The 63,905-nt window shown below is 37.0% G+C and overlaps 1 protein-coding gene across 7 annotated transcripts; it reads right to left on the reverse strand.

The window, feature by feature from the left end:
* Nucleotides 1–26,137: 26,137 nt before the first annotated feature.
* Nucleotides 26,138–58,411, reverse strand: CBY2 (chibby family member 2). Of its 7 annotated transcripts, none has more exons than XM_074192591.1 (3): nt 58,138–58,225; nt 52,795–52,840; nt 26,138–27,551 (listed from the first exon to the last, which is right to left on the reverse strand). In XM_074192591.1, exon 3 carries the CDS (start codon nt 27,396–27,398, stop codon nt 26,328–26,330), a length of 1,071 nt encoding a protein of 356 aa, XP_074048692.1. In that variant the 5' UTR covers nt 27,399–27,551; nt 52,795–52,840; nt 58,138–58,225; the 3' UTR covers nt 26,138–26,327. The 7 variants fall into 7 exon arrangements, with proteins under 7 accessions (XP_074048692.1, XP_074048693.1, XP_074048691.1 ...); XM_074192592.1 differs by lacking the exon at nt 58,138–58,225 and adding an exon at nt 54,483–54,814; XM_074192590.1 differs by lacking the exon at nt 58,138–58,225 and adding an exon at nt 54,274–54,334.
* Nucleotides 58,412–63,905: the final 5,494 nt, after the last annotated feature.

The following is a 63,905-nucleotide window of genomic DNA, read 5'->3' on the forward strand; positions in this document are numbered from 1 at the left end:
CTAATGTGTATAATGTTACTCTGATTCCGCTCCCTTCATTCAGCACCAGTTCATGCAAATCTTTCCAGGCTTTCTTGAAGTCTGCCCATTGCAAAACAATAGTACTCCATCACATTTATATACCACAGCCTGTTCAGTCATTCCTCAATAGATGGGCATTCCCTCAATTTCCAATTTCTTGCCACTACAAAAAAAAAAAAGCTGCAATAAATATTTTTGTACAGTCAGGTCTTTTCCTCTTTTTAGGATCTCTTTGGGATACAGACTTAGTAATGGTATTGCTGGATCAAAGGGTATGCATAATTTTATTGTTCTTTGGGCATAATTCCAAATTACTCTCCAGAATGGTTGGATCAGTTCACAACTCCACCAACAATGCATTAATTCCAATTTTCCCACATCCCCTCCAATATTGATTACTTTCCTTTTTTGTCATATTGGTCAATCCAACGGTGTAAGATGTAACCTTAAAGTTGTTTTAGTTTGTCTTTCTCTAATCAATAATGATTTAAGACATTTTTTATATGACTATAAAATAGTTTTAGTTTCTTCATCTGAAAACTGCCAGTTCATATCTTTTGTTATATCCTTTGATTCAAAGAGGATCAATGACATCATGGAGTGGGCTTGACTTGCACCATAAAATGGATTTAAGATTGATCATTCACAATTGACAAGGAGACAGAGCTTGTCCCAGATAGACATTGCTTCTATTTTCTCAAGGTAGAAATGGGTTTGTTCATTTTGCTTTGAATACTCAATACCTTCCAAATTCTCTCAGCCTCAGATCTTTGAAGGACTGGATGGTAGAGCACTAAATTCCTCCCAAAATTTTGTTTTGTATTTTGGCAAGGCAATGGGGTTAAGTGACTTGTCCAAGTTCACACAGCTAGGTAATTATTAAAAGTCTGAGGCTGGATTTGAACTCAGGTCCTCCTGACTCCAAGGCCAGTGCTCTATCCACTGCACCACCTAGCTGTCCCCAAAAGCTTTTTTTTTAATAGAGGCCTGGAATCTGAACTTTCCAAGTAACTCTGCATTAACTTTCTAACTTCTTTTTGTACTTTATTTTCCCTCCCTCCTCAGGTTCTAAGTTCCTTGAGGGCAGGAGTTGTCTTTCTTTTTCTTATTTGTATCCTCCGAGCTTATCCCTACAATGCCTGACTCACAGTAAATCCTTAATAATAAAATGTTTATTAAATGTAATTATTTATCTGCAGGTAAATATGGTGACTCTTTGATCTCGGGACATTCACTAATTTTTGTCCTTAAGTAACTAGGAAACCTCAGCAAAGAGTACAGATCTTGAACTTTACCTCCTTGGGTCAATCTAGTCTCATGATAGTTTTTATTCTGGAGTCAAGAAGACTCATCTCCCTTATTTCAAATCTGGTTTCAGACACTTACTGTTTCTGTGACCCTGAGCAAGTCATTTAACCCTGTTTCTCTCAATTACTTCATCTGTAAAATAAGCTGGAGGAGGAAATAGCAAGCCACTTTAGTATTTTTGCCAATAAAAATCCAAATGGGATCACGAAGAATTGGATATGATAAACTACTAAATAACAACAAATTGTGGTAGGTATTGCTCCTACCACAGGGGTCAAAGAAAACAAATTTAATCACTCTACCACAAGACAGCCCTTCAACTACCTAAGGACAATATCATGTTTCACCTCCCAAGTCTTCTCTTTTTCAGATTAAATATCCCTAATTCATTTAATTGATGCCCTATGCCATGACCTTGAGACCCTTCCCATTCTTGCTTTACTTTGGACACTTTTCCAACTTCCTGATATTCTTCCTGGTCTATCTTATAATTTGAGGTTATATTTTTCCACCTTGACTCATTCTCTGTGGTTATGAAAAAAGGAAAGGAGGCCAGTCCTCAGCAAGATTGTGAAGCAAAGAGAAACTTATCTTGGCATTTCCCCCTTCCCCTAATTCTCTTCCTTTCTCTATGGCTCCCAGTAGGATTCTCTTTCTCCCTGGCTTAAGTGTTAAGCCTCCCAGGGATTCCTACATTTTAAATGAAATAAAAATGCTTTGGAATCTAAAAGATTAAATCTTTAATGGTGACATCTTAGGCAATGAGACTGAAGTGGGTGACCTTTTTAGGAGACTGGGTCCTGCTTCATTTTGTTTTGTTCTTATTTCTAGGTATTTAAGAGTTTATATCTTTGTTCGTGGAGACCAATCCAACTCCCACTGATACAAGAGGGATTTTGATAAATTACCTCAGAAGAAAGGGACTTGGTGCTAATTTAGTGTTCACCTTCTCATCAACTGAAATGTTTTTTATTTTTGGAGGGAATTCATGGACTATAATTATTATTGATTCCTATGATAGCAATCAGAGAAAGCATTCCTACATCCACCAAATAGCAGGTCCAGAAATAGACTCAATGTCTTTCTTGGCCAATCATAAACTCATGTCTTCTCTAAATTGATTTTATAGCTGACTTACCATTAAAAAAATAAAAGCCCAATGCCTGTTGTACCCTTCAGTATCCTAATCCCCTCCCTGCCAGTATTCATGGGGCATTCTCTTGTGCTGTAACAATACAGTCTTCAAGAGTGTCTTACCTGACTTTTAACAGATGGATGTTAATGGGATATTTATTTACAGAATAAAATTAAATTGGAGCTGAATCTTAATGTGCCATTTACATAATCAGCTTTGTTCTGAACTGACGAGCTGTTCTCTGTAGCACTTGGGACCTTTCAGTCACAGCTGGCTCAAAGAAACAGCCACTGAGAATGGAGATTAAACAATTTCCTAGAGCTAGAAGTCTTGATGAGAATCTATTATCCCATCTTAGAGGCCCCTAATTTCTCCAGACACTGCCGTAGGATCAAAGAGGCACGTTAACACTGTAGCATAGCCCAGGATCAAAAGAAAGATGTTCAATTTGCATTTGGAAACTATTTCTGTCATTTATTATTTGCCCTAAAACCAAAAAGTTTAGAGTATTTCCATTCTGATACCTCCTCACACCAAAATAAATCCATTGACAACCAGAACACATCATGTGCGTACAGGGTGCCTTGATGTTGGCTTTTAAACCCCTGGAGATAGATGTTTCTTGGTCTTAAGCTGTCGATTCCCATTCTACTTTCCTTAGTCTCCTTTCCACACCACTGCTGCCACTTTCCCATTTACCTATGCTCCATTCAGTTGAAGTCAATAATTATTTATTAAGTTCCTACTTATGTAACAAGGTCTGTTTTAGACACTGAAGGAGGAAAGAAGGAAGGAAGGAATGAACAAACAAATGAATGAAAAAAGAAAGGAATATAGGAAAGAAGGAAGAAACAAAGAAAAACAAGAAAAAAGAATTTGTTAAGTGTGGACCCTAAACTGTAAAAACCTTAAAAACACAGGGTTAAAATAAAATGACACAAAATATAGGATAGACATTTTTAAGTTTTATTCTTTAAGATCTTACCTCCAACCCATAGGTGAAGGCCATTTCAGAAAATGACCACCCTAAACTGGGAAAGAATTGGATTTTTTATGCAAAAATATAAAACAGGGAAAATCATTCATCTCTCTTGTGGCCTGACCATGAAAATTGCACTATATCTCTGCCCAAAACTACTCCTCAATGACCATCATCCTTGTACAACACTGCTCTCTTCCTGGCAGGACAAGTCTCCCAGCATCCTGACCATTGTCCTCCTGAGTTGCTAATTAACCTAGGGTAAGAAAACAGAATCTGGAGGCAGCTAGGTGGCACAGTGGATAGAGCACCAACCCTGGAGTCTGGAGGACCTGAGTTCAAATCCAATATCAGACACTTCATAATTGCCTAGTTTGTGTGCCCTTGCGCAAGTCACTTAACCCCATTGCCTTAAATATACAAAATTGGAAAAAAAGAAACCTAAGAGTCTTAATTTCTTAGTTATTTGATGTGTGAAGATTGAAAACTTTCTAAAGAAATCAATCTTTTTACCAGGATTACAGTTTTAAGAATTTTATACTTCTATACAAGCTTGCCAGACATTGCTAAGAGCTTTACAAATATTATTTTATTTGATCCTTCAACAACTCTGAGAGTTATGTTTTTTTTTAATTATCCCTCATTTATAGTTGAGAAAAATGAATCATTAAGTAACTTTCCCAGGGTCACACAGTTAGTCAGTCATCTGAGGCTAGATTTGAACTCAGGTCTTTTTGTCTTCCAGTCTATCAATCATTCTACTTGACAACCTCTAGACAGTTAGTAATGCTTTTGGTTGACCAATTGATCTTGTGTACCCTCAATAACTTTGGGGATCAAGATAATGGGAATAATGAAATGGGTATTGAAATGACTTGCACTGTCTAACTCACAGAGTAGTTGTAAACAAAGTAGTTCTTCATTTGTAAAATGAGGAAATTGAGGCATTTTAAATTATTTGCTCATGGTAGCATAGTTAAGTGTTGGGGGTCAGATTCAAACTCATCTTCTTGCATCAAATTCAGCACTCTTTTTAATATAAATATTTTGTTTTCCACTTATATATAATAGTAGTTTCTACCTATCATTTTTGTAATGTTTTGAATTTTACAATTTCCCCCCCATTCCCCACAGAAGGCATTCTGATAATCTTTAGTTTGTTTTCATGCTATATATTGATCAAAATTGAATGTGTTGAAAGAAAAATCATATCCTTGGGGGAAAAACTAAAATATTAGAGATAGCAAAATTATGTAGTACATAAGAACATTTTTTTTTAAATGAAGGTAATAGTCTTTGGTCTTTGTTCAAACTTCACGGCTCTTTCTTTGGATACAGATGGTATTCTTCATTGCAGATATCCCAAAATTGTGTCTGATTGTGGTACTGATGGAATGAACAAGTCCTTCAAGGTTGATCATCACCCCCATGTTGCTGTTAGGGTGTACAGTGTTTTTCTGGTTCTGCTCATCTCACTCAGTATCAGTTCATGCAAATCCTTCCAGGCTTCACTGAATTCCCATCCCTCCTGGTTTCTAATGGAACAATAGTGTTCCATGACATACATATACCACATTTTGTTCACCATTCCCCAATTGATGGACATTCACTCAATTTCCAATTCTTTGCCACCACAAACAGGGCTGCTATGAATATTTTTGTATAAGTGATGTTTTTTTCTCTTTTTCAAGGTCTCTTCAGGGTGTATAGACCCAGTAATGGTATTGCTGGATCAAAGGGTATGCACATTTTTGTTGCCTTTTGGGTGTAATTCCAAATTGCTCTCCAGAAAGGTTGGATGAGTTCACAGCTCCATCAACAATGCATTAGTGTCCCACATTTTCCACATCCCTTCCGACATTGATCATTGTCCTTTCTGGTCATATTGGCCAAACTGAGAGGTCTAAGGTGGTACCACAGAGATGCTTTAATTTACATTTCTTTAATCAATAATTATTTAAAGCAATTTTTCATATAACCATGGATAAGTTTGATTTCCTCATCTGTAAATTGCCTTTGCATATTCTTTGACCATTTGTCAATGGGGAATGACTTTTTTTTTATAATTTTGACTCAGTACTCTATATATTTTAGAAATGAGTCCTTTGTCAGAAATACTAGTTATAAAATTGTTTCCCTATATTTACTAATTTCTTTTAATCTTGGTTACAGTTGTACAGTTTTGTTTGTGTAAAAACTTTTTGATTTAATGTAATGAAAGTTATCTAGTCTGTTTCAAATTCAGCACTCTTAAACAACCAGTATGCATTGTGATTGAATTTAGGTTTTTTGACTTTGTCTAGTGTTCATTCCACTATATTTTAATTCCTACTGAGTTTATTGATAGGTTTCCTACCCAATAAGAATCCACCAGTGTTTGGATTCCTTTTGGACAATAGCTCTCACATCCCCACTCTCATTTTACATCACCGTAACAAGAACTAGGAGTGGGGGTTACAGCTTCTTCAAGATTCATTTCAATTCATTTCTGTAGGAAGTCTTCTCTGGTCTGACTTAAAATCCAGAGCATTTTCAACTCTACCAAAATTCACCTCTGCCCTCCCCAACTGCATGTGCCCCCAATAAGTCATTTTGGGGAGACTTTTCTGTCTTTGCCTTCAAAGGTAAACCAATTATCCAATATTTATCAAGAACAAATTGTATGCAGAGTCCTTGGGGAGATAAAAGTCCTAGACAAGACAAGATCTTGTATTCATGGACCTTGGGATTTATTAAGTATTATGGAGATTGAAACAAGAAAACAATAGAAACATCAAGTGATCAAAGTGTCCTTGGACCTAGTAACTCTGCATGTCGTCAATATCCAAACCTTCTGTTTCCTGTCCATGTCCAATTCAGAGACTTTACTGTGATGATAAAAATGTAAAATAGTAAACTTATGAGGATACACATAAACTAATGTAATGTAAAGTGAGCCAATTTTGCTGGTTTTCTCTTCCTATTTTGTCCTTACAATGAGCCAACCTTAACCAACAATTCCCTGCTCAGGAGAGTAGGATCTATTGACTCAGAAGACAAAGAAATAATGCTTTTGGGGAAACTTGCAGATTTCTCACCTAGATGACATTTCTGGGTTCCATTTTGTAACTGTGCAATCAGATCAAAGTAGAAATTGGAAAGAATTCAGACTAGCTTATAGAGGAAATGGATGGGGAGACTGAACTGTGAGGAAAACACACAAAAAAATCTAAATTTATAGAGCCTGAAAAATGATTGAAGGAATGTCACAATCACCTAGAATATTTTAAGGGGATAAGCCCAAAAAGGAAGATTTAACATAATAAAGGGGAGTAGAATAATGGAATAAAAATGAGAAAAGAAACATTTAGACTGAATATTTTACTGAAAGGACTAAAATTATACTAGGAAATTATTTCTTCAGAAAGTGGTAGAAATGCCAGGCCTAGGGCCTTTTAAACAAGTCTGAACAAATCACAGAGAAAAAGTGAAGTGGATTGCTGAGGTAATTATCCAGACATTTCATTTCATTCATTCTACACTTTGGGGAACAAGCAGAGATAGTCTATCTGAAAGATTTAAATTAATATTTATTAAATTAATTAACTATTAAATTAAATTTAAGTTTTATAAACTTCAAAGTGCTGCATTAATATGAGCCTTTATTAAAAGTTGAAATGGAAAGATTACTAGACTTGGAAGTATAGGACCCAGGTTTAGATCCTGTTTCTTCTGCATCTAATCTGTGTGATCTTTCTTAGACCAGTCATTTAACTTTTCTGGGTCTCAGTTTCCTTATCTGTAAAAAAGAGGAAATTGGTTAAGTGGACTCAAATTTCCTTTCAATCTGTCTTTGCTCTGCTTAGGAAACTATTTTGACCAGAGTGGATCACCATCAGAAGGAAAGAACTGATTCTTTCAATTTTTTTCATAAGGAGTTACCCGAGGGGTGAACAACCTAAGGATGACAAAGGAAGGAGGAGCCATTTGGAGGTCCCTTTTCACATTTCCCCAAAACAGGACCAACATATGCCTATGATTAGGTAAATTCTTGGGGGAAAAAAGAGTGAGAGTTGGGAGGAGCACAGGAACAAATAAAAGGCCAGGCCTAATTGGTATCAAGATGTATATTAAAGGGGCAGCTAGGTGGTACAGTGTATAGAGCACCAGCCCTGGAGTCAGAAGTACCTGAGTTCAAATCTGACCTCAGACATTTAATAATTACCTAGCTGTGTGGCCTTGGGCAAGCCATTTAACCCCCATTGCCTTGCAAAAAAAAAAAAACCTTTAAAAAAAAAAAGATGTATGTTAAGTACAAGGAGCTAGAATTAGAAGGAAAACTGATTACCAGAGAAGGTCTGAGGAAGTCTGAACCAAATGTGGAAGCTAAAATGCAAAGGACCAGAAAGTTTATTTCATATTGAGTGTAATAAGGTCTGAGATTTCTTCTGTAAAATATTATAGACTGAATTTGGTTAGCCCCTCCTTGACAAAGCAAACTCCTGGGGTATTGGTAAGGAGTCAACTGACTTCATCTTATCTGTTGATGTCTGGAGAATCATCCAATTCCTGGGACTAAAGAGATCATCTGGTTTCAGTTTGAATTTTATGTTCTTTTCCCTAGATTAGTTTGCTTTGTTTGAATTCTATGCCCCTTTCCCTAGGAAAGTTTTCGTGTTTAGATTGTAAGACCACATTCCTCATTAACAACGGTGGGTCAGTTGGGGGGATTGAGTTAGGATAAATGTGATTCTTGGGCCTTTTGTTTTTGCCTCAATCTCTCTAATTGATTGTGGCCCATTTTTCAAGAAGCGAATAAAGCCTTCTCTTCATACCTTGAGAGATCTTGGAAATTTATTTAAGTGGCATTTGTCCCACACAATAGTATTACAAAATTCCTTAGAATTCCAGCTGAAAGGATCTTCATAGGTAACAGTCCACATAAAAAAGTTGCCCACTATAGTATTCCTGATTAGAGGTCATGCAGACTTTGCTGGAAGATTTCAGGTATGGAAGACCCCACTACCTTGCAATGCAGTAGATTCTATTTTTGAATAGCTCTAATTATTAGAAAGTTTTTCCTTATATCAAATCTAAATATTTACAAAAGTCAATCTAATTTCCCAAACTTCTATTTATTGTATCATTTTCCATTATTTGTACAAATCTAAACCAGCATATCCAGTTGTAGTGATGGATGAACTTCCATCTGATTCAGTCATCTCATAAAACCTTGGATCTACTCACAGCTATCATGTTACTTTTTTTTTAGGGCAAGGCAAACCTAGCTGCCTCCATAAATGTTACTTTAATTTACTTGAAAATCATTAAACATTTGCCACATTTTTCCTTTGTAGATTTCTTATTGGAAAGATAAACTATTTTTAGTAAGTTATTCTCCTGATTAGACTTTTTTTGATAATAAAATAATCTTCTTAAATATTTTTTAAGATGAAACTAAGTTAATACATTATTAATACATGGTGGGATCCCACAGTTTCTTACCATCATATGATCTAGTATTCCTTATTGTACTCTCCTTTGAATCCACATGTGTGTATTCCAGTGGGATGAAAATTAAAGAGCTAGGACAGCTAGGTGGCACAGGGAATAGAGCACCAGCCTTGGAGTCAGGAGTATCTGAGTTCAAATCTGGTCTCAGACACTTAATAATTACCTAGCTGTGTGACCCTGGGCAAGCCACTTAACCCCATTTGCCTTGCAAAAAAAAAGAAAGAAAATTAGAGAGCTATCACAAGTGTATACATGTTCAAATTCTGGCTGATGTTGAGAATTTCAATCTATTTATCACATAAACCATATCAATTAAGTGATGTAAAAGATGTATGTTTTCAAAGGTTCACAAACTTGAATCTGGAAGGGATCTAGTCTAACTTGCTCATTTTGCAAAAAATTAAGATTAAGAAACAAAGATCCAGAGGTTAAATTACTTATCTAGGGTGATCAAAAGCAAGTGAAAGTTCTAGTTAATTAGATTTGAGCTTTGAGTTAGGAGGAAATCTTTCCTATTTCCCTCTCAATGCATCCTAGTAATATGCTGACATTTCAAAACTTTGGTTTTTTGTTCTACACACTGATTTAGAAAAATCATCTTTTCTCTCTACAATGAAGTATTTAGTCCCCTATCACTCATACTGGTTAAATATAGGAGATTAGGTAATTAAGCTCAAAATTGTAGAAAATTCCAGTTTCATAATGAATATGTGGCACAGTTGAAAAATAAAATGACATACACTCATAGAATTTCAGATCTGGAAGTTTAACTATGCTCCTCTCATTCTCTATAGAAAATCCCAAGACCCCTCATGTATCCAATGAATGACACAATCAAGCTATGACTCAGTCCATATTTTTTCTTTCATTCCTTGTGACATAGTATGCTTCCTTTATGCATTTGTCATTTGGAATTTTGTACTATCATTATTTGTATTATCATTATTCTTTGTCTTTAGCTATTAGCTCCATGAGATCAGGAATCATGTTATATTTACCTTTACACTTCCCCACATACCCCTAGCACCCAGCATAGTGCTCTGCAAATAGCAAGAGCTGAATACTTATTGAACATGTTGAACAATTTGTACAAACAAGTTGTTTGATTTCACTATGCTTGCAAATGCTATATATATCAGATAAAAGAGAGAGTGCTCATAAAGTGTGAAGATGACAGGAAGCTGGGAGGATGAATATGCTCTATGACAGAAATGAGATCTAATAAAACCTCTACTTGGTAGAATAATAGGGCAACTAGATGAAGTGTAATAGGAATTGCACCAGAGATCAGAAACCAACCTTATGCAAATATGATGAGAAGACATGGATATTATATGGAAAAAATAAATATACTGAGGCTTTAGTGGACTATAAGCTCAATAATGAGTCTATCATGTGATGGGATGGCCAAAAATGCTTTAAGTATCCCTTTGAACTCTTCCAATAGTCTAGAATGAGGTATCTAATTCTGAATGTGCTTCTTTCAGAAGACTATTGAACAGCTCAATTGCATACTGAAAAGGAGACTCAAAATATGCTACAAGGAAAATGTGCTTTACCTGGAGAAGAGGACAAGACCTCTGGTACAATTCCTATTACACTTCATTTAGGATTTAAAAGATCATTAAGTAGAACATAGATAACAATGTTTATCTCCAATTGATTTTCCCAAAATGTCAGCCCTTTTAAGGCAACTATAATACTTACATCCATTCTACCACACTATGATATAAAGGTAAGAAAAATGCTAAGAACAATGGGTCTCCTCCTGACTCCACTACAGACTCCACCTTTGTTGAGAAGAATGGAGATAGAGGAAAGAATAGAAAATAAAGATTATATAATAGTATAGTTGGGAGGTACCTCAGAGATCATCTAACCCCTCATTTTATAGATAAACAAAAGCTCCAAGGCAATGGTATTCTGGAAAAACTGATTTTTTTTTTCTGGGGAAAATGTATTAATAACAAATAAGCTTTTAAATTAAATCTGCATCATCAACATTTTCTTCATCCATCCCTTTCTTAAATCAAGGAAAAAGCTAATTATGCACTGATTTGTAGATTTTCTGGTTTCTGAGATATAAATACACTGAAAATTTAACAACTGAATCTCTTGAGCCTGTTCATACTGTCTAATCATCAATATCGTTCCATCACACTGCTCCCCCAAAATTATCTAAATAGGAAATGACAGAATCTGGATTTAAACCTAGTTTTCTGACCCTATTTCCAATTTCTGCATTATCTTAGAAGTGGATTATCAGAGATGGATTCTGAGTATATTCTTAAAGTTGTTTGTTGTTTAGTCAATTCAGTCATGTCCACCTTCTCATGACTCCATGAGGCTGCTATCCAGTGGGATGTAACTGGCTTTAACCACACTTGGGAGAAAGACTCTAATAACTCAAGAATTTCAACTCTATTAGACAGAATGTACTTAGCTAGAAGTGACAGATACTCAGAATTTTCTATGACTCAGATAGAATGATCTAAAAAACACTACCTCCTTAAAAAGGGGGACAGGAAGGAGACAGGAGGAGGGAAGGGATTGAATGGGGTAAATGTCATTACACTAAGAGGTACAAAATACCTATAATAATAGAGGGGGAGAAGGGAGGAGATAAGAAACACCTGAATCTTCTTCTCATCAGACTTGGCTTAAGGTCAATTTACACATACTTAGTTAACTTAAAAAAAAATCTAACCTTTCAAGTGTTAAAAGGGGAAAAGGGGAGGGGGGACAGGAAAAGGGAGGAGGAGTGGGAAAAAGGGGAACTAACAAAAGAAAGGGAAGGGAAAAGGGAAAAAGGGAAAGGGGAAAGAAAGAGGAGGGGTGATATAGGAGGGCAAACACACTGAAGGGGGTGATATTCAGAAACAAAATACTGGGGAATGCGGATGGGGGGAAGGGGGAAAAATACAAACAGAGGGAAGAAAGCATGGAGGGCAATAAAGAATTAGTAATCATAACCTTGAATGTGAATGGGATGAACTCTCCCTTAAAATGTAAGTGAATAGCAGAGTGGATTAAAAACCAGAATCCTACAATATGCTGCTTACAAGAAACTCATTTGAAGCAGAGAGATACATATAGAGTAAAGGTAAAAGGTTGGAGCAAAATATGTTTTGCTTCAGCTGAAGTAAAAAAAGTAAGGGTAGCAATCCTTATCTCAGAAAAAGCAGCAGCAAACAGATAGCATTAAAAGAGATAAGGAAGGAAACTTTATCCTCCTGAAAGGTACCATAGACAACAAAGCTATTTCAATACTGAATATATATGCACCCAGTGGGGCAGCATCCAAATTCTTAGAGGAGAAGCTGAAAGAATTACAGGAAAACATAGACAGCAAAACTCTACTGCTGGGAGGCCTCAACATCCCACTCTCAGATCTAGATAAATCGAATCATAAAATAAACAAGAAAGAAGTTAAGGAGGTAAATAAATTGTTAGAAAAACTAGATATGGTAGACTTATGGAGGAAATTGAATGTGGATAGAAAGGAATATACCTTTTTTTCTATGCAGTACATGGAACTTATACAAAAATTGACCATGTACTAGGACATAAAAACCTAATGATCAACTGCAGAAAGGCAGACATAGTGAATACATCTTTCTCAGATCACAATGCAATAAAAGTCATATGCAATATTGGGCCAAGGAGATATAGACCCAGAACCAATTGGAAACTGAATAACCTCATTTTAAAGAATGAGTGGACCAAAAAATAAATTATAGAAAGAATTAACCATTTTATCCTAGATAATGATAATAATGAAACAACATACCAAAACCTATGGGATTCACTCAAAGTGGCTCTAAGGGGATATATTATAGCATTAAATGCTTACATGAATAAATTGGAGAAAGAGGAAATCAATGAGCTAAATATGCAACTAAAAAAATTAGAGAAAGAACAAATTGAAAATCCCCAATTAAATACCAAATTAGAAATTCTAAAAATTAAAGGAGAAATTAATAAAAGCAAAAGCAAAAAACTATTGAATTAATAAATAAAACCAAAAGTTGGTATTATGAAAAAAACAATAAAATTGATAAAGCCCAGGTCAATTTGATTAAAAAAAGAAAGAAGAAAACCAAATTGCTAATATCATAAATGAAAAAAGGTGAACTCACCACCAACGAGGAGGAAATTAAATTAATAATCTGAAATTATTTTGCCCAACTCTATGCCAATAAATTTGATAATCTAAATGAAATGGATGAATATTTAGGAGATTAAATACCTAAATTACCCTATCTCAGAAAAAAAAATTCAACAAGCCATCATCGAACTCCCCAAGAAAAAATCTCCATGGGCCTGATGGATTCACAAATGAATTCTATCAAACATTTAAGGAACGATTGGTTCCAATTCTATATAAACTCTTTGGAAAAATAGGGAAAGATGGAACTCTGCCTAACTCTTTCTATGAAACCAATATGGTGCTGTTACCTAAACCAGAAAGAGTTAAAGCAGAGAAAGAAAATTATAGACCTATCTCCCTGATGAATATAGATGCAAAAATCTTAAATAAAATCTTAGCGAAACGATTACAACAAGTTATCACTAGAATAATACAGTATGATCAAGTAGGATTTATCCCAGGAATGCAGGAATGGTTAAATATTAGGAAAACTGTTAGTATACTCAATCATATCAACAACAAACCTATCAGAAATTTTATTATCATATCAATAGATGCTGAAAAAGCTTTTGACAAAATACAGCATCCATTCCTACTAAAAACACTAGAGAGTGTAAGAATAAATGGACTGTTCTTTAGAATAATTAGCAGTATCTATCTGAAACCATCAACAAGCATTATATTCAATGGGGAGAGTCTAGAGGCATTCCCAATAAGATCAAGGGTGAAACAAGGGTGCCCATTATCACCAGTACTATTCAATATTGTATTAGAAATGTTAGCGTCAGCAATTAGAGAAGAAAAAGAAATTGAAGGAATTAGAATTGGGAAGGAAGAGACAAAACTCTTACTCTTTGCAGATGACATGACGGTCTACCTAGAGAATCCCAAGAAATCATCCAAAAAACTACTGGAAACAATTAGCAATTTTAGCAAAGTTGCAGGTTATAAAATAAACCCTCATAAATCCTCAACTTTTCTATATATGTCTGGCAAGATACAGCAGGAAGAGCTAGAAAGAGAAATCCCATTCAAAGTAACCTCAGACAATATAAAATACGTGGGAGTCTATTTGCCAAGACAGACTCAGAAACTTTTTGAAAACAAATATAAAACCTTTCTCACACAAATTAAATCAGATTTAAATAATTGGGCAAATATCAACTGCTCATGGATAGGTAGAGCTAATATAAAAAAAAATGACAATTCTACCAAAATTAAACTACCTGTTTAGTGCCCTACCAATCAAAATTCCAAAAAATTACTTTAATGAGTTAGAGAAAAAATGTAAGTAAATTCATATGGAGAAATAAAAAGTCAAAAATTTCCAGGAGCTTAATGAAAAAAAGTGCAAAAGAAGGGGGCTTAGCCCTACCTGATCTAAAATTATATTATAAAGTATCAGTCATCAAAACTGTTTGGTACTGACTAAGAAATAGAGTGGTGGACCAGTGGAATAGACTAGGTGCAAAAGCAGGAGACAATTATAGTAATCTGCTGTTTGATAAACACAAAGAGTCCAGCTATTGGGATAAAAACTCCCTCTTTGATAAAAACTGCTGGGATAATTGGAAGTCAGTATGGAAGAAACTTAAATTAGACCAACACCTAACACCCTTTACCAAGAAAAGATCTAAATGGTTACAGGACTTAGACATAAAAAACCAATACCATAAGCAAATTGGAAGATCAAGGACTAGTTTACCTCTGTCAGATCTATGGAAAGGGGAGCAGTTTATGACTAAGGAAGAGTTGGAGAACATCACCAAAAACCAACTATATGATTTCGATTACATTAAATTAAAAAGCTTTTGCGTAGATAAAACCACTGTAACCAAGATCAAAAGAAATGTAATAAATTGGGAAACAATCTTTACAATTAATGATTCTGACAAAGGACTCCTTTCTAAAATATACAGAGAACTGAGTCATATTTTTAAAACAAAAAGCCATTTCCCCAATTGACAAATGGTCAAAGGATATGCAAAGGCAATTTACAGATGAGGAGATCAAAGCAATCCATAGCCATATGAAAAATGCTCTAAATCATTAATTATTAGAGAAATGAAAATTAAAGCTTCTCTGAGGTACCACCTCACACCTCTCAGATTGGCCAATATGACCAGGAAGGATAATGATCATTGTTGGAAGGGTTGTGGGAAATCTGGGACACTATGATACTGTTGGTGGAGCTGTGAACTCATCCAACCCTTCTGGAGAGCTATTTGGAACTACGGCCAAAGGGCAACAAAAAAGTGGATACCCTTTGACCCGGCAATACCACTACTGGGTCTATATCCTGAAGAGATGAAGAAAAAGGGTAAAAACATCACTTGTACAAAAATATTTATAGCAGCCGTGTTTGTGGTAGCAAAGAATTGGAAATCGGGTAAATGTCATTCAATTGGGGAATGGCTTAGCAAACTGTGGTATATGTATGTCATGGAACACTATTGTTCTATTAGAAACCAGGAGGGATGGGATTTCAGGGAAGCCTGGAGGGATTTGCATGAACTGATGCTGAGTGAGATGAGCAGAACCAGAAAAACACTGTATACCCTAACAGCAACATGGGAGTGATGTTCAACCTTGAAGGACTAGCTCATTCCATCAGTGCAACAATCGGGAATAATTTGGGGCTGTCTGCAAAGGAGAGTGCCATCTGTATCCAGATGAAGAGCCGTGCAGTTTGAACAAAGTTCAAGGACTATTCCCTTTAATTTAGGGAAAAAAAACAGATATCTGTCTGATCTTGTTACCTATTAGACTTCTCCTCTCTTTAAGGATATGATTTCTCTCTCATCACACCCAATTTGGATCAAGGTACAACATGGAAACAAAGTAAAGACTGACAGATTGCTTTCTGTGGGGCGGTGCGGGGAGGGAAGTAAGATTGAGGGGAAAACTGTAAAACTCAATATCTTTAATAAAAATAAATTTAAAAAAAAAAGAGCCGTGGAGTTTGAACAAAGTTCAAGGACTATTCCCTTTAATTAAAAAAAAAACAGATATCTTATTGTCTGATCTTGTTACCTCTTAGACTTCTTGTCTCTTCCTTAAGGATATGATTTCTCTCTTACCACACTCAATTTGGATCAATGTACAACATGGAAACAAAATAAAGGATGGCATTGCTTTCAGTGGGGAGGTGGGAGAGGGAAGTAAGATTGGGGGGAAAATTGTAAACCTCAAACAATATCTTTTATAAAAAAAATTAAAAAAACAAAACAAAAAAACAAAGGAAATCTTAAAAAAAAATCATCAGCCTACCCTTAGTAAACCATCCATATGGTCACAAATCTTTCCTTAAGTTACATTTGGAGTTGAAACCTGTTAGATTATGAAACACCTTGGCAAGACATTGACAAGAATAATTTCATGCTTAATTCTAGATAAAACATCCCCAAGCAGTAGAGTCATTCAATAATGGTCTGGGGAGAGAACCTCTCTTTGCTATTGAATAGGATGCCTACTTGCTGAATGTTGTAAATTATTTTTAGTTATGGATTGGACTAAATAGCTGCTTAAGGTCCCTTCCAATTGAAATTTTGTGATTCTGTAATCAAGGGGTTTGTTTGGTTTTATTTTTAGGGAGAAAAACCTATGAAAGAAAGAGTAGCTAGAATGTAGGATAATGTAGGATTAACTAATACTTGCCAAGCTAGGGGATTACACCCAGTTTTTACCTGTTGCAATCTCTAGTTCACACCAAATGACAAAGCAATGTTGTCTATAGGAAGGGGGTTTTGCTTGACTTGTCTAATCGGTATGAGGTTTGTGGTAGCCAAAGAAAAGTTAATGTGATCTTATCAGAATCATAACATCTAGAACAAGGAGAATTTTACTGGGTTGGGTATTGGTCAAACCACACTTAAAGAGTATTATATTCAGTTCATTTCAAGGACACTGATAAACTGATTTTTCCAGGAAAAAAAAAACCAAACAGAATGGTTAAGGATCTTAAAAACCACTTCACAAGAGAAATGACTAAAGAAGTTGGAATACTCATCTTGATGAAAAGGTTTAGGGATCATATTGGGAGCAGTTTTCCTATATTTGAAAAGCTGTCATGAGTAATGATAATAACTAATATTTATTTGTTATAGACACACACGACCAATAGTTTTGAAACCAAAAGCCATTGTTTGTGTAACATGAATCATATTCATTGTTTAGAGCACTTGGTATGTCCTGTCTCCCCATGGAGAGGCTAGGAAGCTTTTTGTCAAGAGAATCATGATGACATAGAAGGGAAATGCCTTGGAGAGACTGTGGAGTATGGCTAACTTTATGGTGAATGGGAGGCTCTTTGTGGGGGGTTTTAAAGGTTTAATATTTTCCACCAACCTTGTACCTTTCTTTAATTTAGTTAATGATTCAGCTCATGTCATCTGACTCATGATCGTGTTGTAATGACCAAATGGCCTCCATTCTATTTGAAGAAAGTAGAGTATCTACAAACTTGTGAGTTCCAGGAATCTGGAGAGCACTTCAGGTCCTTCAGCATCCAGTTATTTCAAGCCAGGTGTTTCAGTCAGCCCAGCATCAAAATCCAAGAAGGACTGATCTATGCCTCTAGACCCATGTCAGTGAAAACTGAGATGAGGACTCACCTGGCAATGGTGCCATCTTTGAATATGAACTTGGTAGGATTGATGCTATCTAGAAACAGAGATAAAAGTTTAGCCTAATACCTCTAGTATCTGATAGTATAGGAGGAATCATGCTACAAAGTGTTGGAGAGAAAATGTACTTTGTCCTTGATAAATCTTTAAATACTCCTTTGTAAAAGTTAGATGATGTTAAATGATTAAATGGAACTGAGGTATTAGTCACTGTCCCTCCAACAATGGGGGATCACATTCCGTTCTGTGGTAGAGGAGAGAGGAACCACTCTACTTTAGGTAACCTGAGGTACCTGACTCCAGGGAGTCAGGATTATTTCATTTTTCTTGATCAAATCAACATAACCATTGTCTCTTAATGGTATATCCACCTTCTTCCCTATGGCTCCCATTCACCATCTTTATAACTTTCTTGACCAGACTAAGGATGTGCTGGACTCATCTCAAATCTACCTCAATCATTAAATTTTCAGTATATGCCTTTACCACTTGGTAATCACAAATTGGGGCTTGATTTTTTTTTTTGTTGACTGTCTAGACTTAAGAAAGTGTGCATATTAAGCATAAAAGTGCATCATACCTGTATTACCTCCTCTCCTCCTTCCCCTCACCTACCAGCATACCCCTCCCTGGCCATCACTCCTCAGTGTATGTTGTTTTCCCTATTAGAATAAAAGCTTCTCGAAGACTAGGATTAGATTTGCCTTTGTATTTATAGCCCCGATATAGAACAATGTTTAATAAATGTCTTTTTATTCATTCATATGCAAAGAATTTCACAATCTCATTTTACTCTCACAACTCTGTGAAATAGATGTCATTACTATCCCCATTTTATAAATGGAAAAACTGAGGCTGATAGTAATTAAATGATTTCCCTAGGGTTACACAATTGCTAAGTGTCTTAAGACAGGATTCAAATTTAGGGTTCTCTGGTTACAACTATCCATTGTTCCAGGCTGGCTTTTTGACATGCTAGGAAGCAGAGTAACTAGGTAACTAGTTAACTAGAGAAGTTAAGTGATTTGACTATGTTCATAACTCGAGTATCAAAGGCAGGATGCAAACTGCTGGCTCCAGATTCTGTGTTCCTCACAGCAAAATAAGGAATTAGAAGCTCTCCTCTGAGGAAGTGTAGTAATAATAAAAACAATAGAAATCCATATTAAAAACTTCTTTCTTTCATTTAGTCTTGCTGAAATGAATGAGAAATCAGGTACTCTTACCAATAGATTTGGTCTTAGACTCTTTCCAAAGATTTTTAATCAGAGCTGAGATGGGCTCTGCTATCTGGAAGGAATTAAATGAGATAAAAAAGGGAGAAAATGCCAGAATTCAAATTAGACAGTCACTTGGTCTTGATTGCAAAAAATAATCTGTCACCAGTGCCTAACTTTGTTCTTGGAGACAAAGGCCATTGTTTGACTGAACAAAGGAGGTCTAAAGGAGTTGGAAGGAGCTGTTTACACAGTAAAACTGATAAGAGCCAGGGAGGGAAGAAGGCATGCATGTGAATGAGGGATTGGACAGTTCCAAGCACAAAAATGGTCTCAGCATCAAGCAACTGAGATTTAAGATTAAGAATGAGGAATAATTCTTATCCTGTGTTACCCAAATATGAATCTTTTGGAAAAGAGTCCTCAAAAATTACACCTTCCATCTGATCTTTACTTGTTTTGGAGGCACAAGAAATGTCTCCTGTCTCTGATATTTACTGCTTCTGTGATCTATTCAATTCAATAAACATTTATTGTCAATTATATGACAGACACTGTGCTAACATTAGGGGTACAAAAAGAGGCAAAATCCCTCAAGGAATTTATAATTTAATGGAGGAGACAAGATGCAAACAAATATATACAAAGCAAGTTACAAAAAGTATAAATAGGAAATAACACAGGGAAGGTACTAGAACTAAGAAATTTTGAGGAAAGTTTTATAGGATTTTAGTTGTGACATAAAAGAAAACAAGGAAATTAGTAGTTGGAATGAAGGAGGGAGAGCATATCAGCCCTGGATTTTAATTTTCTCATTTGAAAAAAAAGAGGTGGGGTGGGGAGATGAAATTGGACTAGATGGACTCTGAGGTCCCTTCAGCACTTGATGTATGATCCTATGATGTCTTTGGATTGGGTCCCTTGTCTCTCATCCCAGCTTTCATGGCTTAACCACCAGTTTTCTGAGAGAAAATGCACCCTTGTCACAGTTTTAAACTTTATCTGCTTTGTTAATTTTTCTTCATCACTTTCTAAAGTCTAGAAAATCAATAAAATAAATCAAACTCTGATTCATAACATTTGTTCATTTCTGAAAATGTAAATGCTCACAGTGAAAATTTAGCCAGTGGAATCTGACTCCAACACACTCCCACTTTCTGAGGAAGATGCAGTTGCATGTTAAATTGTTGTCTCCCCTCAAATAGTCAAGTGGTTATTTGTGACCAGTCCCCATTTTGGTTGCTTGATATACTATCAGTACATAAATTATATTTTTTATGAAGTATGATACAATTTCACCAACATTGAAAAGGGGACAGGAGTCTGAGAAACACTCCTTTCCAGTGTGGGAGAAAAATATTATACAGTAGAAAGAAAATGTGGATTTGGATCAAAGGACCTCCGTTCACACTGCACCTTTCCCACTTGGTACTTGTATGCCATTGAGAAAGTCCCATAATCTCTCTGGGTCTTAGTTGGGTCCTTTGAAAAATGAGATTAAAGAAACTCCTTCCAGCTCCATATCAGTGATGTCTGTAGTGTTGCTCTTGTCAGCTTCCATTTGTGTTGTGTTGAGCAACTATCTGGTCTACTCTTTAAATACGGCATGTATATATTTCTGATATTTAGTCAGACTTGCAATTTTTTTCAGTAGAGGAAATTGTTTCATCAGTGTGGATACTTTCTCTGCTAGTACAGATTGTGGACCCTTTCTACCTTTGTAGATTATCTCTATTTCACAGATACAAACTAGGTAAAGCATTTGGTGTTCCAAATGAGCTTAATGATGAGCTATGCTATTACCATTATCTAGGCTGATCTTCAGATGACAGTCTATTGAAAGACCTGGGCATTTAGCAGGACTTGCTAGAACTTTTCTTTTGCTATCATAGCTTTAGTGAAGGTGGGCTCAGCTCCTTCCCCCAGTGGAGCAGGAGTTTGGTAGAGGTGAATATGAGAAGATTAAAAGATGGTTCTGATTTGGAAATTCACCTTCTGGACTGAACTAGGGGGCAACTCTCATTTTACCAGTCCCCCCAACTTTCTTAATTCAAAGCCACAAAATTTAGGACTCAGTGAAGTTTTGCTCTGAATGCTAGAGCCCTTATGAGAAGAACTAAAAGTTAAATATATTGTTTTCCCACTTCCTCCCCCACCCCAACACACACCAGTGTGCTTGGACATTTGGAATGTGACATGACCATTTTTAAAAGGATAAAAATTCTCTTTCTTGCCTACCCCCCAACATGAAAAAATAAAGTATAATTTCTTTTTTTGAAAGATGGTCAAAAAGAGACTTGAAGGCTAACTCTGTAGGCAAGAGTAATTTACTTCAACACTATCCAGAAACCAGAAGATGCCAGAGCAGGCTAAATGACAGAAATCATGACCCCAGGAGTACAAAGTTCTAGGGTAAAGTAGAGTTGAGAGGTATGTTCAGTTATGTGGTTTAGAAAGGAAGTTGAGAGGCAGGAGATTTAAAACAATTAAGTTGGAATGTGGGTAGTGAAACTGGGATAATGATATTCTGCTTGCACGAGCTGATGACTTTCCGGGTTTCCAGTTGTCTTGAATGGACTATATTAGCCATGCAACTTGCATCCTGTGGTTCAGAAAAAAATCCCTCCCATTTTAGTTTTATTAAAATACACACAAATTGAATTTATACTTGATAGCTATGTGGGGCCTGGGAAGTAGATGACCTCCTGATAGTGAAACCTTGGTAGTTATAGGAGAGGCCAGCAGCATCCACCTGAATTACACAGATATTTACATTCAAGTTTTATTCAAAATGGTAGAAATGAATCAAAGTAGGTTAACAAAAACACATCCATCACGGGCATATCTGTCATGTGGTCAACAGTAGTGGGCCTCAATAGCTGGCAAGCCAGAATCCCAGAAGCACCCCACTGATTTACCATAGATATTTTGGCATGAGCAAAAATCCTGAACAAAGAGTCTTTATTGTCCCCCATTGGGGATGATTGAAACAATTGAATTCCAGTGATTCTGGCTTCCCAAGTTCTGGGGATGAATGCTATTGTTCACAGGCAGGGGAATAACATATACTTTGGTAATGGGGCTGACCTACTTTGATTCATTTCTACCATTCTAAGTAAAACTAATATAGAAAAAGGTATCTTAAAGAAATCACAGCAAAGGAAAAAAAGGAAGGAATTAGATAAATGAGATCTGTGGATAGAACCCACAAAAGAGTAGAATCGGTGGGTGTGGGACAGCCAGCTGGTCTGAGAGCTGGGGAAAGACACAAGGTATTTGTTATGAATTATAGGTGAACATGGAGGATAGATTGACAGCCAGATGCCTGGGACTCCCCTTCTAAATAGGGCCAATTACTGCTCATAGCTCCTCCTCCAGTGTAGTAAGTCTCAGGAAGATAAACTGGCCATAAACTCAGTCAATGTTCCCTGTATCCGAAGAAAGCTCTGAGGAGAGCGCTATATTTGATGGAATAGAGGTGGGGGAAAGAGATGGAGAACTTTAAATATGGAGATGAGCCAGCTAGGTGGTGCAGTAGATAGAGCACCCAACTTGGAGTCAGGAGGACCTTACATTAAATCCAGCATCAGACAGTTGATACTTAGTAGCTGTGTGACCTTAGGCAAGCACTTAAACCCCATTGCTCCACAAAAAACAAAAAATAAATGAATAAACAAACAAACATAAATAAATAAAAATAAATGGAGATAATTCACAGTGGGAAAAACCCATTTTAAAAAAGAAAGAAATTTCCTCAGTCCTACAATAGATTAGCTACTCATCTCCCTGCCTGCCAAAGGTAACTAATGTATATAGGTTGCACCATACAATAAGAGACTGTTTTGCAATAAATCCACCTAGTCCATAAGGATGACATTTATGGCTTATCTTGCTAATTTTTCACCTACTTAGATACTGTCTGACACAGAAAGTTGACATTGTGAAATAGGAGTCCCATCTCCGAGTTCCCGAGGCTTGCTGAGAAAGTGTCTGGCCGCTATTATGTAGATTAATTTGAGTTAGATAAATATTTGTAGCACCAATTTCAGGATATTGAGTCTTCCGTCTGCTCAGCTGTCTGGAAAACACTGAAGTCAATTTGCTTTCATCACAAAACTGCGCAAACCTATATCCCTGGGGTGACTAAATTGCCTTAAATAGAGGTGTTTGTATTGCAGTGACATTTTGAACTAGGTGCATTTACCAAATTCAGGAAAGAAAATCCTACAAAGGGACAGAGACCTGCTAGCAACAAACTGGAATTAATCCTATTTGTTCAGATTGCTAGAGCAATGGGGTAACAAATGACTGGGGCCCTGTATGCCCATCAGTCACCCCCTACACCTGTGGCAAGAGTAAATGGACCTATGGGGGAGATATTTCTTTTAGAGTCATGAACTTGCCTAAAGAAATGATCCCTATTCAGCTTGCTATTCCTCATTCAGAGTCACTAGGCTGGCTCTGGATCACACCTGACAACTCAGAAATGAAGCAAGCAGGATAGTGATCTGTGGGGCAGGGGAGAAGCAGGCAATGTGACTACTTGGAGCAAAATGCTTTCTGAACTCAACAGCAGTTGATCACACCCAAAGATACTTGCATTTTCCACCAGAAACCAAAACCTTTTTTGTCTTTTGGGCAAGTGTCTATTTGACATAACTGTCCACCTTTAATTAAGAGAACAAGGGTGGGTCAGTGGATAGAGCACCAGCCCTGGAGTCATGAAGACCAGAATTCAAATCTGGTTCAGAAACTTAATTACCTAGCTGTGTGACCTTGGGCAATTCACTTAACCCCACTACCCTTGGAAAAAACCGAGAGAGAGAGAGAGAGAGAGAGAGAGAGAGAGAGAGAGAGAGAGAGAGAGAGAGAACATGGGTCCATAAGAAATCAGTTGGGGCAATGGACTCTGTGCCCTAGGGAAGTTGTGTCAACTGTGACAATCCTTGTGGTTTACTGTCCATCAGAGGATTTGAAAAACTTCATTGTAACATATGTGATTACTTCTAGCAAAATTACTATCTATAAAATATAGTGAGTGATTTTCTAACATTTAAAATATATACATTTATAAAAAGTAACATTAAAAAGTGTCCCTCGCTGGAATTTCCCTATATCCTAAAGAGTAACAACTACTCTATCTACCCTTAGTCTTGGCCCCAAATTAAGAGTATTTCAGTCTCACTTTTGGTTACTTGGTTGCCCCATTTGTAAAATGAAAATGAGGTACAGTGGAGTTAGAAGACCTGACATCAATCCTAGCTCTGCCATTTTTTTTTAACCTGTGGTATCTTGAGCCAATCAATTAATATCTTCATACATTAAATGAAGGGATTGGCATCAATGATTCCAGTGGACAAATGTTGAAGTGTGCAATCTATGGTTTTGAAAGAGAGGTAATGGATTGAAGATATAGAAGAAGACATTTTCAGACACTATCAATGTGGGAATTTGTTTTGCTTGACTACAAATTTATTTTCAAGGACTTTATTTTTTATTTCCCATGGGGGAGAGGAAAAGAGGGAGAGCTAGAAAAGAAGGGAGAGGAAAAGAAAGAAAAGGAAAAAAGAAAAAGAAAAAGGAAGGAAGGAAGGAAGGAAGGAAGGAAAAAGAAAGAGAGAAAGAGAGAGAAAGAACAAGAAAGAGGAAGGAAGGAAGGAAGGAAGGAAGGAAGGAAGGAAGGAAGGAAGGAAGGAAGGGAGGGAGGGAGGGAGAGAGGAAGGGAAGGATGGAAGGATGGAAGAAAAGAAAGAAAAGGAGAGAAAGAAAGAGGAAATGAAAGAAAGGAAAAGAAAAAGAAAGGAAAGAAAGGGAGAGAAAAAGAAGAGAAATGAAGAAAAAGAAAGAAGGAAACAGCAATTGAAGATTTTTTTTTACTTGAGAGAAGAGAACAGAAGTTTTCTTATTGGTAAAATGAGGATTATAATAGCAACTACCTCACAGAGTAGTGAGGCTCAAATGAAGTAATATGCAAAGAGTTTTGCAAACTTTCAAGCTACCTAAAGAGAACAGCTTTGAAGGCTGAGTATTTTAAATACTTCAAAAGAAGCAAATTGTCCAAAATAGGGACCTGCAGTTTCTGCACACTCCTCTTTCTCTGTTTTGTTTTGCAAGTGGAAATACCCATTTTATTTGCTGTTTGTTGAATTCAGAATTTTAAAAAAAATAAACAAATGGGGTCTAGATGGTCTCTATATCTAAATCTATGTTCCTACATTTCTAATAATCTCTTCTGGTCTCTATATCTAAATCTATGTTCCTACATTTCTAATAATCTCTCCTACCACTGGCCATCTGCTTATTCTCATTACTTTAGCAGATGGAATATTGAAGTAGGAATTAGTTTTTCATTCTTTGCCTTTTTCCTTCAAGAACCTCAGAGCCTCCCAGTTTATTGAGTCCTATAATTTCTATGCCTGTAAAATGGTAATAATAGCTCACATTTATTTAAGGTCTTAAGATTTGCAAACCCTCACAACAAACCTGAGATAGGTGTTATTATCCACATTTGATACAGGAAGAAACAAGCCTCAGAGGGCAGTAATATGTCCAAGGTCACACAGCTAATACATTGCAAAGGTGAGATTTGAATGCAGGTATTCCTGATTCCAAGTCCAATTCTCATATGGACTATACTACTTAATTTCTATAAATTCTATTGTTTACTGATTTGTTAACTGTGCTTCTAGGCTTCCCTCAAAATCAGCTTGATTGCTTCCTTATTCCAAAGTTTGCAGTCATCTGGGAGATGCACGGAGTGGACAACGAAGATGAATTGGCATTAAGGGCTAGAACTAGGAAGAAGACAAAATAGGACAAGAGAAAGGAGGTGAGCAAATGTTTATGAATTGCAGAGTTCTAACTAAGACAGAGCTTACTGGTGCTTGAGTCAGAGCTGACAATATCTTCTGGCAGCAAGAATAATTATAAAGTAGAAAGCTCCCCAGGTGACTCATTTCTTAACCTTGGCTGCCTTCTTCTAAATGAGGATCCTCTTTCCAGTCTCCACCTCTCTCCATGGAGCATTGGCATCCAGAGATAGAAGGAGGGTGTGTTTCTGTATTCCCACTTTTTCCTCCCCAATCTGAATTCAATTACTTGAAAATCTGTGACATTTATCCTGGGGCCATTTTGGGAAGCTTGCTTCAGAAAAGGAAAATTCTAGTTACAACTCTAATAGTGAAATAACTCTCTCAGACCAGTCTCCCAAACTCTTCCTCGTGCCTTTATTACTTCTCTGATATCAAGGGGGCCAATAATACTGCTCTTTCCATAGGCACAAATTCCATGGAGAATGGCCAGGGAAAAGGGGCTGGGGAAAGGAGAGGAAGTTTTCAAGTGCAGCTCTCTAACTGGCCCCCCTCTACATCCAGCTCTGGGCCTTGGGGCCTTCCAGCCCTCAGACCCTCCCGGGCTTCTTCAGCTCCTTGTTCTTAGAAGGCATGAAGGCATACAGCTCTTCCACCAGCATCTCCATCCTCGCGGTGACTTCCGTCACTGTATCGATGACCAGTTTCTGCTGCAGCTTCAGCTTATTGTTCTCCCACAAGGCTTTGTTCTCCTCTTGGAAGGCCCGATGCTCATCTCTCAGCAGCTGGAGAGCCCGGTTCTCCTCGTGGAGGACCCGGTTCTCCTCTCTCAGGGTGTGCAGGCTCTGGTTCTCTTCCCTCAGGGCTTGCAAGGCTTGGTTCATTTCTCGAAGGAGCTGTAGAGACTGGGCCTCTTCCTGGAGGCCTGGCACAGTCTTGATGTCCTCCAGAGGGATGGATAAGTTGTTGACCAACTCCCGGAGGGCTCGAAGGGCCTTACTGTCCTCGTGGGGGCTCGGGGGTTCTTTGGGTTCTTCACATGGAGGGATGGTACTCTCCCCCGACTGCATTGAAGCATTGTGGACCTCATCTTGAGGAGGTGGGGGGCCCTTAGTTTCCTCCTGGGGATGTGCCTTTTGCTCTGGATGGGGCCAACTGGCCTTTCTCTGATCCAAAAGTAGCTGGAGCGCCCTATTCTCCTCTCTGAGAAACTGCAGGGTAGCGCTTTCCTTCCTGTGCACTTGCAATGCTGTGCTATTGTCATTTTTCAGGACCTGGAGAGCCGTGTTGTTCTTTTGCATCAGAACCGAGGATGCAGCTCCAGCCGCTCTCCCCAGCTCACCTTTGTTCTCTTCCCTATTCTCCTCCCAGAAGGCCTGGAGAATTTTGTTCTCCTTCCTCAAGACTTTGTTCTCCTCCCGAAGGGATTTGTTCTCCTCCCGAAGGGACTTATTCTCCTCTTGCAGGAGGTATTCCTTAGCCAGCCTCTTGTGATGTAGCTTATGATGGAGAGAGGAGGTAGGGGAGAAGTGAGGGGATTGCAAGCGGCAATTCTCGTTCACCCATCTCCCGTCTTGGAAGACGAACATCTCATCACTCAGATGAACACGGGGGACATTGTAGTCCAACTCCAATCCTGCCTGTGATGGGGGATGCTCCATGGCATCACAGGTGGGGGCAGAAGATAATCGGTTCTCTGAAGATGAGTGTTGACTTGAAGTTCTTAGGTTTGGTCTTGGCAGGGAGGCCTGAACTGGGTCCCTTGGAATGGAGTACAAATTTTGGATCTGGACAAAAGGCTCAACTGAGCCCTGCTGTAGAAGAGAATAAGGGGGACATATAAAGTATGGGTGAGGAAATATGACCCACCCAGAACCAACTGACAGGATCCTCAGATAGAGGAGAGGCACTATATGAAGAAGTGAAAAAATGCTAGACTAAGACTTTGGAGATTTGGGACTTTCACCTCAGGCTCTGACACTTTGAATTGTAGAATGTAGCTCTGGAAGGGTCCTTTTGAGGTTATTTAAGCAATCTGCTCCATTTTGTAGATGAGGAAACTGGATGCAAATACTTAGTCCTCCCCAGTGCTTCCTCCTCCTCATCCTTAACAGGCAACAGAAGCACTTCAAACTAAATGCAGGATGTCTTATGGAGCAGGAACAGAGCCTTGGCCAGGTTACCTTTTGCATCGCATTCCTTTTGGTATGTAGTATGGTGCTGGGGATTTGAAGTTACTACATAGTATGACTCTATTTTTACTTCCCAGACATAAATCCATTACTACATTCCCTTCTCTTGTTTTTCATGTTCTAGCAAATGGAACTCTTCACCTTTTCCTCTCTCATCCTTCCCTTTCCCACTATCATGCTGCCTATTGAAATCCTCTTCAAGGCCTGACTCAGATGCTAACATCTTCATAAGAACTTCCTTAATTTCCCCAGCTAAAGGTGTCCCCTCTCTCCTTGAATAGTTAATGACTTTGTTTTACTTCTATGCTCTAAAAAAATCCAATTCTAATTTGTATTATAATTATTAATGATTATGGTTCACCACTATCACTCCTACTCCATTTTTGTGAGCTCCTTGAAGGGAGGGGATTACTTACCATAATGCTTTATTCATAGTAAGGAGTAAATAAATACTTCAATAGAAAGTAAGCTTTTTGAGGGTAAGGACTGCTTACAAGTTTTGTCTTTACATCTCCAGTGCCCTGCATGTTCTTTGCATGCACTAAGTCATTAATACTTTTTGAAAAGAATAGAATTGAATTCAGGCAACCAATAAGCACTGGGTGCACATCTGCTCTATATCAGAGATTGAGATGAATCCTGAGGTTACAGTTCCTGTCCTCAAGGAACTCACATTCTCCTTTAGAAAACAGTATTAACACATACATATACATAATACAATGTATTACATATAAAAATGAAGTCAAACAGGTCTATGGTGTATGTCAAGATCTCTTTAGTTGGAAGCACCCACCTTGGAAACTCCAATGCCTGCTTCTGTATTTCACAACCATAACTCTTAAGTGAGAGTAACCCCTATCCATTTGTTGAATGGCTAGATTTGCCTCTTTGTCTTTCTCTGTGGAACTTTTTGTGTCTCTTTCTCTGTGTTTCTGTCTCCCTTTACCGCTCTCCTCTCTCCCCCTCTCCCCCTCACCCTCTCTCCCCTCCCTCTCCCCTCTCCCCTTCCTCCTCTTCCTCTCTCTCTCCCTCTCCCTTCCCCTCCCTTCCCCTCCCCTCCCCTCCCCTCCCCTTCTCTCTCTCTCTCTCTCTCTCTCTCTCTCTCTCTCTCTCTCTCTCTCTTTTGGTCTTATTCGTTGACAGCATGAACACAGGCTAACCTTCTTTCTTTCTTTTAGACCCTGTGGCTCCAAGAAATGGATTGGAGATTTTGGTTTGTTTTCATTTGTACTTTTCAAATCTAGATGCAGGGAATGGAGGTCCCCAGGATCATGAGGGCAAGTCATGGTAACCTCAAAGAAATATAATATCTACAATCTATGTAAGACTGTTGTGAAAGTACATAGAATTCATCATGCCCAGAGGGGCAGCATTTACAATTGATCAGAAAAGACTTTCTGCGGAGGCTGCTGCTTGATCTTTAGTTTTGAAAGAAGGCAGGGATTTTCAAGGTATAGATGAAGGGAATGTGTGTGTGTGTGTGTGTGTGTGTGTGTGTGTGTGTGTGTGTGTGTGTGTGACAAACAGATATAGACACAGAGACACAGAGAAACAGAGAGAGACAGAGAGAACACAGAGAGACAGAGAGACAGAGAGAGACAGAGACAGAGACAGAGACAGAGACAGAGACAGAGACAGAGACAGAGAGTGAGCACATTCCTAGCATGGGGGATAGAAATCGAAAAGTCACAGAGATGGGAGATGGAATGCCAAAGTAGGCCAAGTATGACTGGATTGCAGGCTGCAGGAAAGGGAGTACAATGTGAGAAGGCAAGAAATATAGAAAGGTTCCAGTTTGTAAAGAGCTTTAAAGCCAAACATGAGTTTATATTTGATCCTAAAGATAATAAGAAGATGTTGGTATTTATTGATTGGGGAAGGGGGTGGTCAATATAGATCAACACTTTGGGGAAAAAATCATTATAGCAGATGGAGGATGGTTTGAGAGGAGAAGAGAGTTTTGGCAGAGAACCCAATTGCAAAGGTATTGATATAATTCCTGTGAGAAGTGATGAGACAGAACTAGCAAATGGCTGTACGAATGGGAGAAAGAAGATGGATGTGAAAACTACTGTGGACCAAAAAATGGTAATATCTCCATCTGATTGGATATAAGGGATATGTGAAAATTAGGAGTCAAAATTAAGACTAAAGTTTGGATCCTTTTCCACTAGAGAAATTCAGAAGCAAACTTTAAAGAAAAGCAAATGAATTCTCTTTTGGAAATGTTGAGTTTAAGATGCCTAAGACTCTCTAATTCAAAACTAGAACTCAGAAGACTAGAGCTTAATGTGTAGATCTGGGTTGCATAGAGATAGTCATTGAATCTATGGAAGTTAATAAGATCATTTCTCTAGATAGTATAGAGTAAAAAGGGAAAGCCCAGGGTAGAGTTTGGAAGACAACCAGAGAGTGGATTTGACATAAATGAAGACTGAGTGATTAAACAGGTAGGAGGCATGAAAACTCCAGAGGAGTGAGAGAATTAAGGGGAAAAGACAGTCATCGGTATCAAAGATTGCAGAGAGGTCAAGAAATATGAGAATTGAGAAGAAAAAATGTGATTTGGCAATTATAACTTTGGAGAGTTGATTCACTTGAATGGTGAGGTCAAAAGACAAAGTTTAGAAGAGAGTGATGATGGAGAGAAAATGGAGGACAGAATGTAGACAGATTTTCCAAATGCTGAGAAGAGAGGAAAGATAAAGAAAGAAAGCTATTTGGGGAAAAGGAGAACCAGTTCCTGGTAAATTCCAGAAAATAAGAGGAGAAATAGAATTAGTGCTTTGCTATTTATGGTGCAGGAGCTCCAGAGAACACTGCAGAAAGAGCAGATGGATCTGGGATAGGACATCATGGATGATTGAGGTACATAGAAATGAGGCAACTGACAGATGGGATTAGGGAGAGGAATTTATTCTTGAACCAAGTCAGGGGTTTGGTATCACTGGATATATAAGAAAATAAAAAGGATAAGAATGCTATAACCACTGGAGCATGAGATCAGGCATAATATCAGTGAGATCTCTGATGAAAACTGATGATTAGAAGGTTCAAACCAGTTCTCTGGTTTCTACACAGTCCTCAATTATTCAAACTATGGATTGCTATGTCCTAAGAGACATCTACAAATCCACTTCACATTAGATGTTGATGTGTTCTGTTAGTTCAATGGCCCTTCCACTGGTAGGTGGGGTAGGGGAGAATTCTCAGGTGAGAAGGCAATATTGATGTGTTTCCTAGTCTTGCCTCAGAGAAGCTCTGAACAGAGTTCTGGCAGCTAAGTTGTGGTTCTTAGGTTTTGGAAGCCTAAGGATGAGGCAAGAAGAGATCAATCACAAGAAATAGTTGATCTCATTGACAGAAGGGTGTATATATGATCCTAAAGGTAATTAGAAAGTCAATGGAGTTTATTAAGAAAGGGAGTAACATGGTTAGCCATATACATTATGAAAAATACTTTGACAATTGCCTTAAAGATAACTTTGGAGCAGAAGTAATCTGAGGCAGGGAGAAGGTTATTGCAATAATCTAGGCCAGAGGTAATAAGGGGAGAATTCCCTTATTGGGAATTGTTGGTCCTGCATCTAATAATCTGGAAGACAAGTCACTTTCTTCCTCTGAAGGTTCTTAAAAATAGGAATTATGTATGAGATAAAACAATTTTGGCTCTCTCCACAGTCAAAGACATCAAGGGGGTGGCTAGGTGGTGCAGTGGATAAAGCACCGGCCCTGGAGTCAGGAGTACTTGGGTTCAAATCCGGTCTCAGACACTTAATAATTACCTAGCTGTGTGGCCTTGGGCAAGCCACTTAACCCTGTTTGCCTTGCAAAAAAAAAAAAAAGACATCAAGAAACCCAAGGAGGTAACATCCTAGTGAACAGTGGAGAATGCTAATTCCTAAACCACAACACACTTCCTTCTTCACCAATGAACCCAGTGGCAGAGTTGTACCAGTTAACTCACTGCTTGCACCAGAACTCAATTCCATCCCACTGCTCATCTCTATACTGCAGAAAGTCAAGTCAGAAGCTCATTTTGATTGGGGTGGCTATATGGCAATATTTGGTGCTGTACCAATCTTCATTGAGAGAACTAAAGAATAGCAAGAATTGGAGTAAAATGCCAGTGGGGGTGGCAGCCCGCTAAACTTGAGGGAAAGAGCTCTGGTATCTAGCCAGGACCAATTATGTACCCACAAAAGTCACTTAGATCAAAGACTGATGAAATATGAATTCTTTAGCAAGGGAGAAAGCTCAGATAGTGCTGAGATTCACACCCCCCCCCGATACTGCCATCAAAGGGGAAGGAGTCAGAAAGTGAGTGATGGGGAGAAATTACTAATGATCTCATGGAGAAGAAAGAAAATTCATTTAAAGACCTTGAACTTAAACTGATAAACTTACAGGGAAGATAGGAATAAGAAAAGAATATGACCCCCAGATAGGCTCAATGAGTTAAAAAATCTATGAAAAAAATATTTTAAGGTGAAAGGGAAAAAAAAGGAGGAAGGGTAGAAGTAAGCAAGGGGGAAAAAGAAAGAAAGGATTCAATCATTTATTAAAAATCCTTTTATGTAATAGTTACTATGCTTAGACTTTTATAAATATCAATTCATTTTATCATTTCACCACAACCCTGTGAGGTAGGTACTGTTATTGTTCTTATTTTATAGTTGATGAAACTGAGACAGTTACAAGTTAAGTGACTTACCCAGGGTCACACAGTTTCTAAATATCTTGAGATGACAGTTGAGTTCAAGGTCTATCCTGACTCTTGACTTAGTGCATTAGCCATAGTACCTACCACATACCATATTCTTTCTTGAAAGAAAATGAATCCACACCTAATGAGGTAAAGGGCACTGGATTCAAAAGAGAGGATGTCACCAAAGAAGAATGTTCCTAAATGTTTTTTTTAATTTTCTTTATTTAACTTTTTTTTTTGCAAGGCAAACGGGGTTAAGTGGCTTGCCCAAGGCCACACAGCTAGGTAACTATTAAGTGTCTGAGACTGGATTTGAACCCAGGTACTCCTGACTCCAGGGCCAGTGCTTTATCCACTGCACCACCTAGCCGCCCCCCTAAATATTTTTTAAAAGAAATAATTGTGAAAGCAGTATTCATGGTCTTTAGAGTTGATTTGGTGAACACAAGACAAAAAAAAATGTGAATTGATGGTGACAAGCCTTAGAAAAGAAAGAGTAGAAAGAATCACTTGATTGTATTGCACCTACACAAAAGTAAAGCATAGCTTGAAGAAGAAAAGCATAGAGTAGTATAATGTTAAAAGAAAACATGATCTCCATACAAGCAAAAACAATGATCAAGAAAGCAGGGTGCATAGATACAAAAAAGACTCTAAGTCTCATGAATATAAACCTGAACGTCACAATGCAAGAAATGAGAAAACTGCCCAGAACTTCTGAACAAAGAAAACAGTGCCAATGAATAAAATCCCCAAATTACCTCAAGGAAATAAAATAATAATGATAATGATATATAATGTTTAATATTTAACAAAAATTTTAAAACCCTTTATGTTGCAGTGATTAAATTGAACAAAAGAAATAATTTTGTAAACAACTAGGAGAAAGAAATGAAGAAAAGGAAATTTGAATGACACAAGAGCAGTCCTTACTGACCAGAAACTGCTGGAAAGAATGGATTAAGGACTTCCTAAGAGCAAAGCCACTCAAGATAAAAATCTGAGGTGGCATTTCTTGAGCCTATTGTTAATGCAAAAAATATGGATATTCTATAAAAAGAGATATTTGAGTATCCTTACAAAGAAAACCAGATCTGAGTAGATAATTTGCTTTGCAAAGACCCGGACAGCAAAAATACAAAAAAAGGAAAAGAAACACAAAAGCCAAGGAAGATGCAAAAAACCAAAATTAATTACCCCAGAAAAAAGAATAAAACAACACAAAAGAAAGACATATGAGGTTAACAAGAATAAAACAGGAACAAAACAACAACAGAGAGATGATTAAGAAATTTCTTTCTAAAGTATATGGAGACCACCAGAGTGAAAAGTAGAAGTCAAATAGAAGTAATGGAAGAGGAACAAGCCTAAAGCCTCAGACTAACTTCACACAACACACTATCTTACAAGTGAATCAGTGTTTATAGAAGAACTAAATTACAGAATGGGAGGGTACATAAAAGGAAAGAGAAGAACAAAGAAAAGAATGTGATGTAACCTAATCAAGTCAAAATAAAGAAGGGAAAATAACTCCTGTATTCTCTCATAAAGAAGAAAATTGATAGGAGACTAGGTAAGGAATCAGAGTTGAATGGAAAAATGGAGGAAAAGAATTGGAGAAATCTTGTTTCAGGGATGGGAAGGAGTCCCACTTAAAAATACTACCACAGGAGAGTAAAAATATTCTATCAGAGGACCATGGATCTGATATAATTTTCAGTGATTTGGTACTTGGTGAGACCTCAAAAACCTGTTTCAGGAGAAGGGGAATCAGAGCTTCTGGGAACAATTGACAGCCAAAAGAGTTGGAGAGAATTGATTTAAAAAGGATATTTCATGATATATGTATGGGGGAAATGCTTATGGAAAAGGCTAGTAATGAAGTGCACAATCAGGGACATGGAAAAATTCCTAATATGGAGTAATATTTCTATCCTTTATATCTGATTGAGTCATTCATTTGAGTTCAACTCATTCTGACCTCATTTAGCAAAGATGCTGGAGTGGTTTGCTATTCCCTTTTGCAGCTTATTTTATAGATGAGGAAACTGAGGAAAACAAGGTTTAGTGACTTGCTCAGGGTCACACAGCTAGTAAGTGTCTGAAGTCAGATTTGAACTCATGAAGATGAGTCTTCTTAACTCTAGGTGTGGCACTCTATCCACTGCACCACTTCCCTGCCTCATCCTTCTATATCAGAAATGTCTCTGGACCCAACCCACTGACCTGAACCAATTAAAATATAATTGGCAAATATTTAAGAAGATAAATAAAAATATAATAGAATTGATTTTCTAAATCAATATATGATTCCCATTTCTATTTGGCTTTGATACTTCTAGTCTATATCACTTACAAGAATTGATTTTTCTAAGACTGAAGGCACAAGAAGAAAAGGCAACCATAGACCAAAAGTATTCTGAAAGGAGAACTCAAAGCAGGTATCTTAGAAGCTTTAATTCTACATAGAGTGCAGGAATAAAGAAGGTAGCTCATAGGTCATTCAGAACACTGGACCGTGAGTGAACCCCTCTGGAAGAACAGGAGCAGTGCTAGCTAAGTATGTTGGATCAGCTGAACATTGTTCAAAATAACTAATTGAGTAGAATAAGCATTGGATTGGTGGTCAGAAGACTTGGCTTTTAATAGCTACTAATAATTGTAGTTGTTCAGTGACCCCATTTGGGTTTTTTTTGTTTTTGGCAAATATATTGGAGTTGTTTATCATTTCCTTCAGCAGCTCATTTTACAGATGAGGAAACTGAGGCAAGCAGGGCTAAGTAATTTGCCCAGGCACATAGCTATTAATTGTCTGAGGTCACATTTGAACTCAGAATATGTCTTCCTGAGTACAAACCCAGCCTTCAATCTACTTTACCATCTAACTGCAAATAATAATAATAATAATAATAATAGTCAACATTTATATAGTTCTTTTAAGGTCTGCAAATTGGTTTTATATATGGAGAACTATCTCCTCCAATCCTTACAACAACCCTCTGAACCCAGTGTCATAGTGGATAAAGTGTTGAAGTTGTAATCAGGAAGCCGAATTCAAATCCTGCCTCAGACACTTAATGACTTGTGTGTCTTGGGGAAAGTCACTTGACCTCTTTCTGACTTAGTTTCATTAAAGTCCTTCGTAAATTTTATAGAGTTATATGAATACCAGTTATTATTACTATTTTATAGCTAATAAAAACTGCATCTAAAAGACATTAAATGACTTGCCCAAAATCAGAATGTCCTAGGACTGTCAGTCAATGTCCCAGGACTCTAAATCTGGTATGCTTCATTCACCATTTAGGTAAATCATTTAATATCTCTGAATAGCCAATTTTTCATCTTTCTTTAAAACAGAGATATCTGTCCTTTAGTCACTGCCAAGATTGTGACGAGGAAAGACCTTTATAAACTGTATAGTCCTACAGAAATGGGAATTATTCTTAGGAGAAGAAGAAACCCAAGTTAAGAGAAGTGGATTTAAAAGACAATAGGATTTGTGAATGTATTTAAAAGAGTGGAGCAGGTGGAATAGAATGGGGAGAGGAGAAGAGAATTTTATAATACATTTAAATAAGGAGATGATAATTATTGTTAATTTATACCTAGGATATTTCATCTAGATATATTGAAATGCTTTCTATCAATTCCTTGCTTCTAATGCTGCTTTCACAATTTTAAAGAGAGAAAAGATGTGAAATGAGTCATTATCTATAATTATATATAATACAAATTTATTTACACATATTTATATATATTTATATGTGTATATATTATCCCAAAAATCTTAGTGTTGTTTTACTGTGTTTTGTGTGTGTGTGTGTGTGTGTGTGTGTGTGTGTGCTTCATGGTATATAAAGTTTTCTAGGATAGTTTAGAAATAAAGGTGCTAGATAAATAGAAAGCATTGTAGTATGCCATTAACTTTGCAATAAAAGTACGTCATTAACTTTGCAATGACAGGCTTAATCTTCCAAAGAGCAAGGGTAAAAAAAGGGTATTCTGCAATCAGCATCTTATTTACTCCAAATAAACTTGGCGTTCATGCTTTTCGAGTTTCACAGTCTCGGAGATGCACACTAGGTTTTATAGTCATAAGAATATGTCATCACATTGAAACTCAGGGTCAACTTCCCGAAAAGAATTTTCTTTAAAGGTGCAAAGGGTTAGACTGACCAAAGCAAATGGGTAGCAAATCCAGATGAGCTTCATTTATCCTTGCCCCAGCAATAGTTACCCCCAAATCAGATACACTGGAGTCAATCCTTTCCATGTATAGTATTTTGCCTATCACAATGGCAAAATGTTTTGGAAGCCTGAACCAGACCTGTCCCAGGGAAATCTAGGTGGAGGGATTAGCATGAGCTCCAGGAAGATGTATAAAGATCATGTGTTTTGGAGTATGACCATGACAAGTCATGGGGGAGTTCCACAAAAATAGTTAATTGCTAGATATATATGAGGATGGTAAAGGCATTAAATAATTGTGACTTCCAGTCTCTTTTCTAGTCCCTAAGAGTAAGAGATTAATTCTACAGGCTAAGAAGTCATATGAAGAAGTAGAGAAAAAGAGCCTCCTTGGAGTCAGGAAGACCTCTGACACATACTTAGTGATCCAAGGCAAGTCATTTAATCCATCAGTGTAGCAAACAAATCTCTAAAATCCTAAAATACAGTTTAGTTGTAAAGTTGAAGGAATTTCCTCACTAATGAGCTCAGGGACACAGATGGAAGCCAAGAGTCTAGACTTAAACCAAAAAAGAGATTACTGATGATAGTTTAATTTATTCAATCACTTTGTTGCTTAAAATTCAAAAACAAAAAAAAATGTTGGTGTTCAAATTGATTCCTAACTTTCCTATTCACAGTGGAATACCAAATAAATTTGACTTATATAGAGAAAAAACCAGTAGACCATGATTAGGAAGTCTTGAATTCTAGTTCCACATTATCTGTGTGACCTTAGGCAAGTCACTTAATTCTGGTTAGTGAGTCAACAAGCATTAATTAAGCCCCTTCTGTGTGCCAGTACTGTGTTAAGTTTGAGAATATAAAAGACAATTCCTGCTCATAATGAAATGAGGGACACAACAAGTCAGTAACTCTGGAAAAACAAGAAACATGGGGTAACATGAGTAACAAAGAGACAATCAACAAAAAGAAAGACAATGGAACTAAAGAGATTGGGAAAGACCACCTGTTAATGGAATTTTAGCTAAGACTTGGAGAAAGTCAGAGAAGCTAGAAGGGAGAGATAAGGAGAGAAAGCAATGAGTGACAGCCAGTGAAAATATCCAGTGTTGGGAGATGTGTTGGGAGATGGAGTGTTTTATATGAGCAACAGCATAGGAGCCAAGTACATCAAGGGGGATATAATTTTTTTTTTAAAAAAAAAGGTTGTGGATAGAGATGGAGGGACTAGAAAATAAGTACTTTAAATGTCAGAGGATTTAATATTTGATTCTGGAGGTGATAAGGAGCCAATGGGGTTTTCAGTTCCCCCTATCAAATAAGAGAAATGGATAATAACCAGGTGATCTGTCTATATAAAAGTGTAGTTTTATCCAAGTAAGGGATGTGGACACACTCTAAGAGGAAGAGATAGAAATGACTGAAGGATTTTTGAGAAGTCTTTAAAAAGGGGGAAGAAAGAGTGTGTTTTCCAGCTCTAATTTTCTAGACTTCTAAGATTTTTATAGACAACATTCAAAATAGCAAATGTTTTTGTTATTTCTATACCAACCTGGAACATCCTGCAGCCACAGTCCTGTGGTTCTAAGCTCAGTTAGCCTTATCTCTGCATATAAGTTTCACTCATTTGGGGACCCTCTGATATGGCTAACTCCCCAAGGAGTTAGCTGTTTCATTATACTGTTCCTTTCTCATCTATGAGCTCCATGGATATCAAGCAGTGATACAGGCTGATTTATGGCGATAGCCCCCTTTCTTTCTCAATTAAGATACCAAATTTTTTTAGCTTATCTACTTTTCCATTGTGCTTCATTTTAATCCCTTCTCTTTCTCCTAACCCAAGATAAATCAGAATAGTGAGTGATTAAGTCATCCCTGGTTTACTTTCTAACATCCCCTAGGTACTTTGACTTTAGGTAAGTAATCAATCAATCAACAAATATTTATTAAGCACTTACTATATGTTTAATTTGATAAATTTTGAGACACTGATGACAAGACAAATTAAAATTCCTGTCCTTCAAGGAATTTACATTCTATTGGGAATAATTGTTTTTGGGGGGAGGTAGATACAGAAAATGGGGGGAAGAATAAGGAATGGATTGATACTTTTGAAAAGCCATAGGAATTAGGCAAATCTTTTTTTTCCCTCAGGGCTTCAATTTCCCTCACCTATAAAAGAGATTCAGCTCCAAATCCTATGATGAATCAATAGAATGAGTGAGTGAATGAGTGAGTGAGTGAGTGAGGTGAGGCAATGAAAAAACATTTATTAATACTTTGTTCAAAGCACTGAGCTAAACAAATAGAAAAAAGCAGAATAAGTCCCTTCTTTCAAGGAGCTTATATCCTATTGGAAGACAGCACATGGGAGTTTCCAGCTACAAATCTCATGGTGTTTAGGATTCAATTGCAAAGTAGATAGTAATGCAGCTTTCTTTAAGTCATTTCTACTAATAATCATACATGTTTCTGTAGTTTGAACCTCTTGATAGCCCCAAGGACTTTTGTGGCTGGAATTTATTTTTCTTATCTGAGTAGCTACAGCTGCTGAGGAGACAAGGGACAGACTTAAGCTCTTATAAAGTAGGTGTCGGTTTACATCTCCAAAGGAGTTTCTTCCTGAAATGTTAGATGGTTGGGCAGAGTTGAAAGCAAACTAGAGGTTCCTGCTAATCCTGAATATCTTGGATTTTTATCTGAAGTTACTGTTGGTGGTGGCAATGAAAGTGAACCTCTTCTTCACAATGATTACTCCCCTCAACAAATGACTGTGAAAACCCATTATAAATAAGGTCCAGCCAGAGGAACCTGATGGGGCAAGTATGGACTGGGAAGTTTTTCTGAGTTCCAACAGCTTTGGAATGCTCCAGGCAGCAAATTCCAGAGGGGGGAAAAACTGGACAGTTCCATCAAGCCTCAGGGAAGATAAGCATGCCTATACTTCTCTGATCCCTCTAAATGGGGAATAGAAACCAGGCAAGAAGGCAACAGTAGGTCCATATATCCTATTGACTTTGAAAATTTGAAGCAATCAGATAAAAACTGTTCCTGATAATCTTGAATAGTTCAGTAAACACTGTATCCAGAGGTTATGGGTAAGCCAGGGATCTGAGTTCACTTTATGTATAGCAGACATTGGAAGAAGGGAGAGCCAGCAATACCAATCAGTGACCCATTATCCCATCTCCAAAATTCCCAATTCATGAAGTAAAGGTGGAAGGAAGTTTATACATATAGGGTCACCCAGGACAGTTAACTAGAGGAAGACAGTGAATCCATAGACATTATATCAAAGTCTCAGATAAACATATAACTTGGTTAAAATTTCTATTAGGATTCCTGGAAGACATTTAAAAAAAGATTACAAAATATTTAAATTAAATGAGAGATTTAAAGAAAATAATTAGAAAGAAAAGCTACTATATACAGGATGTACAAAATCTCCTAGAAAAAGACAGTCTGAAAAAATCAGAATGTACCAAAGAAATAAATATTCTATGTGACAGTAAGAAAAATTGAATGAAATCAAAGGACTGAAAAAAAAACAGGTCAAAAAGAAATAATCTAAGAATCATCAGATTACCTGAAAACCATAACCAAAAAATAGGCCTGGAAACTGTATTTAAGAATTCATAAATGAACACTCTTTATATGTTTTAGAATCAGAAGTTAAAGTAAAAAACAAAAATAAATCAAAAAACCTGATGAATACATTGGCTACCTCCTAAAAGAAGCCCTAAAATAAAAAGTCTCAGGAACATCATAGCCAAAATCCAAAATTTTCAAGTTAAAGGAAAAAACACAAACATAAAAAATATAAGTTCCAAGGAACTGTAATCAGGATCTCATATGCTTTACAAGCTACCACTATAAAAGAGAAGAGAGATTGGAACATGAAATTTCAAAAGACAAATGAGAAAGACATGATCGAGTATAACTTACCTGGCAAAATTGAGCATTAATACTTACAGGGAAATGGCATTTAATTTCTAGGCATTAATGATGAAAAGAACAGAACGGAATAGAAACTTTGAAATGCTAACATATAAATCAAGAAAAACACAGGGAAATACTTTGGAACAATTAGAAGAACTATACACTGAGAAAGTGCTTACATTTTAACATAGAGAGAAAGAAACAAACAATCCCTCAAAAACCTAATGTCTTCAAGAGACATCAAAGGAATTAAGTGAGATAAACAGGGAATAATTTTGTTGTTCTTTGATGAAATTAAATGAAGAAAAATAAAGGAGGAAATTATGGCCAAAGAAAGAAAGGAGTTATTATTTTAAGTAATTCTGGAACTTATTATTTTAAGTAATTCTGAATGAAAAATAAAACTAATACAAACTTGGAGGAAGGAATCAGGAAAGTTTAAATTACATGAGTTTTATTTTCATAGAATATTACAAATATACACAAAAGCACACATACACACAAAAAGTAATTTAGTATAGAAGAACACTAAACTCAACAGAAAGTAGGCAAGAACAGGGAAGAAGAGAAAGAAAAGGTAGGATAAGGCTAGACAAATTCCAACTTTGGAAGGTGAATCATGAAGTAAGGATTAAAAAGAAAGAATAAAAATCTGTGATAGAAGTGTGATCAAGGAGAAGAGAAGGAGGTCAGCAGAGTAGACATCACCACCAATTAATGTGATACATATTCTCACAACTTTCTTCTTTGTAAAAAGGGAGTTTCAAGACAAGAATAGAAGAATATGATATTTTATAAAGAAATTAAATATACAAAATTAACTGTCATATCCAAAACATTAGTGGAATGAACTCATCAACAAACTGGAAGAAGATTGCAGGATATATTGGAATGCAAGATTCAGCAATGTAGTTTATAAGAAATATGTTTAAAACATGAACATTCAGACTTAAACTAAAGGGTCAGAGAAGAACTAATTATGTTTCAACTGAAGTTAGAAAAGGAAAAACAACAATACTCATTTCAATTAAAGTAACAAAAATAAATATGATTGAGAGAGAATTAGGAATATGGTGCTTAGAGGTACCATAGACATTAAAATGATATCAGTGTTTAATATGTAAGCACCAAATGACATAGCATCTAAATCAACTTGGGATCTCTGAACCTTTTTTAAAATATATGCTTATTTCAAATAAAATTGGTTTCCTTTTCAATATTACATATTTTATTTCTAGCATTTAAAAACATTTCTGAGAAAAGACCATAAGATGGGGCAGCTAGGTGGCGTAGTGCATAAAGCACCAGCCTTGGAGTCAGGAGTACCTGGGTCCAAATCCGGTCTCAGACACTTAATAATTACCTAGCTGTGTGGCCTTGGGCAAGCCACTTAACCCCATTTGCCTTGCATAAACCTAAAAAAAAAAAAGACCATAAGATTCACAAGGTTCCAATGACTCAAAAAAAGGGTCAAAACTCTAATGAAAAGCTAATCTAACCAAAAATAGAAACTAAAAATATAAATAGAATTTTAGAAAAATTAAACACAGTAGAACCTTGATGATTCCTTAATGGAAATAGATCGAGATGATTTTTCAAGTTGTATATGGCAACTATACCAAAAAAAATTATGAATTATGGAATAAAAACTTCACAGAGCTATTAAACAAATCATTTACTTATCACAATGCAATAAAATTTATATTAACAAAAGACCTTTGAAGAAAAGATTAAACATCAGAGACTATACTTTAGTCCTAAAGAATTGGTGGGTCAAAGAACAAATCACAGAAGTAAGATAACTCAAAAAGAAAATGACAGATAGTCAGAACTGGTGACACATATCTCTGATGAACTTGGGAGTTCAAATCTATAGTTACCAAATTAATCAGGTGTCTGTACTGAGTCTGGCATCAATATGGCAAATCCTCAGGAGCTGGAGTATCACCAGTGGGCCTAAACAAGGATAAACTAGCCCATATTAGGAGGTCAGATTCCTGTGTTTATCAATAGTAGAATCAGATTAATGATTGGTCCCTACTCTTCTGGTCTGAAAAAGATATAGACACTCAATCTCAAAAAAAAAAAATGACAACAATGAGACAACATACAAATATTTTGGGGTTGTAGTCAAAGAAACCATTAGAGAAAATTTTATATGAATAAATGCCTTCATCAAAAAGAGAGAATAAAAACAAAATAATGAATTGAGAATAAAGTAAAATAAACAACACAAAAAATTTCCTAAACACAAAACTAAACATTTTGAAAATCATTAACAAAGGCATGCACACCATTGAATTGATAAATATAGAAAAGTGGATATAATCCTGGGCTTGGAATCAGAACTGTGATTTCAAATTCAGCCTCAGTTACTTACTAGCTGGGTGAACCTGGACAAGTGTTTTAAACACTGTCTGCCTCAGTTTCCTCAAATATACAAAGAGAATAATAATAGCACCAGTTTCACAGGGTTGTTGTGAGGATCAACTGAGATAATGCTAGCACAATGCTTGGCACATATTAGGTTCTTAGAAGGTTTATTCATTTCTCATCCCTCTTTAAAAAATAAGACAATCAACTACTCTGATTTTTACAAAGAAAGGAAAATCAAACTCAGTATCAAAAAGGAAAAAATGAATTCACAATAAAGATGAAATAAAAGAAAATATAAGAAATTATTCCTTATTATAGGCAAGGAATATTTTTTAGAGCTAGGAAAAATTATGACAATTTATGTGAAGGAAGAGAAACTCAAAAATCTTTGTTTTTTTAATGTGAAAGAATTATCTGTTCCATTTTGTATGTGAAAAATGTTCATTTTAGCAACAAAAATGTGCATACCCTTTGACCCAGCAATACCACTACTGGGTCTATACCCTGAAGAGATGAGGTAAAAACATTACTTGTACAAAAATATTTATAGTAGCCCTGTTTGTGGTGGCAAAGAATTGGAAATCCAGTAAATGTCCTTCAATTGGGGAATGGCTTAGCAAACTGTGGTATATGTATGTCATGGAACACTATTGTTCTATTAGAAACCAGGAGGGACGGGATTTCAGGGAAACCTGGAGGGATTTGCATGAACTGATGCTGAGTGAGATGAGCAGAACCAGAAAAACACTGTACACCCTAACAGCAACATGGGAGTGATGTTCAAGCTTGAAGGACTTGCTCATTCCATCAGTGCTACAATCCGGAACAATTTTTGGCTGTCTGCAAAAGAGGATACCATCTGTATCCAGATAAGGAGCTGTGGAGTTTGAACAAAGTGCAAGGACTAGTCCCTTTAATTTAGAAAAAAAACCAGATATCTTATTGTCTGATCTTGTTACCTCTTAGACTTCTCTTCTTTAAGGATATGATTTCTCTCTCATCATACCCAATTTGGAACAAGGTACAACATGGAAACAAAGTAAAGACTGACAGAGTGCTTTCTGGGGGGGGGGAAGGGGGAGGGAAGCAAGATTGGGGGAAAATGTAAAACTCAAATAATATCTTTAATAAAAATAAATTTTAAAAAATGTTTATTTTAAATTTAGGATAAAAAAAAATTTAATTGGTCTGTGACCTAAGCAATTCCATAAATAGGGATTTCATTCATCTGCTTCTATTTGAATTTTTTAATTCTAGACAGTGCTGACTTCATTTAATAAAGTATTATGAAGTGTCACTCATCCACAGTCACAAAGTTCTAGTCTCAAAATATATCTAGGGGAGTGAGATTAATTATACTTTTCTATTTATGCTATTTCACTGACATTCTGTTATATAGAATTCTTAAGTATTTCTTTTTCTCTAATGACATTTAGGTTAATTTCATACAATATCAGCAATCCTTTACCACCAATATTTACCACAAAACCTATATCTAAGATATGTCACAGAGAGTTTAGTTAACTGAATAGTTCAAAGTCTTAGGAAAGTATCAGCATCTAGATTTGAATCCAGATCTTTCTGAATCCAAAGTCAGCCTCTCCCTAAAAAATTTCACCCTGCATCTCCACTTGTGGTGTTAAGAAAAATGAAGTAAGACATTTTGAAAGGAAAAAAAGGGAGATGATCCTATAGGCCAAAAAAATTCAGGAAGACAAGTGTCCTGGGAATTGGTCAGCAGCAGCAGCAAGAGCACTGGTTCTGAAGTCAGTTTGGGTCCAAATCAGGTTTTGCTGCATATTACCTTAGGCAAAGCATTTTCTTTATGGGCCTCAGTTTCCTCCTTTGTGAAACAATCTTTAAATTCTTTTCCAATTCAAAGTCCTTTTCTATATTACTCTTTTCTGCAATGCAGAGTCTTTTTAAAAAAAACTTTTTAATTTTAATCTTATTCTGAACTGAATAGACACCAAATAAAATAAAATAAGCATTTCCATATCTAATTCTTGTTATGTTCTAACAAGTGTGCATGTGTATATATATATATATATATGTGTGTGTGTGTATATATATATATATGAACAGAAAAAAAAAGATTGTACATGACTGTAAATCTCCATTACAAACAACTTGCTTTTATTTTCAAATATATAACAAATTTCACATTTCCTAACTATTCTGCTTATCTATGAGTCTTTCTATTCTTTTCTGAGCATTAAAAAAATCCTTCAATAACTGTTTCTTTCTTGACAACTCCATCCCTAACATCTTTCTCTCTCATTTCCCCTGAAAACTGGAGGGAAAAAAGATGCATAAAGGTCATTTCTTATACTGTCTCATTCATTCATCTTTAATCTTTTACCTCTCTGTCAAAGTGGGAAGCCTTCCTCATAATCAGCCCTCTGAGATCATGACTTGTCCTTGAGGTGTTCAGAATTTAAGTTTTTCAAAATTGTTTGTCTTTACAGAGTTGTAATTGTATAAATGTGTTTCCTGGTTCTGTTCACTTCACTCTGCATGTATTCATCCAAGTCTTCCCAGTGTGTTCTAGAACTGACCTTTTCATCATCCATCATTTCTTATGGCACAAGGCTATTCTATCACATTCACATACCATAGTTCAGTAATTACCCCAGTATATAATCAAATTCTGAATATCCAGTTCCTTGCCATTGCAAAGAGTTTCTAAAAATATTTTAGGATGAGTGTCCTTTTTCTCCTTTTTTGATCTTATTGATATTAGAATGTGTATCATGAGGCTTCCTTAAAGGAATCTGAAGTCCAGGAAGACATATTTATTCTGGGTCTCTATTCTGCTACTTTGAACCTCTTGGGTTCAATTTCCAAGATGGGAAATTAAAAAAGAGAAGGATGCCCTAGAACATCAGAAAGTTTGAAAATCTCTGAAAGTGTGTGTGTGTGTGTGTGTGTGTGTGTGTGTGTGTGTGTGTTTAAATGCATCTTAGTTTTGTTTTTTCCTTCCAGGTCTTTCTGTAAGTCAAAGATCCTGAAAAGCATTCCACAATTGCTCATAGGGACACATGTGTAACCACAGTCAAAGCAAATTAAAAAATGTCTGGAAAAAAACGAAACTAGGATAAACTCTTAGCCCTGGGCTTTGCGTGAACACCTAATTCCTATGTATTTCTGGCAGACAGGATAGGACTGGGCATGTTATATAGTTGGAGTTTTTCCACCCTGGATATTCCTTTAATCTCAAGAAAAGCTTTGTGGTCTATCACACCACTGAAGTGCCAGTTCACCACAAATGTTCCCATGTAGCATCTGATCAAATATTCAGCTAGTTAGAAACAATTGCTTAAAAAAAAATCCTAAAGCAAGATGATCCAATGTTGACTTTTAGAGGTAAAGGAAGCTAATTCACAGAGGAAAAAAGACTGCCCTGGCAAATGAGGGAATTAATACTGAATATGCATTTCCTGATTTGGAGGGGAAAAAGATTATGAAGAAAAGGAATTTGTCAAATATATTAAAATTATATATTTCTAATACATGGTCATGTATATGTATAATCATTTGTATGTATGTAAATATGCAAATGTGTATATGTGAATGATGATGGTGATAATGATGTTTGTCCTCTGTTCTTGAAGAAGACTATGACATCAGGGAGGTGATGCTATGACATTCACATGAATTGGATTTGAGTGAGGGGATGCTGTGCTAAGTCAACAGCCTTTCTCCTCCAGTCATCTGAGTTCAATGGTCAGATATGAAATCAGGACGACTGGAGATAACCCAGGTTATGAGGCAATCAGGGTTAAGTGACTTGTCCAAGGGCACACAGTGTCTGTGATTAGATCTGAACTCAGTTCCTCCTCACTTCAGGTTGGCACTCTACCTACTGCACCATCTAGCTACCCCTGTAGATGTGAATATGGGCTATATGTATACCTATATATGTAAGTTTATCTATATGCACATCTATATAAAACTAATTACTACACCTGTGTTTTGATAGTATTATGAAATGAACAAAGCTAGGGGCGGCTAGGTGGCATAGTGGATAAAGCACCGGCCCTGGAGTCAGGAGTACCTGGGTTCAAATCTGGTCTCAGACACTTAATAATTACCTAGCTGTGTGGCCTTGGGAAAGCCACTTAACCCCATTTGTCTTGCAAAAAAAACTAAAAAGAAATGAACAAAGCTTTTTGATGACAGATCTAGTCAGCCTTTGGTCAATCAGAATTATGTAATCATAGCTTTTAGTGGGAACTTAGAATTGGAAAGAATTGCCTACATGATTTGACTTGAGGGGTGGCAGAAAGTTCTTCTGCCCAATCCCTAACCCACACACACACACACACACACTTTTATCAAAGGTTGGAAAAGGCACCATTAGGAAATCATTCCCTTAGTCTGAGAACATCATCCTCTTTAAAAATAAGATGAAGGGGGTGGCTCAGACACTTAATAATTACCTAGCTGTGTGGCCTTGGGCAAGCCACTTAACCCCCGTTGCCTTGCAAAAAAAAATAAGATGAAGGAAGTCCATTAAGTTACCTACACTTCAATGTGGATGAGTCTTGAGTCTCTGACTATGTTAATAAAGATGCCTGGATAAGAATAGAAGACAAAAGAATACAGCAAAGGACAGGAGGCAGGGCTTCACAGACAAATTTTACCTTTGTCCACAGAGTTGGTCTCTGATGCCCTATTGTTTGGTGATGTCACTAAGGAGGATGACTTTTCAGGAGGGTTAGAGCCAGAATTTCCAATGAAGAATGGTCTCCTGCTTAATATTTAATAGGGGGTGAGACTAGCTGCTATTTGAAGGTGGAGTTCAATAACTAGATGCCAAAGCATGTTCTCTCTACCCTTGGGAAATTGTGGGCAACCTGCCTTTAGGCCATTGAGTAAAATTTCCAAGTATCCCCTGGAAAAGAGCCAAGGGATTGTAGATTTAGAAGCAGAAGGGATCTCAAAAAATGTTTATTAATTTATTGATCTGATCCAGTTTTATGGATGAGACTGAGGCTTCATCAAAGAAATCAAGTGACTTGCCCAAGATATAACAGATAAAAGTGGTGGAACCAGGATTTGAGACCACAGTGTCTGATTCCAAAGCTAACACTCTTTCTGTTATACCATACTAATTTTCTCTTGTCCACACCTGCTGACTGATATCTTTAAGCTACAATTTTGGAATTATTAGAATGGGAGCCACTAAGTGGCACAAGCAGATAAAGATGCTGGCCTGAAGAAAAGAAGACCTGAGTTCAAATCCAGCTTCAAACCCTTACCTTAACCTTAGTTGTGTGACCCTAGGCAAGTCACTTGGTTTGCCTGTTTCTCCTCATCTGTAAAATGAACTGAGAAAGAAATGGGAAACCTCTCCCTTTCTTTACCAAGAAAACCTCAAATGGGGTTTTAAAGTATCTGAAATGACTGAACAACAACTATTAAAATTATTTTGAAGATCATAGCAGCTAGTTCAGCATTGTTCAGCTAGACGTCAGTAGCGTTTACCTCCACACATTGGTGTAGTTCACTTATGTCCTCTTGGCCTATTTAAATCCCAGTCAAGGTCTGGTTCAGCGGCTACTTCCTCTAGGACTTCTTCACCACCCACTGTCCTTTTCCCCACTTTCATGAAAGTAATCTCTTCCTTCTAAAATTTTCCTTAGAACACTTTGAATTACTCCTAACACACTCTACCTAAAGACTAGCAGATTAGTCTTAAAGGGGAAACTGCCTAACAATTAGAAATATCTAAAAGTGGAAGGGTCAACTTCAACTAGTAGTGAATTCCTCCTCACTTCAATTCAACTTGTCCTGACCCTTTTGGGGTCAGTATTTTTGTTTTTGTTTTTTTAGTCAAAAATACTGAAATAGTATATTTACTTCTCCAGCTCATTTTACAGATGAAGAAAACCCGGTTAAGTGACTTTCCCAAGGTCAAACAACTAGTAAATGTCTGAGACTTGCTCAGCAAGACATAGTTAAGGGTTTGAAGTCAGATTTGAACTTGGATCTTCTTGACTGCAACTGCATTTGATCTCAGAACTTCTTGACCTAGTTCCTCCTCACTGGATGTCTCCAAAAGCTTCTAGAGATTAGCTGAACAAACCATTTGGCAGAGATGTTATGGAGGGGGTTTTATTCAAGTCTAATTTAAACTTTTAAAGTTAAATTTTAAAAGTTGTTTATCTGCTTGGCTACCAAGGACATCACAGGTCCCGAGTTTTATAAAAAGCTTCTTGCATTAGTTGACTCTTGAAATTCCCTTCCAAATCTGAAATTATAAAATATCATACTTATATAATATGCTAATGGAAAGATGTTGCCTTCCCTATTAGAGGGCAAAACCCTTGGAAAGCAAAAACCCAGAGTAGTTTTTAATCTTTGCATTCCCAGTTCAAATCATACCACACTTGCTTAATACATGTCTATTAAACTGAAAAAAAATGAATTGAACACAGAAAAAGAGGCAGAGAGAGAGAGAGACAGACAGACAGACAGACAAGCAGAGAGGTTAGAAACTTAGAGATGGTACCAGTTTTTTAACTCTGGGCAGAGGGGGAGGGGAGAGAGAGAGAGAGAGAGAGAGAGAGAGAGAGAGAGAGAGAGAGAGAGAGAGAGAGAGAGAGAGAGACAGAGAGAGAGAGACAGAGACAGAGAGAGACAGAGACAGTGAGAGAGAGATAGACAGAGACAAAGTGAGAGAGAGAGAGAGAGAGAGCAGAAACTCAGAGATGGTACTAATTTTTACTTTGGAGGGAGAGAGACAGACAGACACAGAGACAGAGAAGCTGGAAACACAGAACTAATACTAGTATTTTATTCTGAATAGGAAAAGACCGAGAAAGAAACAAAGAAAGGGGAAAGGAGAAAGAAGACAGAAACACAGAGAAGCAGACACACAGAGAGAGACAGAGAGACAGACAGAGAGAGAGAGAGAGAGAGAGAGAGAGAGAGAGAGAGAGACAGACAGACAGACAGACAGACAGACAGACAGACATAGACACAGAGACACAGAGACACAGAGACACAGAGACACAGAGACACAGAAGCTAGAAACTCAATACCAGTTTTCTCTCTGGATAGAAAGATAGAGACAAGCCGGGAGAGACAAACAAAAAAGAGACAGAGACAGAGCGATACTGCCTTAACATAGGTCTCTAAATCTAACTTGACTCCAGGTAAAATAACCAAGTCTATATATTAACAGAAGAAAAAAATGTGCAGACATGTGAAGGATAATAGGCAATAAACAGCATGTGTTCATAAATCCCAGGAAGACAAATTTGATCGCAGGGTGGTTTTTTTTTCCACAGAGTTACAACATAAGCAGACAGAGGGATAAAGGAGATGTCATATATTGTAGTTTTAGTTAAGCATTTGACATAGAATCTCATGAAATCTCACTCCAAACATTCATTGAAACTGGCACGGCCAGGAGTCCTGTCAGGGGGGCTGAATGGTGTCTGAAGGACAGACACAAACAAAGGCTAATGAGGAATGGAAATGTGTCAGGAAGCAGGCGAGGAGGGGAGAGCTGCTTGTGTTCATTCCAATTTTATTTAGAATCTTCATTAAGGATCTCGAAGTAAACAATGCCTTAATGAAATTCTCAGCGCCTCCTCCAATTGGGAAATGTTGCAAATATCAGGGAACACTGAAACTGCTGTCTACAAAGGGGACTCACAGGTCAGACATCCAGGCAAGAAATAACAATGACAGCTTGGATAAAAAAAGGACCCCGAGTCAATGCACTGGGGGGAAATAAATCAGAAACACAAATATTTAATGTGAGAAAGAAAAAGTGGAAATCAATAAAGCCTGAATAGACCTAGAGGTGATAACAAATAGCAAACTGTGTGAATTTGCAGCGTAATAGAAGAAAAAGAAAAGATCTGATGGGCTGCACACCCAGAGGCACTTGTACAGTGAAGTCCTATAAATCCTGTTGGCAAAATGGTGGATGCTCCTAGCCTCCTAAAGCTCCACTGGGCAGCCCATAGCTGCTCAAAGGACATTTTGTCGAGTTCCTTCATTTGACAGGTGGAAAAAAAATAAGGTCCAGGGAAATTAGCAACTTGCCTCAGTTCACACAATGGCAATAATGTCAGAGGCAGTATTTTGAACCCTGATCTTCAGAATTTTAAGCCAGGATCTTTTCTATTGTGGTAAGATGGACTTCCTGACCTCCTGGAAACTCTTTGAAGCAAAACAAAAAGAATGTCTAGGGAAGAGGAAAAGTTGCATTATGTGTGAAAATACAACCAGAAAGTTAGATGGGACCTCAAAAGCTGTGTTGGACTCTCTATGTATAGACAACGTAAATACCTATATCTATCATTATTTGATATATGTGAGGCAGCTAGGTGACTCAGTGGATAGAAGACTAGACCTGGAGGCAGGAAGATTTTATTTCAATTCTAACTTTAGACACGTACTCTGTTTGTGAAACCTGGGCAAGTCACTTTAGCTCTCCCTGCCTTAATCTACTGGAGAAGGAAATCTAGTATCTTTGCCAAGAAAACCCCATGACCAGTACTGGTGTGATATGGTCCACAGGGTCATAAAGAATTGGCTACAACTAAACAATAATGCACATGTTCATGGGGATCTGATGCTGAGTGAAGTGAGCAAAAGCAAGAGAACATTGCACAGAGTAACAGAAACACTGTATGAGGATCAGCTGTGGTAGACTTAGTTCTTCTTAGCAGTACAATGATCAAAGACAATGCCAAAAGACTTGTGATGAAAAATGCCATCCATATTCAGAAAAAGATCTATGGAGTCTGAACACATATAAAAGTATTCTATCTTCATTTATAAAAATTTTTTATTTTTTTATTTTTTCCATTTTGTTCTTATTCTTCTTTTACAACATGACTAATATGAAAATGTGTTTAACATGATTGTACATACAAAGCCTATATCAAATTACTTGCTTGGGAAGTCTTAGAAAGGGAGAGGGAATGAAAAAAAATCTCAAAATCTCAAAACATATTTTAAAAAATATTTTAAAATGAATGTTGAAAACCATTTTTAACATGTTATAGAAAACGATAAACAGGAAAAAATTGAATATATTCATAGTATTTGTTTGTTTTTTTATTGGATCTTTGATTTCATCTCTGAAAGAGGAAGTCCCTTTTACCAAAAAAGATATAAATACTTGCTCTGTACTTTTGGTCTTATAGAGAATTGCCTGAGGATACTGAGATTTTTTTGTGACTTGCTTAAAGTCATTCAGGCAGGATGTGTCAGAGATGAGTTTGAACCCAGATCTTCCTGCCTTTAGGCCAGGATTCTATTCTTATCACACTAGGCTTGCTCACAATAAATTGTTATATATGGATTAAATAAAACAGCAATACATAAAGCAGCATAATGAGATTGGTATAGAATCTCTGATTACAAAATTATATATATAATATGCATAGATACACATATAATACATATATATATACATAATTAAATTAAATCAGCATTTTTAAGCATCTACTATGTACAAGCCACTGTGCTAATTTCTGGGAATAAAAAATTAAAGATAAAATAGTCCCATATCTCATGGAGCTGATATTTTACTGGGGTGGGAGAGCATGTAGAATAGTGGGTACAATATTTAAACAGATGAATAGATAAAATATAATTTGGGGCAGCAAAAATACATACTAACTAGGCGAATCAGGAAAGAGGCGTCATCTGAGCTGAGTCATGCCTGGGACAGTGAAAAAAAAATATTTAGAATCATAGCACCTAGGTTTGAATCCTAGGCTCTACAATCTATGTGGCCTTAAGCAAGTCATCAACCCTGACCTTCACTTAGTTACCTTATCTATAAAATGAGGGGTTGAACAAAATGACTTTTAAGATCCCTTCTAGTTCTAAATCTATGATATGATGTATAAACATAAGAAAGTGTGGCTCTTGAAAAAAGGATATCCTATCCATCTTACAAAATAAATTCTTTCTCTTCGCTCATAAACCTCCTGATTTTTACAAATGGGGTGCTGCAATGCTCCTAGATGACCCAATAGGCTCAAAGCCACAGAACATCTAATCCCTTGGACACCACCATGAGCCAATGAGCCCTTCTCCCATCTTTTCAATACATATCACCAGAAAACATTCTAGTCATCCCACATCTAATCTCCCACAGATCCTTCTATTGTTTGGAAAAGGAATAAACGTCCTGTCCTTTCCCTATAACACAGGATCAAATTTGGTAAATATTTCCTTCCCCAACACACTCCTATCTCTCCTTCTTCTACCTATCTAACCATCTATAACATCCTCATCAACTTAAGGTCTTTGCTTCCTGTGAATTAGTGGGAAGAGGTAGCTACCATACAGATAGTTCTTTCAACCAAAAGTTCTTCTAAAATACATCATTTCCCTTCCCTCTCCTGATTTTCCATGAATTCTTGCCATTTGTCACTAAATTTGGATGGTTTTTTTGAGGGGGGAGGGAGATGTGGGGTTGTTTTACCAGACCTGAAGGAACTTTCTTTACTACTACAAGTCAACAATTTCAGAGAATTGTTCTCCTGGGGACAATGAAAAGTTAAATGGCATGTCCAAGGTGACAAAATCAATTTGTGTCAGAGGCAGAATTTGAACCTGTCTTTCTGACTCTGAGATTTGTTCTCTATTCATCACACCAGAGGCAGTAGCCTCTCAAAATAATAATGCAGAGATCTAATGGAATAGGTAGACAGTAACTCAAAAGAAAGAGCCACCAACAGAAACATTCCTTCAAGAGCTGCTTGCCACCCCTATATACACCCATAACACCATCATGCCAAAACAAAACAAAAAGAGCCTACTAGTATTTAAGTTCTAAACATGAATTTTCCCACACTGATAGTCATTAACGTAATTCTACTAATAGCAGTAGCATATCCTCAAAGAGAAACAGATTTAATTCTGATTAATCAGCATGCAGGAAGTTGACATATTGTGCAATCTAGCTGGTCCCACTTGCCCCATATTTTACAAATGCTTATAAAAGGAGAAATCCAGTCATTTTCCTTCCATTTCTACTCTCCTCAAAGTCCTTTGGGAGGGTTTTTGCTTTAGAAATCTCTCTCTACCCACTGAAAAGCTGTTTTTAACCCAAGTCATTTCTGTATCAAACATTATAGGCTTTACCTCCACATTTGACTCCTTCAATTCCACATTTCAGCCTAAGTGGCTGAGGTTTGAAAACTGAATGAAGGAGCAACATCAGAAGAATAAGACAGCCCCCATTGTGACATAGCAATAAGAGACAATCCCAAGCCTCTGGTAGCAGATGCCAGCAACCATCTGAAGAGTGTTTTGGTAAATCTGGAACCAAGAACTAAAAGCTACTATCATACCTTTCATCAGCTCAATAGTCTTTGCTCTGTCTACTGACGCCAAAGAACTTGTAACTCCCATCTCCTTCATCTTTTGGAAGTAGGCATGGAGTCAGTGACTGTAGCTTGACTCATCAAAACGATGATCCCTTTAACATTAACTTCTACCTTGTATTTCTAAAATGTCTTCACATATATTCATTCTCATGTATTTAGGCTAAGAAGCAGTTTGACCCTGTCCTTCAAATCTCAGATAACTATTTTGAGATGGTGGACCATTTCATAGAATATTAGAAATTGAGAGCTGGCAGAGGACTATAAAAAAAATTGTTTATACCCACTGAAACACACCCTGTCTAACAGCAGAAAAGTGATAGACTCTGGGTAAGAAATAAGGCATGTCAGATGTGCTGTCTACATAGGGATGTTGTGTACTTAATGGTATTTCTTTGTTACAAGGGAGAGTATCATTAAGATGGAACAATGATCTTTTTAAAACATTTATATTTCATAACTTTAAAATAAAAATTATCCAGTCCAGTAGCTTTCAAAGTTTTTTGATTGTACTCTATCACTTAAAAAAATTCTGTGCATACCCTTATAACTTCCCATTTATAGATTATATTCATGTTACTATACTGATGTACTTGCCAGTTAATTAAAAAATAAAATCACTTTCTGGGGTTATGAAGAAGGGCAAAAATAGTCCTGGTCCAAGGAGTTAAATCTTATGTTGAAGATGGCATGCACATATATGTGTACAAAGAAGACATAAACAGAGTAAGTTTGTGATTATCTGAGAGGGGAAGGAACTAACCATTGAGACAAGGAAATGTCTCCTGAAGAAGGTGGAATTTGTGCTTAGAGGTGAGGAGGGAAAATAAATGCATGCAAAACAAGAAGTCTTTAGAGATGAAATTTTGTGTGTGAGTACGTCAACATAGCTAGGTCAGAGAATAGGGAGTGAATTAAATGTACAAAGACTAGAAATCTAGGAAGAGGCCAAGTAATGAAAAGTTTTAAATGCCAGAGAATTTTATATTTAGAGCTAGACATAATAAGGAACCAGTGGAGTTTAATGAAGGGTAGGAGGAGAGAAACACACAAGCTTTAGGGAAAAACACCATGGCAGCTGAATAGAAGATTGTTGAGACTAAGAAGAGACTTGAGATGAGTAGGCTAATTAGAAGGTTATTGCATCAATCCAGGCAAAGTAATGAGAGCCTACATATAGAGTGATAGCTTTGTGAATAAAAAGAAAAATATATGTGAGGTGTTGTTGAAAGGATAAAAAGACATGGCAATGGATTTCTATGTGTGATGAGTGAGAGCAAGAGGTCAAGATGTTACTAGGGAAGTGATCTTAAGGGATTGGGGAGGGGGGAGAATGAGACAGATAAAATAACATTTGATCCTGAAATCAATTGGAAACCACTGGAGTTAATGAAGAGTAAGGAAGTGACATGGGCCTATCTACACTTTAAGAAAAAGTCACTTTGGCTGCTGTGTTGGGAATTTATTAGAGAGGGGGATAGATCTGAGGCAAAGAGACTAAATTAGAAAACTTTAGTTTAGGGGAGGAACTATGAGGCATTGAATTAAGGTAATGGTATATGAATAGGGAGAAGAGAAAAAATACAAGAGATATTGGAGAGGTATAAATGGCATGATTTCAATATTGGGGTGAGAGGAACCAAGGAGAAATCAAATAACATCAGGATTGAGGAGAGTCTGAGTGATTTAATGTATGCTCAATAGAAATAGGGAAATTCAGAAGACATGTGGATGAGGGTAGGAGCATGAAGGGGAAAAGATAATGATTTCTCTTTTGGATATTTTGCCTTTGAAATGCCAATGGTACATCAAAATATCTCATAGGCACTTCATGTTGCGAGTCTGGAATTTAGGAGAAAGATTATAGGTAGATGGATAGATAGTAGATAGATCAATCAATCTCATACATATAGAGATAGGGTAATATTCCCTGTTAGGGGCTATGAATTAAACAAGAAAAGGAAATTAAAGAGTGGTCTCAGAGATGAAAGAAACAAGAAATAGTGTCAGAACAACCCAAAGAAGAATAAATATCAAGGAGAGGGTGGTCAACATGGTCACAAAGGTCAGAGTTGAGGACTGAGAAAAAGTCATCCAATCTGGCAATTAAGAGACAATTGGCAACTTTAAACAGAACCGTTTCAATTGAATGAGAAGACAAGATGGAGGTTGAGAATCTGGGAGACAAGAAGCATGATGGTGCCCTCTCCAGAAATAGAGAAATTTTCAAAAGATGGGTATATTGGGAGTAAAAAATGTTATTACAATCCATCTATATCTGTTAATTCTATGATACTCACTCTTCCACACTGAAAAAAAGAAAAGTTTGTGCAAGGGTGATGATGCATAGTTACTTTTCCCCCAGAATTCAAAGACTGCAGTGATCACAATCCAAAGATATTGGATGAAGCCAAAGGGGTTAGATGGAGTTTTGCAAATACAGATACTACTTTGTGCCTAAGTCAGGAATTAGGTTATGATATTATAAGGACCAGCACATATGAGTATAATCATTGAAGGTCAGATGTGCAAGGGAGTGAGTAAAAGTTATCCAAGGAAGTGTGAAAGTGGTTGAGCTGTGTTAAAGACAAACTTCACTATTAGCTGGAAAAGGGGAGGCAAGGATGGGACCCATCTTCTCACTTTCTGATTGGTTGATCAGCTTATCCCTTAGGCTCAAGTCACATTCCCCCCTTGGTGCTATTCCAATGCACTTACTTTGGAAACCACTGATCAGAACAAGCTGCCTCATTTTACAGATGAGGAAGTTTAGAATGAGAAAGATTTAGTCCCTTTCCCAAGGTTACAAAACTAAGTAATGGCAGAGAGAGCTAGGGCTAAAACCCCAATATTCAGATGACATTCAACATTATTTTCAAGATGCTACACAATAATTTTGGAAAATAAGTATATCTTTAACAAAAAAAAACCACATGCCATATTTTTCTTCAATAGGTCAATCCTAGGTGGAACTAAAAAGCTTCTCAGATCTGGCACATCCCCCTAAACCCCCCATTCCCCTCTGAATTTTCATTTGGCCAAGAGAGATGCTCAGTGGAGCTCAAATGTGATATATTTTTGCTTCTATATTCACACTCAAATCTCAGTTATTCATAGAAGAAAAAGAATATGGCTATTTTGCACTTTTGCTTTCTATATACAGAACCAATTATTTGTGCCCTAAAGAAATAAATTGAGTGTGAAGAACATGCACATCACTCTACCTCATCCTCCAGGTCCCAGCTTCAAATAATCAGATGGTCTATAACGGCATTTCCCAAAAATGATTCAGTCATGGATTGCTTTGAGTATATATGAACTATATGAATTTAAACTTTAAAGGCTGGTCCAGGAAATTTGGAGAGAGGGAAAGAAGGGAAGAGTGGAATAGAATATTTCACCCCCCAGAAAAAAAGGTAGAGCTTGGGGAAAGTTAGGTCTTAATTAGAGAATAAGATTATTTTCTCAGAATCACTACATATGTTTTTAATATAAAATATTAATAATTTTATAGTCATATTTTAGAGGGGAAAATATCACTAGCATTGAAATTTTCTCATGGTTCCCCTCAGTCAGATTAACAGGGTGAAAATGCCATTAGGCCTATTTTATTTTTCTTTACCTTTATTATATTTCGGAGAAGTTATCTTCATGTCAACATTCTTATGTTTTGGTTAATCTTTTTGATCAAAATAAAATAAAAAATCATACCAAAGTGAAATTCCAGGTGTAAGTTCTTTGTAAAAATTGGTCTCCAAAGCACTCGGAACATTCTAGAGATGACATCACAAACAACTACCACACATTCTCAAGGCACATTGTTTTTCTCAGAACCACGTGGACATGAACATGGCCTTTCAGTTTAGTGATGGGCAGATAGGCAAATTGACCATGGGAACCTTTGTCAACACAGCTGAATAGAGTAGTATGACATAAAATGAACCCCAACAAATGGTCCCCTAGTTTGGTCATCTCTGCTGCCAGTCATGCTTGACAAAAGACAATTTTCCCCTCTGGCAGGGTGGATTTAAGGCTACCTCATATATCTAAAGCTTATTATGTGGGAATCTTATTTATGTCTCTGGTGGTTAGCTCAGGAAAGGTAGCAAACCTCTACTCAACCTGAACAAAGATAAAATGCAAAAAGTCCAACATTCAAAAAAATAAATTAAAAATAATTTAAAGTCTTAACATCCATTCCAAACTATTAGGCAATAGGGCTTTGTGACAAAGCCTCAGGCTTCCAAAGCTTCCATTCCTTCACCTCTGTTTCAGAGAGAAATAAACCATCCTATTTAAACTCTTCATTTCTTAGGCTATTTAATCATAGAATCACAGAAATTCAAAGCCAGAAAGAATGTGGGGTCATCTAATCTTAACCTCAGAAAGACTTAGGAGAAGGCCTCCCACCACATAATCACAAAGAGAGCAGGATAAGTATAAATAAGGCTCCTGGTATTTTCAGATGATTAATCCCCTTGCTCCCTAGACAGATATATCAAATCCCAAGAAAATTGGGTCTTAGATACTCTTGGGTTGGCCCTAAGAATGCTATGATCTTACCACTCATTCAGAGCTCATTCTTTCTGATTATTATTATTAAAAAAAAAAAAAACAAGCAAACTGGATCCCAACCTCAGGATAGGCATATCCAATTATTATTCACCAGCTATGTGTTTTTCCTTACTGTAGGGATTAGGAATCAATGATCCACCAGTTCTTATCTGATACATAATAATTCTCCCATTATTCTTCATACTAACATTCTCATCATTCATCTGTTCTCTGTGAGCAAGCCCCCACTAAATTCTCGCTGAGCAGATACAAAAGAAAAGATGTCCATCCATTCCATGGGCACCAGACTTCACTTTCAGCTTAGATGAAAAGGTTAAGACACATGCTAAAAAAAAATCTAGGTGGGAATATGGCAAAGGCTAAGGTTCCCTTCATGAGTCTCTTCTTCCCTTAGCCTAGAATTTGTCCCAGAAGCCCCAGTGAATACTTATTGCAACCAGTAACCAATTCTCTGGAGATAAAAGAGTTGTTTGGTGACCTTTTGACTCTTTTGTTTTGTGAATAAAGTGCAGAATAAATTATAATGGTAACTTATTTTGTGCTTCTGAACTGAGGAAAGACTTGGCAGTGAGACAGTGAAAAGACTGAATTCACTGCAGTCAAGTTTGGCTTGGGAAGTAATGGGAAATTAAGATGGGGACTGATTGTGGAAGACCTTGATGGAATGGGAATATGACTGTAATAGGACTCAGAAAAGGATTTACCTGATTGAAAAGGAGCATAATGGATAAGAAGTGGGATAGGTATCAAGAAGATATTCTAATGAGATGAAATTCAAAAATCAGAGGGGATGGATTTGAATTAAGATTAATGGAGGGAGAAATAGAAGCTCTGTTATCATGGATTTATGTTTCAGATCACCTGAGTGAAAGGAGGAAATAGTCCAGTTTGAGGAATGAATTACAGCTTGATACGGAAGAATGATACAGTCCAAAGCACAGCAGTGAAATTCCTAGATTGCCAGAATGATCATTTCATTCTTCAAAAGTATACCAAATAACAAGGAGAACCACTATCCTGAACCTAATTCTAGACATCAAGGAAGGATTACTAAAGTAGAAAAATGGATTATATGAGGACAAAAGACCTTTCCATCTCAGTATTTGTTATAGTAAAGGAAAGCCAAGTAGTTTAATGTAGTATTGTAAGAAAAAAAAATAATAAAATGACATGCATAACGGGCAAGTTGAATATGTTCATATTACTGAATCTCTGTAATTTTAGGGAGTTACCATTTTTTTCTCATCCAACATCTCTTGGCACCACTGTTATAAGGAGTGGACCATTGATCTATCTCCATATGGTAGTTCTTATGCTTCCAGTTAAAATTAATTATTTTAAAAGCTGTTTTTTTCTGGACCTCTGTCTTTTAGGAAATTAAAGAATATAATTTAAAACCTGGCTTAGGGGACAAAAATTATACATCAGAAGTTTTCCTAAGGGAGAGTAACAGGTATGGATGTAACCTGTCATCAAAGTAGTCAAACCTATTTAAAGTACAGGGTTTAGATGGTTCTAAAAGAATTAGTAATGGGGCACTAGGTGGCATAGTGGATAAAGCACCAGCCTGGAGTCAGGAGTACCTGGGTTCAAATCTGGTCTCAGACACTTAATAATAACCTAGCTGTGTGGCCTTGGGCAAGCCACTTTACCCCGTTTGCCTTGCAAAAAAAAAAAAAAGAAGTAGTAAGAAGGATGTCTTTGCATAACATTCCCCTCACTTTAATCAGCATAATGTGCATGTCATGCCATCATTCAACTGATATCATGGTCTTCTTCAATTATGAAGGGCAGCAATCAATCAATCAATAATTATTTACTGAGGGTATATTAGATACCTTTATGGATGGTGGGAATATGAAACATAGTGTTTGCCCTCCAGGAACTGAAAGAAGTAAGATCTATATGTCTTTCAGTGACTTCTTTTTTCCTAGTACACAGATATGGGCAATCTTAAGATTCAGTCCCACACAGAGAGAAGACTGTAGAACAGAGATCCTTAACCTAAAATCTATGGATAGATTTCCAGGACAAGGGGAGGGGGGGGTGTTTGTGAACTTGGAGGGAGGGAAATTACATCTTTATTTCAATATAATTAATTTTTTTGTATTTCTATATACTTTATGCATTTAAAAATATTTTCCTGAGAAGGGGTGCATAGCCTTGACCAGATTGCCAAAGGAATCCCAGACAAAAAGAAAGATTAAGAATATCGCCTGCTGTAGAGAGGTAAGAGTAGTACTGGATCTTAGATATTGTTCATATTATATGACAAAAGCAAGAAAAGGTGATTGGGCAGCCAGGTAACACCATCATGCACAGAGCACCAGACCTGGAGTCAGAAGACTCATCTTCCTGAGTCCAAATCTAGCTTCAGATACTTGCTAGAAGTGTGACCCTGGGCAAGATACTTAACCCTCTTCTGTAAAATGAGCTGGAGAAAGAAATGGCAAACCAGTCTAGTATCTTTGCCAAGAAAACTTCAGATGGGGTCACAAAGACAGACATGATGAAAAAACAATAAAAGAATAACGAAGAAAAGGAGTTATTGAAGAATATAGATGAAGAGTAATGTAGCATCATAAAGGCCAAAAGAAAAGAGTTTCCAGAATAAAAGAATAATTAGCAACATAAAATTCTGCAGAAAGTATACAATGGATGAGGCCTGAAAGAGGTAATTTGGTACTAGAAGGGCATCAGTGAGCAGAGACATAAAAGTGGAAGCTATATTGCACATTGAAAGTGCAGAGTGAAAAAAAATGGAGATAATGTAAATTGTTGCTGTTCAATTGTGCCTGATTGTATGTGACCTTTTCTGGGGTTTTCTTGGCAAAGATACTGAAATGGTTTCTCATTTCCCCTCTCCAATTCATTTTATCACTGAGGAAATTGAGGCAAATAGAGTTAAGTGATTTGCCCAGGGTCACCCAGCTAGTACATATTGAAGCTGGGTTGCCAGATCTCCCTGACTCCAGGCCTGGTAGTCTATCCATTGTGCCTAGCTCTCCAGATTTATCAAATGTAAACCATGCATTCAATCAAAGTATCATAGACCCTCTAAGTGAGAGCAGTTCTCTTCCAACTTCTGTCTGGATAGGATATCCCTCCACAATATTCTTGACAAATAGTCCATCAAGTGTTTACTTGGAATACTTCCTTTGAGAAGCTAGATGGCACAGTGGGTAGATCACAGGTTTTGAAGTCAGAAGGGTATGAGTTCAAATCCAACCTCAGACTCTCGATACTCACTAGCAGTGTGACCTTGGGCAAGTCACTTAACCCTGATTGCCTCACATCCAGGACCATCTCCTGTCATCATGACTCATTTCTGGCCACTGGACCCAGATGGCTCTGAAGTGAGGCTTGTGACTTAGCACAACTCCCCCGTCCCTTCACTCAACTCCAATTCACTTTCTTGTCATGGCATCACCTCCCTGACTTCATGGTCTTCTTTAAGGACATAGCAAGCCACTTAATCCCATTTGCCTTGCAAAAACCTAAAAAAAAAAAAAAAAAAAAGAATGAAGAACAAACATCAGTACTTCTCTCTAGGTTGCCTTCCTGACTCTTTTATCTATCGTGTTGCGGAAACCTGTTCCTCTTGGAAATTCACTCTATCCCTGGAATTCTCCTTCCTCTGATTGAGTGGTTCCTCCTTAAATCTACATTTTAAGGTAAAACTTCCAGACCAGTCATAACTTCATTCTTCTCCAATCTGCATATCTAACTCATCTCCCCAAGACTTTGTCCACCAAGCTCCCATACTAAGTATATTCATTTCCCCTCTCCCTACTCCCTTATTTTCCCATTTATCCCCTCTTTTAAGCTTTCTTTCATGAATCATCTTCCCCCATTAGAGTGTAAGCTTCCTGAGAGCAGCGACTGTCTTTGTGTTTGATATTTGTATTTCAAGTCCTTCTCAAAGTGTCAAACTCTTAAAAATGTTTGCTGACTACCTTCCAAATCAAAATTGGAGAGCCTCATTTTTCAAAATTATTAAGCATATATTTAACTGTTTACCTGTTGTACCTCTCCAGTAGAATTTAAATGGCTTGCATCTCCAGTGTACACAGTGGGCAATTAAAAATGTTTATTGGAGGAGCAGCTAGGTGGCACAGTGGATAAAGCACTGGCCCTGGAGTCAGGAGTACCTGGGTTCAAATCCGATCTCAGACACTTAATAATTACCTAGCTGTGTGGCCTTGGGCAAGCCACTTAACCCCATTTGCCTTGCAAAAATCTAAAAAAAAAATGTTTATTGGATTGGAATTTTGGATCCTGATCCTTGTCCTAAATGTTAATTATCTCTTCAAGCTATAGATGACCCACAAATTTGCTAAGTATTCCATCTATGGTATTTCTTTTATTCAAGTCATTAATAAGAGAGTTCAACACCACAGGACCAAGGAGAAAGTTCTTTGAGCACTCCATTCTCAACCAATCAACCGACAAACATTTCTCAAAAATTGTCATGTGCTAGGAACTGTGTAAAATAAAGGTTTCTGTCTCACAACTAGGAAAATGCAGTTGACCAGAAAAATTCCTGAGTACACTGAATCAGAGTAAAATGTCATTGGGAAAGTTTAACAAAAAATAAAAAATATAATACAGATAATGTTGATTTGTGGTTTTCTAAGAAAATATATTACCAGCAGGAAAAGGATCCCTTTCTATTTTCTTTTGGTGAAAAAAATTGAAAAAATAAAAAGATCCCTGTCCTCACTGTCCTAAAGATAGGGGAGAGACTAGTAGCTTGGTATGTATAAAATCAATGAGGAAGATGGAAGGTAACCTTGGCAGGAAATTCTTAGACAT

This window comes from Macrotis lagotis, chromosome 6 (assembly GCF_037893015.1).
Source record: "Macrotis lagotis isolate mMagLag1 chromosome 6, bilby.v1.9.chrom.fasta, whole genome shotgun sequence".
NCBI classification, from domain to species: Eukaryota; Metazoa; Chordata; class Mammalia; order Peramelemorphia; family Peramelidae; genus Macrotis; species Macrotis lagotis.

Excerpts from the sequence above, each read along its gene's own strand:
- CBY2 (XM_074192589.1), bottom strand. The coding sequence starts at position 58,301 with ATGTCATCTCTAGAATGTTCCGAGTGCTTTGGAGACCAATTTTTACAA. Across the intron at positions 27,552-58,226 it reads ACACCTGGAATTTCACTTTG|CAGGGCTCAGTTGAGCCTTT; the intron begins GTATGATTTTTT and ends TCTCTTCTACAG.